The sequence below is a fragment of the Brassica napus genome, chromosome C8 (assembly GCF_020379485.1).
Source record: "Brassica napus cultivar Da-Ae chromosome C8, Da-Ae, whole genome shotgun sequence".
NCBI lineage: Eukaryota > Viridiplantae > Streptophyta > Magnoliopsida > Brassicales > Brassicaceae > Brassica > Brassica napus.
In genome coordinates, this window is record NC_063451.1 from 14,649,225 (window position 1) to 14,721,313 (window position 72,089).

At 42.8% G+C, this 72,089-nt stretch overlaps 2 protein-coding genes and 2 non-coding genes across 6 annotated transcripts; 1 reads left to right on the forward strand and 3 right to left on the reverse strand.

Moving 5' to 3' along the window:
* Positions 1 to 7,906: 7,906 nt before the first annotated feature.
* Positions 7,907 to 9,790, forward strand: LOC106421545. Its single transcript, XM_013862378.1, has 3 exons — positions 7,907 to 9,252; positions 9,370 to 9,586; positions 9,653 to 9,790. Exons 1-3 carry the CDS (start codon positions 7,907 to 7,909, stop codon positions 9,788 to 9,790), a joined length of 1,701 nt encoding a protein of 566 aa, XP_013717832.1.
* A 4,361-nt stretch (positions 9,791 to 14,151) lies between these two features.
* LOC125592177 lies at positions 14,152 to 14,259 on the reverse strand. Its single transcript, XR_007328024.1, has one exon. It is a non-coding gene; the product is annotated as a small nucleolar RNA R71 (small nucleolar RNA).
* A 3,301-nt stretch (positions 14,260 to 17,560) lies between these two features.
* On the reverse strand, positions 17,561 to 17,667 carry LOC125592074. The gene has a single exon (XR_007327924.1). It is a non-coding gene; the product is annotated as a small nucleolar RNA R71 (small nucleolar RNA).
* A 2,722-nt stretch (positions 17,668 to 20,389) lies between these two features.
* On the reverse strand, positions 20,390 to 29,660 carry LOC106421599 (transcription initiation factor TFIID subunit 1-like). 3 transcript variants are annotated; one of them, XM_013862427.3, is made up of 21 exons: positions 29,474 to 29,660; positions 28,874 to 28,977; positions 28,727 to 28,789; positions 28,563 to 28,605; positions 28,141 to 28,398; positions 27,974 to 28,065; positions 27,693 to 27,867; positions 26,325 to 27,420; positions 26,016 to 26,221; positions 25,668 to 25,905; positions 25,230 to 25,566; positions 24,684 to 24,875; positions 24,451 to 24,543; positions 24,097 to 24,303; positions 23,564 to 23,770; positions 22,951 to 23,434; positions 22,676 to 22,875; positions 22,481 to 22,591; positions 22,327 to 22,383; positions 21,120 to 22,241; positions 20,390 to 21,036 (listed from the first exon to the last, which is right to left on the reverse strand). In XM_013862427.3, the coding sequence occupies exons 1-21, from the start codon at positions 29,511 to 29,513 to the stop codon at positions 20,680 to 20,682; spliced, it is 5,682 nt and encodes a 1,893-aa protein (XP_013717881.2). In that variant the 5' UTR covers positions 29,514 to 29,660; the 3' UTR covers positions 20,390 to 20,679. The 3 variants fall into 3 exon arrangements, with proteins under 3 accessions (XP_013717881.2, XP_048621456.1, XP_022566387.2); XM_048765499.1 differs by lacking the exons at positions 28,563 to 28,605; positions 29,474 to 29,660; XM_022710666.2 differs by lacking the exons at positions 28,563 to 28,605; positions 29,474 to 29,660 and having other exon boundaries at positions 27,693 to 27,888.
* Positions 29,661 to 72,089: the final 42,429 nt, after the last annotated feature.

Genomic DNA, 72,089 nt, shown 5'->3' on the forward strand with positions numbered 1-72,089 from the left:
CCCTGGCCGATTTTATACCTAGTATTTATAGTTTTGAGCCATTGTTTAGGCTAAGATATTTTAGAAGACATATTTATTTTAGAAGCTTTATAGCTTGGAGAGAAGATCAAGACTCTTTCAGAGCTTTGTATTGGAATTCCACAATCTCTTACTTTATCTATTCCAACGATACCGAGGAGGACGCTGGCAGACATCCAAGAAGAACCAGAAGCCGATCGGCTTGGGAGGGCTCCCCTTTCGAAAAATCAATGACGGAAGAGGAGGAAAACCTAAACTGGATCAAACAGGAGGAGCTGGCCGAGATTACTCACAGCAAACGCCGACAAGCTCGAAAATCTGCTGGCGAGAAATCGGACATACGCGACCTTCGCAACTACATAACCAAAACTGCAGCGGAAGTAAGGGCCATGAAATCCCAGATCCATCACGCTACCAGCGCTGCCCCAGAGATTGACAGACTGCTCGAGGGGGCTCGGAAGACACCCTTCACCGCTCGCATCTATGATACGAAGGTATCTGACCCAGGAAAATCAAAGTACCAAAGTACGATGGTACGACTGATCCTAAAGCGTACCTTCAGGCTTTCCACATCACGATGGGAAGGGCCAGACTGAAGGATAGCGAAAAGGACGCCAGCTACTGCCGTCTGTTCGTCGAAAATCTGGAAGGAGCGGCGCTCGAATGGTTCGCACGCCTTAAGGGAAACTCCATCGGAAGTTTCCGACAGCTCGCGTCAGAATTTTTCAAACAATACTCTAGGTTCATAGATGGGAAACATCCGATGTCGACCTGTGGAGTCTGTCCCAGAGGGAAGACGAACCCCTCCGCGAGTTCATAAGCCGGTTCAAGCTTGTTATGTCAAGGGTTAGCGGGATAAGCGACAAGGTGGCCATAGACGCACTCAGAAAAACGCTCTGGTCAAGTCGAAATTCAGAAAATGGATAATCTTTGACAAACCACAGACGATCCAATACGCCCTCCACAAGACAACAGACAACATCATAATCGAAGAGGAAACAAAAATTTTGTTGCAGAAGCATAAACCGACAAAGCCGTCCTCGAAAGATGTAGACCTAAGGACGAAAAAGAAAAGCTCTTGTAACGATAAGTACGTCCATCATGAGGGGGAAGAACTCCAAGGGGCGCATAACTACGCGATCAATTAGGATCAAGGCCGAACCACGGGTAATACGTGGACTCGCAATCAGGGATACAACGAAAACACCTTTTGCAAGTTCCAATAGACCCGAGGGCACTCCACGACAAACTGCAAAGTCCTGGGAGCGAGATTGGCCGCGAAGCTACTAGCTGGAGAGCTCTCCGAAGTAACCAGCTTAAAAGATATCATCCTCGAGACTGATAGCCCTCCAAAAACGGACAGGAATCCGCCCGCGGAGAATTCCCCTCAAAGAAACCAATCGAGGGATAAGCGCAGAAGAAGACCGAATGACAAAGGAAACGATAACAATCGTCGCAGAGTCAACATGATCATCGGAGGATCGCAGTATTGCAATGACACGGTCTTGGCCATCAAGGCTTACCAGCGAAAGGCCGAATCAAGTGCAAACTGGCCTATGTGGTCTCCTCTCGGAGATGGTAAAAACAACTCGATAACTTTCACGAGAGACGAAGCCAGCGGAATCGATCAACCTCACTGCGATTCACTCATCATAGATCTTGTCATACGAGATTTGGAAGTTGCGAGAGTCCTCTTCGACACGGGAAGCACGGTTAATGTTATCTTCCGTGACACTCTCAAACGGATGAACATCGAACTTGGGGAAGTTACCCCAACGCCAAAACCACTGACGGGTTTTTCAGGCGAAATATTGATGACTCTCAGATCGATCCAGCTACCAGTCATGGCCAAGGAAATCACAAAAATCATCGATTTTGCGGTGGTCGATCATCCTGCCATCTATAACGTGATCATGGGAACCCCATGGCTTAACGCCATGAAAGCCGTTCCGTCTACATATCACCTCGGCGTCAAATTCTAGACCTAGAGCAGGATCGCAGCCATCCAGGGTTGTCAGAAACAGTCGCGGCTTTGCTTTCTCGCAGAGCATAAGTTAAGACAAATCACGACCACCGTGATGGCAACTCGCAAACGCGCGAAGTTAACTAAGCCCTCGGCCAAAAACACTTTAAAGAAAGACGCTTCGACATCGTCTGCCGAAGCGAACGCTTTGGACATCGAAACTCAGCACGATTCCGAAATCAACGCTATGACTCAACCGGAAAACCCAAACAAGAACGTTGACCCTACCACAGTCTCCACGATTAAGGCGGTCAGCACGGCAACAACCGCCGAGTTAGAACACTTGCGGCATAAAACATAACTACAAGATGGCTTGATCCTCGAAAGAGGTACGTAGGCAGCTCGTCGAAAGACGAGTTCAGCTATCCCCCTCTCTAAAATGGGGGGGGGGAGTGGGTACGTATACTCGTATACTCCCACATATTAAAAGATGCATCATTGTAATCGAGCTTTTTAAAACTTTTACTACAATACGCATTTTTTTGAATTCTTACACTAAAGTATCAGGACACGCTTAAAAATAAAATTCTACAAACACTAGACTCTTGTCAACGGCCTTATCTGGCACAAATCGCAAAAGCCTTCATTCTTCAACACCTAAAACGTATGTATAGTCTTCGAAACAACAGCGAGACGTCGCCAAGTTAAATTCGAAACTCTGCAAACAACTGTCCGAACACGACCATTAAAATCTCAACGAGTATTTACACCCCGCTCGTCGATTGGCCCCGACGAACACACCAGCCGTCTTAAACAAACACAACCTGATCATTCTTCTGATCCTCGAACATCCAACACAAGGATAATAGCGCGCTACAAAAAAAAATCCAAAATTTTGGTCTAGCACTTCCAGTTGGCTTAAAAATTGTCTCTGGAGAGATGCTCGATTCATGCCATACAAGTCGTATAAGCCGAAAACCTATCGCAGACTTTAACTCGGTACGAATCACGTTAAAATCGGAACAGAAAAATCAATAGCCGGCTAGTCACAACATAAAACCTTAAAACCGAAAGTAAACCTAGGTCTTGCCCTAAACCCAGCGCACTGGTCTCTAACATCTCAAGACATGATATATAAAAATGATATGAGATCCTAAACCATATCTCTCCGTCCATATCTTAACGTTCACGTAAACTTCATAAAAGTAAACAAGCGACTTTTACGAAAAATCACATCTCAAGGGAACCACCAGATTGAACGTCTCGTTAGAAGTAAACATGAGACGACAACTCATATTTATTTCACATACTCAGAACAAGGTACTTCGATAAATATTCATCATATATATAAAACCGCAGAGCGGTAGGGATTCAAAGCCACCAACGTCCAATCCCGATAAAAAACACACAAAGTCTCAGCATAAAGGCCACACTCGGCCAGATATGGATAATAAAGGCCACGCGGCCATAAACACAAGATAAGGGGAAATCGCTCCCCGACAAACACCGACTTCGATACTCACAAATCAAAGTTAAAATTTCTGGACAAGGAAGCTCTGAATGCATCCGCGGGATAGTTCACTTCCTCATCGTCACCACCAACCTCAGTTGCGACCTCCTCTGTATCGGGAGAAACCGGGATGGGACCCCAGAATCCCTGGATCCTCCCATCGATCGGGGGAATAAGCGCCTCAGCGTGGGAATGGTCCTTCATGCCATCTTTCATGTCCCTCATCTCCTCCTCGAAAACAAAGTCGTCCGCCTGCGTCTTCAAAAGGGTGCCAACTGAGCCGTGGCACTCGCGAAAATCGCCCACCAAGGAATAAGCATCCTTGAGGTTTCCATACTCAGTCTTGAACTGAGAGGCACGGTTCCTCATCACTTCGACGACCTCTCTCCTAACCTTCCTTTGCGCGCGAAGAACAACCTTCTCGTGGTCCCTGGCAAGTTTCAAATCTCGCTCCAAAATCTCGTTTTGCATACGAGCAAGGTCCTTTTCCGTTTTCTCTGCCTTAAAGTGATAGACCATGGATTCCCTATGGCTCGCCTCAAGAGCTGAGCCGCGCAAGTTCAGACCCTGCAAAAATGACCAACGCATGTAAAAAAAAAATGAAAAAGCGCATGATCCTATCCGAATTTTTTTTTTTTTTAAAAAAAGAGTAACTAACCCCATTGATTATACGAGATCCTTCCGCGACTATGTTAGACCTTCCCATTTCATTCACTGATGAGGGAGGATCGAAACACGAGGGTAGACGGGCAAAAAAATCATCAAAATCTGGGATAGGCGCCTCGCTTGTACCGTTACCGTCACCGTAAGCAATGTCCGGATCCCATCCTGGGAGAATAGAATCATCTACGGAAAAATCTATATCGCCGAGGTCAATGCCTTCGCCCTTCGGAGACCTCACGTTTGTCTCCTCTTCGGGATCGTCGCAAGGAGCAGGACCATCAGACCCAGAATAACTGTCCGTTCCCACGCCCCCTTCAAAATCGGGACAAACGAGCCTCAACGCCTTGCGAACTCTCTTCGGCGTAAAGGACGTCCACAAAAACGGACGGTTCCTGAGGAGATCCCTCATTTCGACTGTGTCCTCAGGGAATGGAGGGAGTGAGTTGATAAAGGGACCGTCATTCGGTTTACTACGGAACAACGGAATGCAGCTTTCCTCGACAGATACATCACTTATACAGACGAAGAGAAGAACTTCTTCCACAAGTTAAAGTTGGAGGTGAACCCCTTGATCACCGAGATATGGTTCCGAGGGGGCAACCGGTAATTGTCCGGCTTCGAAACAAACTGCAGTTTAAAGAGCGCTTCGAAGTGCTCGGTGGTAAGGGAGAGACCATGCTCATAACTCAGGATCATAACGCCGATGAGATGCTGGAGGCTGGTAGGATTCAGCTGGCTTATCGATACCTCAAAACGATCAAGCACACGGACGATGACTTCAGGAATCGGGAACCACAAACGGCAGCGCACCACGAATGACTCTTAACAAGTGAAATAACCGTCCGGAGGACTATTGGCGCTTTCCCCACGACGAGGAATGCGAAATTCCACCGTGTCTGGAATTCAGTAGAACGACTGGACGGTTTGAAGAAAGTCACTAGTGCTTCTGCTCGGCGCGCCCCTTTCGATTGAACGATTGCTCGATTGAACGATTGCTCATGACAGGGAACGACTTCTCGATAGGAGGAGTAATCGAACCATATCTCGCTGTCCACCATGCTGCATTTTCGGCTGGATCTATCGAGTGAGGCACGAACTCGACCTTCGGTACAAGAATCTCGTCATGAACATCTTCGGACGAGGAACCGCGAGAGGTACCTCTTTTCGAAGTCTTCATTTTACTAGACATCTTGTAAAATTCAAGAAAACAAGAAGAAAGAGAGAAAGAGGAAGAGGGAATTTTTTTCAAAAAACTTCTTATGAGAATAAGCAAGTGAAAAATTATGAAGAAGTTACCTTCCTTCTTATAGGCATAGGAAGCTACTATTTGCCCGCGGAATTTTGGATATAAACTTCGCCCAAATATGCCAACCTTGGCTAAACTCACCATACCGCACGCTAGAATCTCATTGGGAATCCACGGTCCTAACGGGCTGGGGGGCTAACTATTGGGGTCGAAAACGGTTACGATGAAGTTAATGTCCAAATCCCCGCAAAAATCAGCATGAGCATTTTCTACGAAAGTGATTCTTCGTAAAAAATATCTTTACAAAGAGCCTTGCGGTAAAATATTGTTCTAATCTCGATCGAACCAAATACCGATTATCCTAAGGCAACGGACACGTATCCAAACTGGCTATGGACAAGCTCGAGTATGGCAATCGGACCACAAACAAGCCAAGCTCGAACGCTATGTAGCGACCGAGCCAGCGGCTACGGACAAGCTCGAGTATGGCAATCAGACCACACACAAACCAAACTCGGACGCTACGTAGCGATCGAGCATGCACATGGCTCGGTCGCTACATAGCGACCGGGCTCGAGCCAAAGCTCGGTAGCGACCGAGCTTGAGCCAAAGCTCGGTCGCTAAGTAGCGACTGAGCACGCACACGGCTCGGTCGCTATGTAGCGACCGAGCTTCTCTACGTAGCGACCGAGCTCAAGCCGAAGCTCGGTCGCTACGTAGCGACCAAGTTCAAGCCGAAGCTCGGTCGCTACGTAGCGACCGAGTTCAAGCCGAAGCTTGGTCGCTACGTAGCGACCGAGCACGTACGCGGCTCGGTCGTTACGTAGCGACCGAACTCTCCCAGAACGTCGATACGACACGAATCCATGCATTCTCGTCTACTCTTTAATGCTATCTCCCGTGAGCCATGGCTAAACCATTCTTTGTTTCTCATCACTCGAAGTCATCAGTCAAACTTTACGATGAAAACCGCGGGAAGTTTGTTTTTATCGAAGAAACCGTAATAAACGTTTCGAGTCAAAGACGACCCAAAGAGACCTAAAACGTAGCTCGAATCCCACTTACGATTTCTTAACCGAAGATCCATAAGCCTTATGACGGTTTATGCTTGGTTTGTTAGGCAAGAAAAATGTCAAGTTTCAGCGGATAAATTTAAAGTTTCCGAAGATAATCACGAAGATCGGGAAAATTTGAGTATCTCCATTTTTGAGCTATGACAGCTTAAGGGCAGAAGGGGAAAGGTGCAAACCGACCAAGGAGCAAGTATATAAGGAGTCCTAGGCGAGAGGCAAAGGGAGGGTCGAGACACAGCAAAAAACTTAGCACTTAGAGCGATTTAGACAATTTTCCGTTTTTGTTATTCGAGCTGCGACTCCATTAGGTTTAGCGGCTTTAGGGTTTTAGAACTAGGAATCTCGCCGACAGCTCTCGCAGCCTAGGCACTTACCTTGTTGTAATGCTCAAACGTGAATTCGGAATAAGATCTTCTTTGCTCTCTTTTCGATTTCTCATATTTATCGTTTTTATTTCGTGTTATGATTGCTTGGCGTGTGGTATTAGCAGATATCCGGGACCTCTCGAAAACTAGGGTTCTCCTACTTTCCTTATTTAAACGGAAATCGACAGTGTGAATTTCGGTTCCCACAAATCCCAGCCTGCAACATTTGGTATCAGAGGTTAAGGCTCCTGAATAATCGGTTGTTTCTTGTCCTTAGATAATTTGCATCTCGTTTTTGTGATCATTCTTTTGCATTAGAAATAAAAAAAAAATTGTCCTTGCTGTTCTTGCGGTTTTTGATTGTTCATCCTAGCATTTTCCTAGATCATTTTCGTGGGTTGAAAGAGTTGTCAATCTCTTTGTCCTGATTGATTGACCAGCTTTCCATATTTGGAGGTCGATTGGTCGATTAGCATTAATTCTGATTGGTAGTTGTTCAAATCACTTAGATTGATTAGCTTTCCATTTAAGTTGATTGTTCTTATTAGTATAGCATTTAATTCAGATTGTCAATCATATTTATATATATATATATGTATCTTTCAACTTAATTTTGATTTCAAATTGCATTTGACTTTGCACTTTCCTTTTTCTGTTTCCTTTGATTGATTCGAATTTCTTTTCAAAACCTTAAAAAAAAAAAAATTCACTTTCCTTTTTAACTTAGAATCAAGTTTCAATTTTTATTTAAAAAAAAAAGAAATCTTTCAATCTATTTTCAAACTTGATATGCATTTAGTTTCTACTTTCCTATTTTTTTTTTATTGATCTGATTTCAATTTCAAACTTTTCAAAAAAAAAAAAAAAAAAAAAAATCCAACTTTCCTTTTTTAAAGTTATTTCGAATTCCAATTGTTTTAAGTTTCTTTTTTAAAAATATACCATTTGCATTTACTCTTGATTGCTTTTTTTTTTTTTTAAGTATAGAATCATCTTTGTTTCTTTACTTCTTTCTTTTCTATTTTCTTTTGCGGTTGATCTCTTTTCTTTCTTGTATACAGGAGAGACATGGGAGACATCAATGCTAATGATGTTCCAAACCAAGCTAACATCAATGCTCAGCTACTAGCCGGCCAAGCCCAACTGACGGCCACTATGAATGCAGTAACCGAGCAGCTGGCTCGACTGGAACACGGGAACCGTCCCAATGGCTTGCGTCCTAGGAGAAGGAATCACCCTTATCTGGAGGATCCACAGCTACATTCTGATGAGGACAGCTCCGATTCTGAACCACCCAATCGAGAAGAACCTCGACCTGTCCAAGCTGAACGAGAGGGTCGACGAGAACATAGAATCCAAGGAGATGGAAGTCCGATCAGGAGGAGGTGCCGAGAGGATGAAGTTCCATGGAAAGGAGGAAAAGACCTCAAACTTAACCCGGCCACGTTTGCTGGAAAGGTTAACCCAGATGCCTATGTTGGATGGGAGAGGCGCATGGAGTACATCTTCGAGTACTACAACTACTCCGAGGCCAGGAAGATAGCCTTAGCCGCGGCCCAACTGACTGACAATGCTCTCTCCTGGTGGGATAGAGAAATGTCTGAGGCTGGCCGAGTCTATCGAGTTGAGGCTTGGGAAGATATGCGATCCAAGCTTCGCACAAGGTATGTTCCGGCTTATTATCAACGGGACTTACAAAAATGTTTTCGTAAATTGTCTCAGGGAACCCGGACAGTAGAGGAGTACTGCGAGGAGTTTGAGTCCCTCAGGAACAAACTCAAGACGCGTGAGACTCAGGACACGCTGATGGCACAGTTCATGGACGGTCTGCAAGATCGCATCGCCCGAAAGGTGGAGCGCCAGCAGTACGAGACCTTCCATGACCTGCTCCACTTTGCCATTCAAGCCGAGCAGCACATTAAAAGGAAGAATGAGTCAACGGCCAAGGGCAAGGGTACTTGGACGCAACTGGCTTCCAAAGGTGTTTACAAGGGCAAATCCATCGAGGTGGAGAACCGGTTCAAGAAGAACCAAGCTGAGCAGTCTAAAACCGGTCTATCCGACCAAGGTAAGAACCAAGCTCAAAATCAACGGACCCGTGACATTACTTGTTTTAAATGTCGGGGAAAGGGGCACTACGCGAGAAATTTCCCAAACAAACGTGTGATGGTCCTCAAGGCTGATGGTGAATATGAATCCCAAGACGAGGCCGAGGTCGAGCCCTTAGTGTCTTATGAAGAGGTGGTCGATTATGCTGAAACCAGAGAACTATTAGTGACCAGACGTTCACTCAGTGCCCTCTTCGACCCTGAAACCATCCAAAGAGAAAACATCTTTCATACAAGATGTAGTGTGGAACAAAAGGTATTTAGCCTGATCATAGATGGTGGTTCTTGTACTAACGTGGCTAGCAAGTATCTCGTTGATAAGCTAGGTCTGATAAAGACGCCCCATCCGCGGCCATACCGACATAAGTAGCTCAATGATGAGACTGACCTCAAGATAGCCAAGCAAGTTGTTGTGTCTTTCAGTATTGGCAAGTATCATGACCAGGTCAAGTGTGATGCTGTGCCCATGCAAGCCGGCCACATACTCCTAGGGCGGCCGTGGCAGTTCGACAAAGAGACCATTCAGTATTGCCGAACCAATGTCTATAGCTTCAGCCACAACAATAAAAAGCACAGCCTGGCACCTCTAAGTCCTCAAGAGGTTTACGAAATGCATCAGGCCATGGACCATTCCAGCAAGGTAAGTAAGACTAACATGTATCTCACTTCCAGTCAAGTAGTTAAGTCTTTATACCATGAAACGCAGGTGCTACTAATGGTCTTTAGGGAAGGTTGTTTTGCAGGTATTGAGGCCCAAGAATTACCAGCTGAAGTACAAGGCCTCATGGAGCAGTATAAGGACGTCTTTCCTGATGAGATCCCAGCCGGCTTACCCCCTATCTGAGGCATAGAACATCAGATCGACCTTGTACCAGGCGCGCCCTTACCAAACCGAGCCGCCTACCGAGTCAATCCTGAAGAGGCCAAGGAGTTAGAGAGACAGGTCCAAGACCGCATGGATAAGGGTTACATCCGCGAGATTCTTAGTCAGTGTGCAGTTCTGGTCCTATTGGTGCCTAAGAAGGACAGGACATGGCGCATGTGTGTGGACTGCCGAGCCATCAACAACATAACAATCAAGTATCGGTAACCAATACCAAGATTAGATGATATGTTGGATGAACTAAGTGGATCTGTTGTGTTTTCTAAGATTGATCTCAGGAGTGGATATCACCAAGTTCGTATGAAGGAGGGTGATGAATGGAAGACTGCCTTCAAGACCAAGCAAGGTCTATACGAGTGGCTAGTCATGCCGTTAGGTCTCACCAACGCCCCCAGCACTTTCATGAGACTCATGAACCAGGTTCTTTGACCTTATATCAGTGAATTTGTGGTTGTGTACTTTGATGACATTCTGATCTATAGTCGCTGCTTAACTGATCACCTTAGCCACCTCGAACAAGTGATAAAAGTTCTTAGACAAGAAGGTCTATATGCTAACTTAAAGAAATGTGTGTGTTTGCACTGATCAACTGGTGTTTTTAGGATTTGTTGTGAGTTCACAGGGACTGAAGGTCGATGAGCAAAAGATCAAGGCGATTCAAGACTGGCCCACATCGACCACAATCGGACATGTTTGCAGTTTCCATGGTCTGGCCAGCTTCTATCGACGGTTTGTCAAGGACTTCAGCACCATTGCTTCTCCAATGACTTCCGTGATCAAGAAGAACATATCCTTTACTTGGGGACCAGCCCAAGAAGATTCTTTTAACAAGCTTAAATATAGTTTGACTCATGCACCAGTCCTTACTCTACCTAACTTCGATAAAACTTTTGAGATTGAATGTGATGCATCAGGTACAGGCATTGGAGCCGTACTTACTCAAGGAGGCCATCCCGTGGCCTACTTCAGTGAGAAATTGAGTGGAGCTACCCTCAATTATCCGACTTATGACAAAGAACTTTATGCTCTAGTGAGATCTCTTGAAACTTTGCAAAACTATCTTTTGTCTATAGAGTTTGTTATTCATACAGATCATGAGACACTTAAACATCTAAGAGGTCAGACCACACTCAAGAGGAGACACACCATATGGTTGGAGTTTGTGGAGACTTTCCCTTATGTGATTAAGTATAAGAAGGGCAAAGACAATGTTGTGGCCGATGCCTTGTCCCGGAGATATAATCTTATCTCGACCATAGAAGCTAAAATCATGGGTTTTGAACTTATTAAAGATTCTTATGCTACTGACCTTGATTTTCAAGAAGCTTTCAGGAACACTACACAAGGAGCATTCGGTACCTACTACCAGCATGACGGTTTCTTGTTCAAAGAAAAGAAATTGTGCATTCCCAAAGGATCTATGAGGGAATTGCTGGTTCGGGAGGCCCATGGTGGCGGCCTCATGGGACACTTTGGTCGAGATAAAACCTTATGTGTCCTGACCGACCATTTCTTTTGGCCGAACATGAAGAGAGTTGTTGAGAACCTATGCGCCAAATGCACTGTCTGTCTTAAGACAAAATCCAGGTCACATCCTTATGGATTACACATGCCATTACCTATTCCTAACCACCCTTGGGTAGATTTTTCTATGGACTTTGTGATGGGCTTGCCCAAGATAAACCACAAAGATTCCATTTTTGTAGTGGTGGAGAGGTTTTTCAAGATGGCTCACTTCATAGCTTGTGACAAAACCAACGATGCTACCCAGACAGCCGACCTGTTCTTCAAAGAAGTGGTGCGCCTACATGGTGTTCCCCGAACCATTGTGTCCGACCGAGACAATAAGTTCCTAAGCCATTTCTGGAAGACACTATGGGGTAAGATCGGTACCAAGCTGATGTTCTCGACAACATGTCACCCACAGACCGACGGCCAAACCGAGGTAGTAAACCGTACACTCTCTCAGTTATTGAGAGCTACGGTCGGTAAGAACTTAAGGAACTGGTTATCTTGTTTACCGTTTATTTAGTTTGCTTATAACCATGCTAGACACTCTGCTACTTAACTCTCTCCTTTTGAAGTTGTCTGATATACCATGGATTTGATCTCATTTTCATCCATGGTATATAAGTGTTTTACTATCTATATATTATATATTATATCCTATTAGGTATGTCTTCAGGTTCAGCAGTATCTTAGAGTAAAGTGATGATTATGGAGCATTTAGGAGCTTAAAAGAGATTTCATCCGAGATGACCATTAGAGGTCGATACGTAGAAGAAGCAATCGTTGGATGCACATCCAGTGTCGTCGATCGATACAGAAGAGAAGCCTCGACGATTGAAAATTATGATCGATCGATGTACATCCTGTACCATCGATCGATGTCGAGACGCGAGATGCGTGACTTGGTTCCAGCCGACTTTAAACCAAAGGCTTCACCAAATTACAAGATTACCACTGACTAGTTTTTAACCTAATAGTTATATACTTGCCTAAGTGTTAGGAGGCAAAGAGAGCTTGAGGCACCATTGTATTCTTACTTTCAGCAAGAGAGAGAGAGAGTTTTAGGAGAGAAAATCATAGAGAGATTTGTGATTGGAACTCCACTGATTCATCTATTCTATTCTATGCAGCTTTTATCTATATTTTGTGTCATGAATTGCTTAGCTATGTCTGAGTAGTTTACTTGTTAGATTCAGGGTTCAAATAGGTTAGAGGGATTAGCCCCAACTATAGATTTTCCGAGTTGTGATATTCATTGATTGATTATTCTTAATGCTTGTTTTAGCCTTGCTAACTAGAACATGAACCTAGGAATTTGCATGTGTCAAGCATCCTTGATCATCCTGTCCTGAATCTAATATGTCATGCTAGGACTGCTAGAGAGAGCTAACCGTTGATCTAGGAGACTAGTGAGCATTATCAACCCGCGCCTAGGACTTAGCTTGAAGCTATCGATCGATATTGTCTTCTGACAATCGATCGATATTGCGAAAGGTGTATCGATCGATATCCATATAGGATCATCGATCGACACTTTCTTGTGATCAAAAGACGACAATTGAGATCCAAGATCTAGTTAGTTAACCAGTGAAACATTGCCATCGCTAATCACTGTGATTAAGGAGTTGAGCTCTAATATATCATGCATGCAACTGTTAGGCATCTATAGGATTATAATCTCTAACACCTGAATAGAAACCATGCATCTAATATCTTCCAATAAAGTTACACCCCCAATCATCTTGTTAGTCGAGCAATAGATTTGCTCAATTAGGATTGCTATTTACTTTTAAACACCTAGAATTAATAACCTGACTAGATTTAATAGGTTCCCTAGCTCCTTCTGGATTCGATCCCTAAGTACTGCAACTGAACCTCTTATTTGAGAGAGTAATTCACACTTTAGGGTAATTTGAGTGGTATCAAATTTGGCGCCGTTGCCGGGGAGCTTTGATCGCCATTAGATTTAGTGTTATTGATTCTTATTCTTTTCTCTACCCCCATTCTGACACAAATTTTTTTTTTTGTCTTTTCAGGTGCATGCCCAGCAGTACCAGAAGCAACAAGGACAAACACCTGCTATTCTCAAAAGATCCTGTTCACTTGGAACGCACGATCCGCAAAGACCAACGTTCCACATCGCTCGACGCAGCAGCTTTCACGTCAACTGATTCTCGCACCCAACCGTCGACCGACATCCGACCTTCATCGTCGACCGATCTACATCGTTCGACATCGATCGATACTAGACCACGTACATCGATCGATCATCAGTCGCAAAACATGGTTGCGATTGTTATTCTCAGACAGGACGAGAATGAAAACCTGTATGACCAGGATGGTCATCTGCGTAATGCAACAGGTCAGAAACTAGATGCTCAGGGAAATGTAATCCCTGATACTGATGCTACAGGAGCTGCTCAACCTGTAGAAGAGGCTGCTCGACCAAGGGCACTGGCTGACTACAATTGTCTAGATGAGTACTACGCCAACAGATCAGCTATTCGACTTCCAGAGATTCAAAAGCAGAATTTCGAGCTGAAGCCTCAGTACTACACTCTCAGGTCGCAGATACCCTACTCTGGGTTGCCGCACGAGCATCCTATGGACCATCCGGAGAGGTTCGAGGATCTTATCGCTGCTATTCGTATGGATGGAGTCCCCGAGGACTACCTATTGTGCAAGCTCTTCAAGTATTCTCTGCCTGGAGAAGCGATGCACTGACTTAAGCAGCTACCCACAAGATCTCTAACATCCTGGGCCGACATCAAGAATGCTTTCTTGCGAAATTTCTTCGATGAGGCACGCGCTGAAGACTTGAGGAGCAAAATCGCTACATTCGCGCAGGAGACTGGAGAGTCTTTCAAAGATGCGTGGATCAGATTCAAGTTCTTCCAGCGAGACTGTCCACACCACAGATTCGACGAAGTACAACTGCTGAGCACTTTCTTCAGAGGTATCTCCTTGAGGTATCAGATGGCTCTTAATACAGCTAGCGAGGGAAACTTCAACACCAGGAATCCGGTGGAGGCTGTGAGACTGATAGAAAATCTAGCAAACAGCAGCAGCACCAATAACACTGACTTTGATAGGAAGAAGTCTGTTGCATCCCTAGGGAAGGAGCAGATGGACGAAGTTAGAGCAAAGTTAGATGTGGTTCATGAGCTTCTTAGGAAGCAGTTCTGCTCAGCTGAAGGAGAAGAAGCTGTAGACATGGAAGGAGAAGAAGATGTGAACTACATTGGAGGTACTGGATTTCAGAGGTCTGGAAACCAGGGTAGAAACAGAACCTTCTTTGGCAATGGTCAGAGGAGTAACCAGAGTTCACAGTTCCAGAAACTTTTCAGCAACAACAGCAGAGGCTATGGAAACTCATTCTACCAGAATTCACCACCACAGACTCAGGAAAGCAAGATTGAAGCGATGCTTGACAGAGTTCTGGAAGGACAGCAACAACTCACTTTGGATTTGAATGGGAAGATAGATTCCGCCTACAACAGTCTGAACACAAAAATTGAGACCTTAGGGACTCAGATGAAGAAGCTTGAAATGCAAGTGGTTCAGACTGGAGACACTGTAAAGAGGCAAGAAGCCTTGGCTAGAGAGGCATCAGTTGAGAAAGCAAAACACCACGTAAATGCCATCATAGATGATGATTTTTGGCAAGTGGTGAAGCATGAGAAGCTTGGAGAAGGAGACTTCAAAGTTGAAAGCTCCATGAGTTTCGGCGGATCACATTGGTGTCGACCGATGTCAATGGATACACATCGCTCGACAGACCATGATGAAGATCGATCGACAGATTACTCTAAACATCGATCGACGTCATCTGCTGAATCGACTGCGGAGTATAGTGCAGTTCGAATCATGACTCATGAGGAATTCACAGAAAAAACATCCTCACCCACCCTCCCCTTTCTACGTCAAAATCGATCGACCGCATGAGCCAGCAGTCGACCGACAGAGAGAGACCGATATCGATCGACCCCCCTCACCTCCCATCGATTGACGGGCACCTCTCACCTACCGAGTGCGGTTACCAACTATTGATAATGACCGAATCAACGCACTCAGACCACCACCTAAACCTTTAGCAAACCCATGATATCTTGCATATTTACATGTTTTTAGCCTTCATATCTTGTACATTCTGATCATGTAGATTAGGAATTAGGCATCTTTAGAATCCATATTGCATGCATTGTCTTTATTTGGTGTTGGAGAGTGCTATGGAGTGATTGGAGATGTTTGGGAGCATTGTGATTCAAAAAGAAGTAGAAAATGATCATTGGGCGAGTAGAGGAGCTGGAACGACCTACTGGAGCGAGGTGAGCAACCCGCTCCAACCTGGAGCGACCTCTCGCAGCGACATCATCAACCCGCTCGGCATTTCGTCCCGATACGAGCATGATCTGGAGCGGGCGAGCGCAGCGGGGTCAAGTAGCCGCTGTGAACTGGAGCGACCTTGTGGAGCGACGTAGCGTACCCGCTCTGGGCCCAACATCCTGTCGACAACTTTCGAGAACCGGAGCGACCAAGAAGAAGCGAGGTGGGTACATCGCGCGCCAAATCCATGAAGTGCGAAGGAAGCCAGAGCGACGTCCCCGAGCGAGGTGGCAAACCCGCTGTGAAGCTGGAGCGACCCATTGGAGCGGGGTCACGGACCAGCGCGCATATCTATATTTGGTCAATTTTCCATGTTTTGTTGGACCTTCTCAGACTTGTTTTTAAGGCCCACTAGGTTTTTAGAAGTCCTATAAATACTCTCTAAACCTAAAATTAGGACGAATCTTGTTTTCTATCTAATCAAAACCTAAACCTAAACATGGTTTTGGGGTTATTCATGTCTATTAGTGAGTAGACTAATCTTGGATTCATGGGCTAGGGTGATTAAGGGTGATTAGAGAAGATCTAGGGTGTTTAGTGTTAGATCTACTTGTTTTCATGCTTGTTGAGGGTTCTCAATGCTATTTTAGTCTTGATCATACTAAAATAGATCTCTAGGCATTTCCTGCCCACAAGGTGTATGATGAAATGCCTTAACCAACTCTTCAATGCTTTTAGCTTGCTTTACCTAAGAGATTAGTTGCTAAAGGAGTTAAGATTGCTATTGGACTTGTTATCCATATTTGTTTTAGTAACATTCAACCTAAGAGATTAGATGCTTGAGTTGCTTTACCAAAAGAACATTCATCTAGAGATAGAGCTTGTTTAGCTTAGTGTCTAGGCATAAGGAAAGTGTTTGATTGATAGCTTGCCACCATTAGATTGGATCTACATCACCCAAGATCAAATGCCTATCCCCATGAGTCATCTTGCTTCATATTGAGAAAGAAAGATCATTACTTTATTGCATTAGCTTATTAATTCTTAGTTCGTACCATCTTTAAAACCGGATTGCACTTAGCTTAAGCATAAATTTGCATTCCCTTTGCTTTATAATCATCTAGGATTGGTTCGACAATCTTTTATACTACAACATTTGATTAGGAGCCTTGAAAACTCTTAACATCAAATTGGCGCCGTTGCCAAATTCTAGGTTGATTGTGACATTGAGATTTAGTCACTTGCTTGAGACTAAGTAATTTTTCTTTTATTTTGTTACTGTTTCTCCTTCTTCCTCTCCCTTTGCATTTCAGGTGTATGAACTTGAGGAGCAGAGGTTCATCAAGCCTAGTTCCAAGAGTTGAAGACATAGTTGCACTTGAGAGGGAGGTAGCAAGAAAGAGAAGAGAAGAAGAGCAACAGGCTCACTTTCAAAGATTGTGGTTTGAAATGGAGTACAATCAGAATCAGCCTCATGATGGAGTGGCCCAAGGAGCTGCAAACCTTAGGCCACAGCATCCACAGCGCCAAGCTAGAGCCATTGGAGCCTATGATCAACCTCACATTCATGGTCATAGGTTGGGAATCAGAGCACCAGCTGTGGAGAACAACAACTTTGAGATCAAGTCAGGGCTGCTCAACACCATAGAGAACAACAAGTATCATGGCCTTGCTGCTGAAGACCGTTTTGATCACTTGTACAAGTTTGATAAATATTGTGGCTTGTCCAAGACAAATGGTGTTTCTGATGATGCTTTCAAGTTGAAGTTGTTCCCTTTTTCTTTGGGAGACAAAGCACATCAATGGGAGAAGGCTCTTCCAAGTGACTCTATCACAACTTGGAATGAGTGCAAGAGGGCATTCCTAGAGAAGTTCTTCTCTACCTCGAGGACAGCCAAGATCAGGAATGAGATCTCTAGCGTTCAGTAGAAGCATCTAGAGGGATTTAGTGAAGCATGGGAGAGGTTCAAGAGCTATTAGTCTCAATGCCCACATCATGGCTTCACCAAGGAGAGTTTGCTTACCACCTTCTATAGAGGAGCTCTACCACAGTGAAGAAACATGCTTGATACTGCCAGCAATAGTTTCTTCTTGGGAAGAACTGTGGAAGAGGCAGAGGAACTGGTAGAGAACATGGTCAAGAGTGACTCAGTCTACAGTGAGGAGCATGATAGGGTCAACAAAAGTGATGATCAACAGACAAAGAAAGAGATCAAGTCCTTACAAGACAAGATGGATTTGCTTCTTTCCAACCAAGCTAAACAGGAGCAGAAGAACTTTGTGGGTGGTCCTAGTCAAGAGGTTCCTCCTAAGGTCAATGAGGTTGATGGTTAAGAAGGCCAAGAGGAGTTGTGCTTCATCAATGCTAATGGCACATGGTACAGGAAAGAGCCCAATTTTCAGTACCAAAACAACTATCAACAAAGGCCTTACTACAACAATCAGCAAAGAGGTTACCAAGCCAAGCAGAACTATCCTCAAGCCAACCAGTCTCGTCAGACTCAAGGAAGCTCTTCTAAAGCTCAAGCTCCAGATTCAAGTGTGGATTCTATGTTCAAGCAACTCTTGGAATTTCAGGCCAGAAATGAGAAGACCATGATTTATGAGTTCAAGAACATCCATGCAAATATTGATGAGAACTATTCTGACCTCAAAAACAAGTACATGCAACTTGCCTCTCATCTCAAGGCTTTGGAGGGTCATATTTCTTCTATGCCTTCATCCTCCAAGCAGCCCATGGGGTCTTTACCAGGGAAACCAGAAAAGAACCCCAAGTAGTCTTGCAATGTTGTCTTCTCCACTTGTCGGGCGGCTCTTCGAAGGCAAAACTGTCAGACTTGACGTAAAAGTAGAAGCGCTGCCAGTTATTTGTCCTGTTGGGATGATCGATGATCACGTTGTAGTTAGGCCTCATCTGGATCGAGTACAATCCATCCCCCATCGACTTAAGGTACGTCAGCTCTTCGAACGTCCGCACGCTCATCGACACATTGATCTCTGCTGCCGTGACCATCAAGGCTACTAAGACACGGAGCGAACCGTTTAAGAACTGGCTTATCGCTGCGTCGCGACGTCTCGCATAGGACGTGATGAGTCGAGGAATCGGAAACCAGAGCGTAGTCTCGTTCTGAAAGTAAGACTCGTATACGCATTTAAATCCCACCGGAGGGGACCCCGGTTTCTGGGCTTTCGTCGGAATCAGAAAAGTTACTCCGGCTCCTCCACACGCTCTCAGCAAAATCTTCACGCTGCTAGGAGTCGAACGAGTCCTCTCAACGTTCTCCCACGATTGCCCCTCCACGATCGGAGGACGTAACAGCTCCGGCGCCAACGCCGGGAGATCTTCGAAAATCCCTTCAGGATGGTATCAGCATGGAACAAAATCAGGAGGAGTGATCTCTCCGTCACTCGCTCCACCTCAACCATCTCTCGCACAATCTTGCGCGACCGACTCAACGACCGCCCTTTCCTCGCGAATCAGACGCGCTGACTCAGCAACCAGGACCTGCTGAGGCGTATCCATATTCGTTGTGTCCATCATGGCTTCGCGGTGAATTGTCTCGAAATCAGAAGGGGAGTTCGACTCGACGACTCACGCAGGACTCGATTCAGTCGCTCTCGCCACCGCCTTCCCTTTCTGTTCTTTGGAAAGCCTACCGTCCGACGACATTCTCAAAATCTAAGACTAAGAAGCTAGAGAGAGAAGCAAAGAGAAAGAGAGAGAAAATACCTGAGTCGGATGAAGAATGAAGAAAATGAGAGGCGAGAGGGGTATTTATAAGAGGGGAAGCGCCTCACGCCCCGAGGCGTCATCATTAGACCTAGATGGGCCTAGATGGGCCCCATTTAGGCGCGTGGAGTTCACAACGTCTCGCGACGGTTCGACTTCTCGAGGTAAACCAAGACCGGTTTAGACTGAGATCGGCGGTCGTGACCAAAACCAAAGAAAACCGCCGGTTCATACCAAACCGATGAGATCACGAATTACGAGCAAACAAGCTGCTCACACAGTCGAGGAGCCGAGCGAGATCGCGAGTCCAGAACAATCATCTTGCAGACCCAACTTCCAAATTCGCTGAGTCGGCTACGCTACTCACCAGGGAACTTGGGGGACTTAATGTTGGGTATGAGCCTGACCCTCCCAAAAGGCCCACAAGATAATTGTCCTAACACATGATCACAGCAAAGAAACTCGGTTCGTCGACTCCCGAGCCAGCGACCGGCTCGATTTTAGACTGCTTTTAGCCGACAAAGCGAGTGACCGAAAGTCGTCGGCTCGACGACTCGAATTAGCGGCCCGACATCTCGGCCCAATCATCGAGGAGACCCATTAGGTCAAGACAAATTACGTTAACAAGCAAGCGTCTATAAAAGGAGGAAGGGAGGCAACGATGGAGGGATCCGCAAATCACCACACACTTACTTTCGGCTAGAAACTAGGGTTTCATTTCTCTATTTCTCGTCGATTTGTATTCTCCGGCGAACCAGCTTTCGCCAGATTGTTTCCTTGTTTCTTCCTTTTTGTAACACGACTAAGCAGCCTCTTGATCTAATAAAACGCTTCTGTTTTGACCCACCATTCAAAACAAGTCTCGGTTCAAACAGGAAGTGCCATGAAGGATACTCCCGACCAAAACAAAGATAGATTGGCAAATTTATGTCTCAATTAACTCCAAATTTACTAAATACCAGGGGATAAGAAAGTAATAATTAACAAAAGGCCCATTCTCAATGAAAACAAAGTTTTATACACGACATTAACACATCATATTTCAAAGTTCTATTTAATACCACAATCATCACTTTAGTGAAAACCTCAAAATTTTACAAACAACAATAGAAAAAAGAAAACAATTTTCTTTTTACTTACTTGACCTTTACACAGACAGCACATGACAATGTTTCTTTTTTTTTTCATACAAATCATTAGCTAACGCTAGAATCCCACTTCTTTTTTTAATGGCATAAAAGAGGAATGACTATCTTAAAACACACACTCTCTCAGTCAGTGGGATCTATCTATCAATACCTTTCTCTGCTTCTGCTAACTGATCTCCATAATCTTCTAACAAGTAATCACAAATCTCCAGCAACTGATCTGCCAAAGGCGGTATCCCTGGGTTACGCCCATTGTTGTTATAAAGATGAGCATTGAGCTGGATCTGCCACACATCGTGTCTAAACTGCTCGCGGTTTCTGTACTCTATCTTCCGTACCTTATCCCTGATTGTCGACAGATCCATCGGGCGTTTCACTATATCAAAATAGTCTGGAGCATCCTTCTTCGAAACCGGTTTCAAGAAGAGCCCTGACACTTCTTCTTTGAGTCTTAGTGTGTCCACAATGGTTTCCAAGATGTTTGCTAGCCCAACCTGTTTGTATAGACGGAGAGAACAGACAGAGATGAGTTGAAGCTTAATATGTAACGCACATGATTTGCAAAGAGAAGTTTTACCTCTCCTTTTTTGCGTCTTTTAGGTTGAGGTGCATAATCCGCACCATTCACTTCAAAGTCGGACACATACCGGCTTCTAACGTTCCGGCCTCTTCTATCGTTGTTGTTTCTTCGAGGAGGATAATCTTCTAGATACCCTTCTACTAGTTCGGGTTGCATCTTCTTTTTCTTCTTTTTATTCTTCGCTTTTTGTCGTTCCTCTTCCTCCCTCTCACTCCGTAGTACCTCTTCGTATCTCCTGATCTCAGCTATCTCGTTGGGTTCTTCTGTTACATTCATATCATCATAATCTCTTCTCCTGCTTATCTCCTCTTCTTCCCACCACACTCTGTCTTCTTTTGGTCTCCGCTCTAGAGAGTTCTCTGCTACTCTGAAGCTCTGCTGCCTCTGAAAACCCGTCAGTTCTGCCATTCTTTTTGTTTTCCGGGACTCGAACCGTGGACTCTCTTCAAGACTACTCATGTCATGATCAGTTATCTCTTTCGAACGTTTTATTACAAGTTTCTTCTGAGGCTGCTCTCTTTCTGTAGGCGGTCGTATCACCAGGTGAGGCCTACGAGATTCAGCTTGATCTCTATCCATGCTTGAAGATGGCTGCAGAATAGATATAGTGTGCCTGCTTGAGGCAGCTTGATTTCCAGAGACGCAAGGCTTGTGAGATTCGCTCTCCCCTCTCTCTCTGCTATATGTAGGCAAAGGTCTGTCAGATTCAACATTCGATTCTTTAGGTTTTGCCTTGCTTGAAATCTTGAGTTTGCTGATCTTAGATGTGGTCTTGGTCCCAGTGTCTATGTCCGACACTGCTGCTTGCTCAGAACTTCCTGGAGCTTCTAAACCAGGTGTATCTGACATCGCTCCAGCAGGGATACCATATCTAAACTTCAGAGGGAGACCCCCAGTTTTGTAAGTGGAACTATCTCCCTTGGGAGTTGCATCTACGGTGACTTTTATTGCACTTTTCGGCGCAGCCTTGGTGCTCTTGATAGGTTTAATCTTGGCCTGACCTGATAGTTCTGAAGTACTCGGTTTTCCCACGGACTTCTCCATATCTACACCTTCGGGTTGTGGATCTGTATTTTCTCTGTATCTTGGGCAGTGTTTATTGGTTCTCATGTGCCCATACTGTCCATGAAAATAAATAATCAAACACTCCTATCAAACAAGCAAAGTTTAGATTCATAATCTAGTCACAAATAAACAGATATACCTGACCACAGGCTCCACAAACAAAATTCTCTCTGGCCGATTTCTTTTCCTTGAATACCTTAGACCACGAGAACAGGCAAAACTTCAGAATTGACCATAAAACTATTAGAATAAATTTAACTATACTGTAGATTGTTATACTCATTTAATTGTACCTTTAGATTTTCGTTAAGTATTTTGACTTTCTTAAGCGGGCCCAAAGAATTGCCATTGTCTTTAACCTGTTTACCTTTGGGGGTCTTAATAATAGGGCTATCAACCTGCCACTGGAGGGGAAAATAAAAGTTGTCAACACATGCAATCCCTCAAGTTGACAATCAGAAAAAGGCAAGAGTCAAACTTGTACTGACATTTCTGGTGTCTCTGATGGTGCTCTCATTTACTAAGAAAGATGCATCAGGTTGGGTGGCGATAGGATTCTCGTCAATGAAAGTGGCCTTTCTTACAGGCTCTGCAATTTGAAAACCTATACTGGGACGTGGAGGAGGAAAGGACCCCATTCCTTCTCCCACAGCTTTGATCTTCTTCTTTTTCTTCTTCTGGTCCTCATCTAATTAAATTAACAAAGTCAGTGATGCGCCGACAAAAAGTTCTTTAGCTAATAGCACAAATGCCACACACGTACCTTGCATCAGTAATCTGCATAACTCCGCATATTCAGTAGCTTCATCTTCAATTTCTTCGTCAGTCTCAACTTGAGATGGCCTTCGTCTCATCTTGAGACCCTTAACTCCGTCCAACTTGTCATTCTTAGACATGTTAGATTCTTCCCCCTCCCCACCTTCCTCAGCATCAAGCAGGTTTTCCAGATCTCCGGCAAAGGAGTCCAAATCACTGTTGGCCTCATTTTCACTTTCATTCTCATCACCATCATAAGCAGAAAGGGAAGAAAGTTGCTTATCCCAAATCTCCTGACACTTTTCTCGAGCCTGCTGTTGCATCTGCAGGAAAGACATTCTCTGCCCACGGGCATACTTGCCTATAGTTGTAGGGTCAACCTTAACACCAGATGCCGCCTGCTCACTTGATAGCTTCCGTATCATAGCTATACGGTGCCATCGAGTTTGCTTAGCAATTATCTCATCAGGAACATTGAATTTGATAAGAACCTATAAAGAGATCATCCAAACCAAATCTTAATTAAGACTTTCACTGGCTTTACATTATAGAAGAAAATTGAAACTTGTAAGAATGATGTCCTTTTAAGGTTCCTAGACATCTGAAATAAAGAAGTATACCTCTCGAGCTGCTTCCATGCTTAATCTGCGAAGATCAGCATCTGTACCAGTGACAGTTGGGGCTCCACGACCAGCTGCTGCCTTTTTCTTCATATGCCCGGCCGCAGCTGGTGCTTTTGGTGCAGCTTTGACAAAGCTGAATCCTAGACCCCGTCCAGATGGATCGCCAACCCCAGTAATTTCCAAACGCTCTATATTTGCTCTATCCTACTCAAACCGACAAATGAAAACCAGATATGTGAGCATCGGAAAGGTAAAACTGAAGCATGAGCAAGGACTGATCAGAAGCATCAAATCCAATTCCACTGACTAGATTCGGAAACACTTTTCACAAAACTAGTGTACATGGAGCTGAAATAGATTCTAGTGTTGAAATGAATGTACTAATAATGTCTCAGCCCTGGCATATATATAAAAACCACGTCTTTACGGATTAGGGATGACTCAACCGTAACTCCTATGTTCCTAACATAATATATATATATAAGAACTCACTGGCTATGTAAGCCTTAACATAGATAAGTGATGTTTACCTGATTTGTACAAGCAACAAAATTACTGCTCAGATTCCATGGCGTTATCTGCAACTCCCTCTCAATATGTGATGCAGCGGCGAGAGCAATAGCTTCGTCTGGGAGCTGAGTCAATGCAGCTGATATGCTGGCAGGTAATGTAAACCGGGTGATCCCTAAATGTTTGAGCCGGTACAGCCCAGCTAACATACTCTCGTAGGAACACACCTAGGCCAACAAAATATAGAAAACCATGCATCTTAAAGAGTATATTTCCGGTAATAGCAATCAAAAGCTCATTAACTGCAATTCCGAATAGTGGAAAGCAGACGGGGCATATTTCAACCATGAAAAGAACTTAAAGGGAAAACTAACATGCTCTGGTGCCACCAGCTTTTTAAGTTCATTCTCAGGTGGAACTTGAAAATCAGGTCTCTTGTACCAACAAGGCTGGCCATTTTTATCCCTCTGCATTTTGTACATTTATGTAAGGCGTAAGTATGATACTATGATACAAAGCATGATTAAGCAAAAAAAAAAAAACAGAGAGAGCGTAAGCGTGCAACTATAGATGCTACTTATGCAGAAGTGAGAATTTGATAATATACCTTCAAACCGGCACAAAGTTTCATGTTCCTTCTGACAACTGCATCTGTTAAGTTAGAAAATAAAAAGGACAGCTCATCTGCAGCAATTGAGTGGCTCTTCATAAACTCCCGGTACACATAAACCAACATCCTGTTCACCAAATAAGTCTGTAGATTCTTTGATCCAGGAGACATTACTTCCATGCGAGGTTCCTGGGAAAAAAATAAACTGAGCATGCCGACTTTATGAAATCAAAAAAAAAAATAAGCTGCAGTATGTCACAATTAATTATAATGCAGGTGGAACTCATAACCAGACTAAAATGAGCATCTCAGATTTAAACACTAACGCCAAAGTACCAACGAAAGTAGCAAAGGTAAAAGCGGTAACGTAAAAGATAATAGAATTTAATACACCCAGGCTACTAAGCTCCTCTATTGCGCTACTAAATCACAAGCATGAAACATACAAACTTATTTTTCTAATTTTCTGTGTATATATATAGACATGCACTGAGACCTTCCTTGGACAAAAAATCTAAGAGACAATTCTTGCGAAAGACAAACCTGTTGTCCGACAACAGCTATCTTGTCAATACGCCTTAGAGAGAGCTTCCCTTTTGGAGACCGGACCAGCAAATAATCTGTTGACTGCAATCTATGCGGAAAAACAGGTGCTTTATACATGTTTGTTTCAACAGATGACTGACAGCAACCAGGCTGTATCTCCCCAAGGAAAGGGGATTTGTCTCCAGGTTCCAGAATCATCACATTCCCTAAGGTGTCACTTTGATTGCGCAACAAGTTCCCACGTTGATCCTCTGAGGATGACTTCTGATAATATGTACACAAATTTGCACCCATTCCTGCATTGCTGAGCATCAACGGCCTCTCCTCGCAATACCTACACAGATCAATTAAAAGAAACGGTGACTTCTAATACGAGTCTTTTCCTGCTGACAGACAGGTGAAATTATCTACAAGAGCAAAACGAAATCTTCTTACTCCAACAAAAAAACATGGCCATCTTTAGTAGATAAATCAGCCTTCCTCTTGAATGCCCCAGGAGGTCTCAAAGCTTTATTTTCGCCAGGCAGCTTTTGTGCCAATGGCCACAGATGTACTTTGGTACGCACAAGATGTACCAAAGAATTTGGTTGAACATTTTGTACAGCAAGAGAGTTTTCATCCTCAAGTTCCTTTCCCATATAAAACATTTTGACTGCTTCAGTTTCCTTAAAATCTGCAAAACAGGTAGAAATTGAGCACCAAGACTTGTCAGTGAAACCAATAGAATATTGTGTTCTTCAATTAGAATTCACGCCATAATGCGGCAGACAAAAAAAAAACAACCTAGCTTTTTAGAAGCCTTCGCTTTTAACGAAGAGACAGATTCCTCTATTCCAACGTGTAGCTTGCTTCCTTTACCCCCCAGGCTCTTGATTACAATTTTCATGGATCCTCCTCGGGAGGGTAACTTTCCTTGCTGCTTGATGGCTAGCTCATTGTCATGTGGATACCACACAGCTTTGGGCCGGTGAAAATTTGCTATGTCTTTACTGTAATGAGTTAACACAAAACAATTTAACAGACACTAAAAATAGATGTAAAAACATCCAATCTTCAAACTTTTAAGAATCCAAAATTAGAGTGACCACTTACTTGCTCAATCTGTTCTTCATTGTCTGCAATTTAATTGCTGGTGCCGAATGAAAAACTCTCAAACTATGAACACCGGATTTATTAGTGTTTGCTTGCAGCTGCTGAGAGCTTTTCCCGTTCATATAGAATTTGTCATTAGAAATATTAAATTGCCAGCCAGAGTTTGATTCACAGCCTTCCTGAAGGCTTTCATCATTGAATTTTGAAGACCGGGATACAATCATAGCTCCAGCATGAAGTTGAAGATTTTTGGTTTCCTCGTTATCCAAAATTTCGAAGACCATTTGCTCATCTTGAAGATCAAAAATTAGTTGAGACCTGCTCAACTCTTTATCTGATTCCCATATTATACGATCTAACCATGCCTCATCCCCCATATCCCTCTCTTGCAAAGCAAGTTTGCTGAAGCGAGATTTGCTTTCAGGTCGCTTCATATTCTCCAATCCAGTAATGTCGTTTTCACTAAGATGATCCTCATCCGACTTGGATTCTAGCCTTAGCAGTTGTGGATGATGTCGACGATTGTTAGTGGACTCGCTTCCAGAGTGGGAACCTCGTGAGCCAAAAGACTCCAATAGATTGGCAGAAAAAGACACAAGCATATTCTTTTCAGCTTGAGCTTGCTCTCTAGAGGTCATCACATTCAAGCTTTCTTGTTCAGTCTCTGAATTTGTTCCTTGAACCAGCATACCCAGTGACTCAAGTCTAGATTCGAAGCTATCCCCAGAATTATCACTAGTTTCAGGAGAATTTTCCCAAAGAATTTGATGTTCCCACTCATGCTGGTAGAGAGGAAAAACTTCCATTGATAACTGAGACTGGCACAGAGAGGAATCGTCTTCTATTACGTCCGGCTTTAACAGTTCACCCATGATACATGAATCCCTTCCTAGCTTGGAGAATTCTCTTGATTCAGGTGTGATACCTCCAATTGTGCCAGATTTTACCAGCTGTAAGCCCTCGCTCATTGGAAAGGGAATATCTAGCTGAATCAAATCAGCTTGGTTTGCATCAGCATCGATCCCACCATGGCTCTTCAGGAGTATCTCCTCATCATCTTCAACAAGCTCAGAGATATCCATTGATTTGTATTTATCTGTACGGAATAAGGCTATGATGTAACAGTTCCACTTTCACATGAAGTTGCTTAGAAAAAAAAAGAGAAAAAGATGTAAAACATATTTTCAATGGCACCAACTACATAGATCTAGTACATGATCGGCAAGAAGAGAGTGAGACACATAAGAGTAACAGTGATTGAGAGGTAAATACTATTAACATCTGGAGAATTTTATTTGATGTTGCAAATTTAAAACTTAGTAGGGTTTGATAAGATATTAAATACGAAGAACATTTCAGATCGCATACCTCTATTATACGAAGCATATCTATTTTCTCTCTTGTCCCGTTTCTGTGGTGGCTCATGGATAGCAAATATCTCGGAGAATTGTAATATGACCATACCATCTTCCATATATAAAGTAGGCAATGCGGTGGCGCCTTTCTCATCCAATGCACCTTCCAATAACTCATCAACCTCCTCCTGAATGTTTTGATGAGATCACTAACAGAACAAAATCATCCCACAGCAGAAAATAGATACGTTGTTTCAGAAACAATTTCCCTTTTGGGGATGTGGGGGGACTGACCTCCTGGGCACCGTTTGTGTCCATATGATCCTCGCTTTCAAAGATTCTAGCCTCCTTTTCATACTCCAAGGTCTTGTCTTCCTTGGCGACAACTGCAAAGCAATATTATTCTGTCTCATATCCAGTAGCTCAAGAGGGATATTAACAGAAGATTTCTAATTGCAAACCTGGTTCGCTCTCTTCAGTCTCAAGAGCTTTTTCAACTAGGGCATGCTCCTCCTCTTGTCCTTCTTCTTCCTCATCATAATCATCATCATCAAACACAGATGCTCTAGAACTTAGACTACCCAAAGCAACTGGAGTGGAAAAATATTCCTTTTTGGGCAGCAGATGATCTTCCTCACTAACTACTTGAACTTCGGGCCCATCATACTGTTCATCAATATCCTCATAATCAACAGCATCCTCAGCTTTTCTATCATAATCTACACAGCATATCATCACAGTCAGTGAAGCTGATGACCAGGACTTGTTAGTAGATAGTATCAGTATGTAACTGCTATGCGCAGGGCTCGTTGCATATTTAGAAGATCTCAAACATAGGCCGTAAAATAACTATATATGATTTACGCAGATTAATATGCACCACCTTGCTCAGCTGGATCACTTGTACGATCAGATTTTGCCAATAACTGTTGAGTTTAGAATCCCCAATTTTTGGCATCCCAGTAGAGCAAAAAAAAGTGATTAAAAATCACATAAAAAACACTGACTTTAAAGAAACAAAATATTAGAGAGTGCGTAGAATGTTACATTAATATCTGGTAGAGATGAACCCAGCTTATCTGCCAATGCAGAAAGATGTTCTTTGGCGTCCTGTAAAAATTTGAAACGTTTTATCATTGGCACCAGCCAGCTAATAAAGTAGATATCTTAAATTCAAGAAAGCAGAGAGATAACCTCATCAAGGTAATCAGCATCCAAGTCGCCAGAGTTATCAACATTTCCAAAGATAAAGCCCAGGTTAAAACCCCTGTTGCTGTCATCATATTCCTCCTCGTCATCTGCAAAGGACAACATATAGATGAACCCAGCTCAGCTGCCAAGGTATCATTATGACCCGCTTCTTCTCTCTATCATCTAGTAAGGCTGCAGTCCCTAGCCTCTCTCTAATAAAACTATCATTTCCCATCTATTCATCAATTACAATCCCACAAACCCTCTTCCAATTTATAAAGAATCCTAAATATATGTCCAGGGATCACAAAAGGCTACTCATTTCCACTTGAAGAAGCTAAACCCAAAATTAAAAAACCGTCATGAGCCGACCTAAAAAGGCACCGAACTTGCATGTTCCAAAAGCTAGAGAAAGGACCTGTCTAGTTTGAGATATTGTACTAATCCAAAATTCGACAAGTAAGCAACAAACTTCGGTAAATAAAAAAAAAGGCTTCAATCCTTTGCAGTTGAAGAAGCTAAGATTGAAAACCCTAAGAGTCATGAGGCGATTTAAAAGGTCTCCGCGTAGATAATTGAGAAAGCAAAAGCTTAGAGGATTACCTGACGAAGACTCGTTATGGGACCCGTTGGATTCAGCCATGCCAAAGCTTCAATTTTGCAATGGTAGAGAAATCGGGGGGGAGAGAGACGGCAAGGCAACGAGCTTCCTTCCCAGATCCGTCCGTAAACATTTATAAAAAAAAGATGCTGAAATATCCTCCTCTTATAAATCCTTTTTTTTTTCTATTTTTCTTGTTTTTAACTAAAACACCTGAAAAATACAATCTTACCCTTTAAAATCTTACCTTTTAAAGCATCTCCAATCCATAACATTATTATAGTGTCAAAAACACACTATTTTAGTGTAATTTCAACACTAAAAAAAAGTTCTTCTCCAACCATAACACCAAATTTCACCCTAAAAACTATTTTATAATATTATATGTATTTATAGTTTTATTTATCATTTATTTAATTGTCCATTTTATTAATAAATTAAGTGAATAGTGTTTTAGTAAGATAAATAGTAATTTAATGTGGTGAACAGTATCACACCAAATTTGGTGTGAAATTATACTGTTGCACTAAAATAGTGTGATTTTTAGTGTTGGGTTAGAAAATGTTTTAGTGTTAAAATCACACTAAAATAGTGTTTTGGAGTTGGGTTGGAGATGACCTTATAAAACTTAATATTTGTTTAGTACCCACCCACCCAATCAAAATCTGGATTCACCTATTTTTAACCTAAAGAAAATAATTTCATTTCCATTCTAACTACTATTGGTAAAGAATATGTGAATCCAGATTTCCATCCTCCAAACACAAAGATTTTATAAAGAATATGGATTACAGTCAAACTAGGCTAGACTAAGAACAAAGTAGAAGGCGAGGTCGAAGTGATGAGTAGAGAGCTCATGATTGATGGGTTTTAGAAATGTGAGTGTTTTAAGATGTGTGTGTCTCTAGTTGTTCCTCGTCTCCTCTTTATAATTGTGTTCTTCTCTATTCCAATTTGTTCTCTTTCAGCTAATAACATGATGTCGAAGATTTTGGAATCCCTCTTGACTCAGTCGAATCATAGATTCTTCTTTCTGTCAGCTCGAACTCGATCTCCTCGACTAATTCTTTATCTTTGATGCCCATTATCTCCTTCGATAAAATCTAGCGTGCGGTTAATGGACCAAAAAATTGTTCCCCAGCCCTTTTAGTTATGGTGGAAAATCTAAAGGGTTAATTAATATTCGGGTTCGTCAACTAGAAAATCAATTCACTGATCTCGCGACGATCGAGGTATGTCATGGACGGCTCGAAAGCAACGCTTCGTGTTGATTGGCATGTGTTGCATTAGACACCCCTGATAGTTTTTTCCTCCTATCATCTCGAACTCGATCTCCTCAACTCATTGTTTCTCTTTCATGCCCATTCTCTCATTGGATCAAATCAAGCGTGCATTTATTGGGCCCAAATATTGTCCCAACCCTTTTAGTTATGTTGGAGAATCTAAAGGGTTAATTGATATTCAGGTTCATCAACTAGAAAATCAATTCACTGATCTTGGGAAGATCGAGATATGTCATGGACGGCTTGAAAGCAACGGTTCGTACTGATATGATTGTCACTTCATTATCATATGGTCGACAATACATAGGGAACAAAGGAGATCATGATTACTTTCTCGAAAACCGCTATTGAACAGTTAATCTGATTCTTTATAAATTGGCTCACTCTCTCCTTCTCTCTTCTAATCCTTCTTCTTTTCTTTTCTTTGCTTCTTTGTTTCTCTCTTTTGTTTATTCCGAAAGCTTTTTATGTTTTGTCTTTCTAGATTTGTATTCTGATTTGACGGCTAAAGTGAATTTCGGCTCTCACTTTGGATATATTATAGAGGGTGAGCATCTTGATGGTCTTTATGATGATTGGACAGATGAATATGACGTTGAGACCTCACTCCCTCTTGATGACGAAACTCATGAATGCGTCATATCGGGATATTGCTTACTTCAAGGAATGCGTCCTCATCTTACCTATTCCGTTGTATATTCTTCAAACTCTAGCTCAGCTCAGAATGTCTTCCACTCAGATTTGCCTTAACTTTGTCAGGTATAACTGTTAGTTCGAGCTCGGGAGGAGGGGCTGAGTTTGGTTTCTATTGGAATGACAACTTTGACTCCATAGGAAAGAGAGAAAGGCGTTTCTTGCATTGCTTTGTGGGGCATTGACATGCCCACATGACTCTGTGGAGCTCCTCTATACATCTTGGTTTCTTCAAGTCGAGTCACTTTTTGAGATTGTTCATTATTGTTTTGCTTGCGGTCTCAGCCTGTTCCCTGGGGGTATCGAGGTGTCGAGGTCGTCAACTTGATCTTCCTAGTTTTTCAAAATTCAGTGAATGTTTTGGATATATATTGTGATTATTTGTCTATAACGACTTAGTAAGGTAAACTGTGTCTACCCACGATATTTTTCCAAATGAATAATTTCAGCGCAGAAGTAGTGACTTTTTGGTATGCTCCTGGTTTGACCCATTTGGTAAAGTAGTAATATAGCACAAGGAGGAAGCAATTTTTTGTGGATCCTAGAGGTACTAGCGGCCTTACGATGTACATCACCACGTCATGAAAGGATAAGGAGACAAGATTGAGGATAGTTTTTGGGCTGACTGGTGGATCATCGGCATGTGTCATTGATTGTCACATTTTAATGTGAATTACTTGCAGTCCAAAGAAATAATTGACCAAAAATATATGTAATTATTTACTTTGATAGCCAATGATCGACCTCTGGAGTGACTCCCACAAAAGACGTCATGTGTATGTTTTAAGATCGCAAAGGTATCTTTTCAATACATGCACATCGGGAATGGTTCGTCTATGCTGCGCTTATATTTTTTATCATCTATTATACAGGAACATGAGCTCTATGGTTTGAGCTTTTTGGACTCCCACTTGTCAGTTGGGAGTACTTGCCCCTGATATAATCAATTATTGGGGTCTCTAGTCGGGTCTTTTTTTAATTCCTCGTGGAGGCTTTGGTGAGCCTTGTTGATATTCTTTTGGTATTGGCTATCTTTGGCAGATGGAGTTGGGTGTTCCACCTCGTCGATTTCAGCTTTGTCATTTCGAGGCTCATTTTCGACCTCAACATTTTGATTGACTTTTGTACCCCTAGTCTCGATATCTAAGGGATCGTTTTTGACCTTGGCGGCTCGAGATGCCTCCAATTCTTCGATCTCGAAATCTTGAAGATCACGGACGGCCAGCTGGGATGCGCTTCATGTGGTTACATATTATATCTAGTTAGTCGGTCATTTTCCTTGTCCACTAGAGTTTTGATCAGCTTCATGCCTTCTCGGAGTAATGTATATGCTTGGTTTTTCGATTCCCTATATAAGAATTACTCTTTTGACAGCCGAGCTCAAGGTTGATGTGTGGGATGCAAGAGCATCGGCAGAAGTTTTCTTGACCCTAGAGATCCTTGTTAGTTTGAACTCATCAAACTGCTGGGCTATCCCCCGTAATACCACAAGATAGAATTCCATTTTTTCATGTTTTGCTTTGTATTCTTCCTGGAATTGGCTTTCACGAACTGTAAATTTCTGGATGTGTTGACGTTACAAACACATATGCTCATTGTGATGAGGGATTTGTATTTGGCTTGGTTGTTCGAGACGTTGAAGCCTAGTCGGAAGGATTGTTTGATTATCTCCTTAGTTGGGTATGCGAGCTGGTTCCCAATTTTGGAACCTTGATTTGCGGATGTTTCATTCCATTTGTCGGACCGAACTTTAGGCTCTTTGTTTGTGGAGACTAGTTCAATGAAGAATTTGACCTACCACCTGAGCTTTAGATCTCACATGAGGTTTGTATTCAGTATCATAGTCACTCAGGTCGACAGCTCACCTGGCCAATCTCCCTAATAGATTGGGGTTGTGTAACAATGTCCAAGTAGTTGAGATGTCATAACCACAATTTTGTGGGATTGGAAATACGGTCTTAGTTTTTGTGCAGCCATGACCACTACTAGTCCCATTTTTTCCATCGTCTGTTATCCGCGGACTCCGAGGTGACTATACAAAGGAGCATTTTGTCGGGTTAAGATTCATCCCGAACATGTTTAAGATATTAAAACATTCTTGCAGCTGGGCTACATGGTTGTCAACTTTAGATAATTTGATGAGCATATCGTTGATGTAGACATCCATAGTCTTGCAGCTGGGCTACATTCTTGCAGCTGGGCTACATGGTTGTCAAGTTAACGAGTCATTCGAGATACTTCACTTCCCTTATCGAATCGACCTTTAGTAGTATATCGACTTCATCGTTGACTTCTTTAGCTCGCTCGGGTCCCAATTTTGTCATTTTTTATTTATGAGCTTAAACGTCAGATCGACGTTCAGTTCATGACAAGTAACTAATGTAGATTCTGGAATGTCTTCTATTGATCACACAAATGTGTCGAGATTCTGTTTCATAAATGAGAGGAGCTCACTTTAGATTTTTGGGGAGAAAGTATTTGATGCCAACACACCTTTTTGGGAAGCGATCATCGAGATTAATGGACCTGGTGAGATTTTTCGGGGTCGTCGACCGAGAGATCATACGCTTTTGGAGTGGCTCTATATGCGATCCCTTCTTATTTCTTGGACTGATACGACTCTGAAGATTAGATCTTCTTGAAATTGTTCAAGAAAAAATATCGCGGTGGATTTATGGTTTCATAAGATCATTCTGACTCCAGACGTAGAGGGGAATTTCATCGTCCGGAGCCATAGCCTACAAAGTATGGAGCTGAAAGGCGTATGCTCATCGATTATTGTGAACTTAGGTACGTGTTAGACGTTGCTACATTTCTCACCAGTGGGACCGAACCAAGGTAATGGGTCGTGGTTTCGTCGAAGCTGATGACCGGTGTTGTTCCTAGGGTTATCGCAGAGTCAAGATATCCCATGGTCTTGAATGGTTTGTAAGAAAGGACGTTGATTGGACTTCCGGTATTGACGAGTATTAATGATTGATGGGTCTCATCGAAGTCTGAGTTGAATGACAAGTGCATCATCGTGTGGTTTGTCGAGCTTTAGAGTCTCATGCTCGTGGAAGACGATTTCGTTATACGTGTGGTCATTACCAATGATTATCCTATTCTCTTGATCGGCTCTCAGCGATTGCTGTCTGGGTGTTAGGAACACAACGACCCAGCGTTCTTTGGACGAAATCAACTCGCTTAACTGGGCAATTGAAATTGGATCCTCCACGCAGTCATTTTGTTGGCCTTCGAGATGTGGTTTGTCGATGCTGTCATTTTTAGGAGTCAGTTTAGCATAGGTTCAGGGATTGTGTAAAACAGATCCATTTTCATGTTTACGAATTCTATATCATATTTTTAGCAAGAATGTTTTTTGTTTTTTAGATCCCAACATATGGCACCAAAATGTGGATCATAAAACCCATACTAGGTATTTGGTAATATTTGTAAATGTATTAGGGAATAAGAAATTTATGGGCAACTATATACTGAGAACACAATGATGTAATTAGACAAGAGTTGACAGACGGGTTGACACGCGTCCACCTGGACAGACCCGCGGCGGTTCAATCAGCTTATCAGACCGCGCGATGTTGGGGTCAAAATCGGTCACGACGGAATCAATGTATAAAAGTCCCCGGAAAATATTTCTCGATTTGTGAATTTCGTATAATTTTTATTGAAAAGGTTGTACGACGTTTTAGAATTATTTTATCGACAATAAGAAGCAAACATTGTTGAGGTCAAAAACGGTTATCTCGAAATAAACGTCCAAAAATTAACTCTCCCTTCTTCAATGCTCTTAAAAAAAGGAAAACCCCGTTAACTTTTACCAACAAATCTATTACTGTATCTCCATTATTTTGACAGTCATATTTATCGTTGGATCCGAAATAAGTTTGTCTCTCTAGTCAAAATTCACAGTTGAATACTATTGTTATATACGTAAGAAACTAATTTATGGTGAGCGTTTCTGTACGAAAGATTTCTTGACACATTCTCGACAAAAGTTTCTGAGCAAAAGACTCGAGAGAAATGGATCACGGAACCAAACAAGCAGTCCAACTCGTTCGTTCGGACCTTTTGAGGTACAAAACTTCACAGACGCGTCAGATGTTTAGCTATGGATGAAGACCTTCCCATGGTTTGATTGAGCCCATATTTTGACACAAGATAGATATTTGAGTTAGCTTTCCAATGCCACCGGCATGAGGTCAATCAGCATCCTATAGCATAAGGTATGCCCATTTTATTGAAGAGTGGAAGGAGCACACCATCCAGCTCGGCAGATGGCCGAGCTGGATCGACCAAACGACCAGCTCAGCCATCCGCCGAGCTGAACCAGTTCAGCTCGGCGATGGCCGAGCTGGATCGGCCATGCGACCAGCTCGGCGGATGGCCGAGCTAGATTGAACACGTGACCAGCTCGGCCATCTGCCGAGATGGACCAGTTCAGTTCGGCGGATGGCCGAGCTGGATCGAACACGCGACCATATCGGCCATCTGCCAAGCTGGACTAGTCCAGTTCGGCGGATGGCCGAGCTGGAAAAATCGTGCTGTCACAGTCCCGTCCTCTTAGCTCCCTCCTTCGGGATTGGATCGAACATGCTCTTGTTTCAGATCGATCAGAGTCACCGTCGGAACTTTACAATTAAAAACTGCAATATCTCGTTGTCTCGTATAAAATTTGAATTGATCTTATAAAACAGCAACGGTTAACTAAACACCTCGAACTGCCTCCACAATACGAGAAATTTAAACGTTATTCGGAATCGACGTCGTTTCGGAAGCGCTCTTTCGATAAATCGTAAAAACGCTTAAGTCGGAAAACTGCCCGAAAGGGTCCAGAACGCGGCTAGAAGCCCACTCGCGATTTTATACGAAATCGAGCCCAATCGTTATGACGGTTTATCTTTTATTCTTCAAGAGAAGAAAAATGTCAAGTTCAGAGGATAGATGTGAAGTTTCCAAAGATAAACGCGAAGCGATAAACTCGACCGAGGGCAAAAAGGGAAAGAGCAAACCGTCTTTAGAAGGAGTATATAAGGACTTCGAGGTTGAAGAGGCAGAGGACAATTCTTTTACTCTTAGAACTCTCTACACTTAGAAACTTTAGGCATTATTTTCGACATGTTTTGTTTGTATGACTGGCACCCGATTACCAGACGAACTCGCACAGGCAGTTCGATCTCTTGGTTCACTCTTTCAATCGAACTACGTTTGGCTTGATCCTCGAAAGGGGTACGTAGGCAGCCTTTCATAAGGTTCAGTCTGAAATCAATAAAAACCTTTTTCGTATTTTTTTCGTCTTCTGTTATCGAGCTGCGACTCAACTAGGTTTACGGTTTTAGGTTGCTAGAACTAAGTAATTCGCTGACAGATCTTGCGGCCGAATGATCACAACGCTCATACGCGGATTCGGAATAAGATCTACCTTTTTCTATGAGTTCGTTTTTTTAATCTTTTCGTATTTTCTGCATTTGTTTGGTTACTTGTCGTTGGGTCTCGTAGAGAATCTGAGACCTCAGGGAAAGTTAGGGTTTCTTTACTTTTTTCCGATTATGGAAATCGACAGTGTGAATTTCGGTTCCCACAGTTTGGCGCTAGAAGGAGGGGGGGGGGTACGGATTACTCTAACTCATAGCCGCAAAACGCTTGATCAAAACGATGTTAGGAAATACGAAAGTCATCGCAGTTCGCAACAACGCTGGTAAAACAACTCCAGCAGCGACTGCTCGTATGGCCAACACTTACGCAAACGCCGTAGTGCTCGAAAATATCGAAAACCTAGTCGCTTCTTGTCGCCACGGGAAGAGAACCAAAATGATTTCACGATTTCTCCATCTAAACAGAAAGGGCAACGATAAAATCTATCAAACCCCGTAAAACTTGTCTCATTACCGATTTGGAGAAATCTCAGCGCATAAGAGTTTGAGCAAAATACGTTTTCCAAGAAGTTTTCAGAAAAATAAAATTTTGTTCTCCTCCAGACCTCGGAAAAACCTTAGGTTACTCGCGGAAAAAGAAAGAACAGCAAATCGGGTTCGTAACTCACCGTTGAACGTTTTCCAAAAAAACTTCCGTAAAAGCCTTCTGAGAAATCGCTTCGACTTCCCGACGTCGTGGAGAAAATGTAGGTTACTCGCGGAAAAAGGAAGCACATAATATCGGTTTCGTAACTCACCGCTGAACGTTTTCCAAAATAACTTCCGTAAAAGCAGTATGAGAAATCGCTTCGACTTTCCAAAGTCGCGGAGAAAATCTAGGTTACTCGCAGAAATAGAAGAACGGCAAATCGAGTTGCCAATTCCCTGCTGTTGTATTTCTTTTGAATAATTTTCGAAGAAACGAAGTTGATCCTTACTGAATCACTCGAAACCTGAAACGGCTGACAAAGACTAAACTAAGAAAGACAGGAGATCTTATTCCTTACTGCTAAGCGTCTTGGGAAACCTAAGGTTTCGTACTAACTGAAGCTTTGATTCTATCGGAACATATTCAGCGAATTCTCGATACTTGCCTTCTAAGCTTATTTCGGAAAAACCACTCAGTACTCCCTCGGATCAATCTTAGGGAAATGAGGAAATTTCCAATGAAGCATGACCGCAATAATAACTCGTCACAGCTAAAGTTTCTGATACTTGAACTCATAAACTTTGGTAAAATTAAGCTTAACAACATTTTACGAAACAGCTTTCGTAAAACTAAACTCATGACATTTCGCGGAATATCTTTCATAAAACTAAACTCGACAACATTTTTCGAAACATCTTTCGTAAAATTAAACTCGACAATATTTTATGGAACATCGTTCAAAAAAGTGAAACAAGTCAATGCGTTACGATATGACTTTCGTAGGATAAAATTGACAGCATTTACGAAACGACCGCATCAACGTACCATCAAAAATCAAGTTGGACAAATCGAACCGTCCAACTCGCCCATTCGGTGAGTTGGACCGAACGAGTCGTCTAACTCGCCCATTTGGCGAGTTGGACAGTTGGACCAGCCCCCAAAGGCTCCTTCTTTGCGTTTTTCTTTGAATCTTGATCGAATTGCTTTTTGTTTCGTCTCAATCAAGGTTTCCGTTAAAATTTTATGACAAAAACAAGTAAGACTCGCCTAAACTCCTTGGCTTGCTCCTACTCGCCTTCTTGGGTATCCTACTCGCCCTTACCTCCATCTTTGCGTTCTCCTTGGAATGTCGATCAAAACATCATTTGTTTCGTCTCGAGAGGAGTTACCATTGGAACTTTACGATAAAAACCGCAAAGACTTGTTTTCTTGTATGAATTCAAATTGATCGTATAAAACAGCAACGGTTAACTTAACACCTTAGCTGCCTCAACTATACGAGTAATTTGAACCTTTTTATAAAAATTGACGTTGTATCAAGGGAGAAGATAAAAGTCAAGTTCGGAAGATAATTGTCAAGTTTCGAAGGATAACCACCAATGTCGAATAAGGCGTACAGACATGAGAAGAGGAAGGGGAAATGAGCAAGAAAAACGGAGAAGAGGTAAACCCAAATCTTCGAGAAAACTAAGGTATGTCCGACTTGAAATCTTCTAAAATCAGACTTGGAATTTTCATAGGAAAATACTAAGAAATAAAAAACGCTTTTGAGACTGCCATAGAAATATAGGAAACTTAAAACCTAGGTGGATAGTCTAGCGAACTAAGTCTTAGGCGTTTTTTCCTGTCTCGGTATTTTGTTCCCTGACTGTTCAGGCAGATCTTGCAAACCGATCTAAACTCTCTGAAAATCAAGAAACGATCGCCACACATATTCATATCACTTCCTAAAGAAAGAAAGAACTAGAGACCCGAACGTCGTCTTAAAACCGATTCGTTTCTAGCGATTTTCTTAAAACTGACATATCCCAAGTCGTCAACAACCAAATCACAGTCCCAGCATCGTCTTTACATCGACCAAGACTGTCGATCATTCCAATCCTCGGAAGAAGAAACGTACATAACCCTTCAAAGTATCGGTTCAACTGTTTTCTTTAGTAAAAAAAAAGGGAGTAGGTACATATACTATACTCGCATACTCCCAAACTTCAAAAACTTTTTCCTTGTCATCAAGAAAACGCTTTCTTCAAATCAAAGTCTCGTAACAATAGGCAGAAAAGCATTTAGGCAATATGATGCCTCCATAAAATCGTCCCAAAAAAGCAAACGACAATCTAAAATTCGTCCATGAACATTATCTCAAAGACTATACAGCATTTCTTGTCGCAATCATGCGTATAGAGAACCTGTACCAATATCACACTGAAACTCGACGATTAGCCAAATTCTTGAAACCCTTTCCAGCTTTATAAAGCCAATTTCGTATAAAATTTTCTATGAGAAATCTTCAACCATCAAAGCATTTCTTTCACTTTCCATTGAACCAAGTGAGTCACAGAAAAGCATCGAAAACATTTGCGACGAAGAAAACTCGAGAATAAATGTAGAATCGAGCACATTAAAGGGAACACTTTCTTCCCGATCGTTGGCTATATCTACCTTTGGTTGACCAATTCGTTCCAGAAACGAATGTGTCATGAGAATCCTCTCAAAAAACCTATATAAAACGTTCTACGACTAGATCGTAGTGAAATAAACTTTGGTAACACTCCATGAGTAACTCTGTTGGGGTTGAAAACGTTTGCGACGAAGTTAACGTCCAAATCCCCGAAGAAGGAAACTTAGAAACCTTCTTCGACAAATACTTTTTCGAAATAGATTCTTCTTTACGAAAAGCTTTGCGGAAGAAACGCGAGTCATCGGACAAGAGCTCGAAAAGGGTCGCTACGCAGCAACCGAACGCATGTTTCGTTCGGTCGATACGTAGCGACCGAGCTCGAGCCAAAGCTCGGTCGCTACGTAGCGACCGAGCGACAATTCCGCTCGGTCGCTACGTAGCGACCGTGCTCAAACCGAAGCTCGGTCGCTACGTAGCGACCGAGCTCGAGCAGGAACTCAGTCGATACGTAGCGACCGAGCTCGAGCAGGAGCTCGGTGGCTATGTAGCGACCGAGCGTTCGCTACGTAGCGACCGAGGTCGAGCAGAAGCTCGGTCGCTACGTAGCGACCGAGCTCTTCCAAAACGACGATACGACATTAGTCCATGCATTCTCGTCTACCTTTCGATGCTATCTCCCGAAGACCGTACCGAACTCATTTCACGTTCCCCGCCATTCTAAGTTATCGATCAAACTTTACCGTAAAAACCGCGGAAAGTTCTTTATTTATCGAAAGAAACCGTAATAAACGCTTCGAGTCAGAAGACGGCCCAAAGGGACCTAAGAAATGACTCGAGGCCCAACTTACGATTTCTTAACCAAAAGCCCGTAAGCCGCATGATGGTTTACGCTTGGTTTGCGAGGAAAGATAAATGTCAAGTTTCCGCGGATAAATACGAAATTTTGAAGATAATTACGAAGATCGGAAAAAATGGAATATCTCCATTTTTATGCTATGGCGGCTTAAGGGCAGAAGGGGAAAAGCGTAAACCGACCTTGGAGCCAGTATATAAGGAGTCCTAGGCGAGAGGCATGAGAGGGACTTTTGGACAGCAAACTTAGCACTTAGAGCGATTTTAGGCAATTTTCCGTTTTTGTTTTTCGAGCTGCGACTCAATTAGGTTTTTGCCGTCTTAGGGTCTTAGAACTAGGAATCTCGCCGACAGCTCTCGTAGCCCAAACACTTACCTTGTTGTAAACGCTCAAACACAGATTCGGAATAAGAACTATCTTACTCTCTTTTTCGATTTCTTATTTTATTACTGTTCTCGTTTCGTGTTCTGATTGCTTGGTGTGTGGTATTAGCAGATATCCGGGACCTCTGGGAAATTAGGGTTCTCCTATTTTCCTATTTTAAACGGAAATCGACAGTGCGAATTTCGGTTCCCACAGTTTGGCGCTAGAAGGAGGGAGGGTACGGATCAATCTAACGCGCAAAAGCCACTCAACGATCAGGAACGATATGCAAGACTCAACGTGCGAGAACGTCATCTCGTTCAAGGGGGGAGTAACGGTCGATCGAGCCAAACCTCGAAACGATCTCCTTGTTATCGAACTGAGGATCCGAGATATCGACGTCGCTAGGGTGCTAATCGACACCGGAAGTTCGGCCAATATCATCTTCAAAGATACTCTCGAGAAAATGGGGATCGATTAATCCGAAATCGTGAAATACCCTAGCCCACTACTGGGACTTTCGGGAGAAACAACCATGGCCTACGGGTCGATTAATCTCGCAGTCAAAGCCAGAACCGTGACAAGAGTCACAGAGTTTCTAGTCGTTGACCGTCCTGCATCTTACAACGTTATCATGGGAACACCATGGTTGAACACCATGCGTGCCATCCCATCAACGTACCATCTTTGCCTCAAGTTTCCAACCCCTAACGGAGTCGAGGTAATATGGGTAAACCCAAGAGTATCACAGGTGTGTTACGCCGCAGAACAAAAACGAAAAAGACAAGACCTCGAGACCACTCCTAGAAAAACGAAGAAAAAGGTCTCCGACCAGGGTTCGCGAAGTCAAGATTCGGCCGAACTCTTCTGGCAGTCTCGTAAGATCACGGCCCTAGAGGAAAACCGCGAACCAACTTGCGAACCTGTGGTCACAGTCTGTCTCGACGAAGCATCTCCGGAACGATGCGTCGAGATCAGAGCCAATCTCCGCGAGCCTTTGAGGACAGAGCTCATAACCTGTCTAAAAAAGAACCTCAATACTTTCGCATGGGCCGCGGAAGATATGCCAGGGATTGACATTAACATAACGTGTCACGAATTAAATATCGATCCGACTTTCAAACCCGTCAAACAAAAAAGGCCGAATCTAGGACCTGAACGGGCTTCTGCAGTCAACGACGAGGTCGAAAAATTGCTTAAAGTCGGGTCAATAACGGAAGTGAGGTATCCAGACTGGCTCGCTAACCTTGTGGTTGTTAGAAAGAAAAACGAAAAATGGCGAGTTTGCGTGGATTTTACCGACCTAAACAAGGCCTGTCCAAAAGATAGTTTCCCTCTGCCACATATCGATCGATTAGTAGAAGCAACGGCGGGAAACAAACTTCTGTCTTTCGTGGACGCCTTCTCAGGTTACAACCAGATTATGATGACCCCTGATGATCGCGAGAAGACTGCGTTCATTACCGATCGCGGAACCTATTGCTACAGGGTAATGCCCTTCGGCCTCAAAAACGTGGGCGCAACTTACCAACGACTCGTGAACCGTATGTTCTCTAAACAACTCGGTAACACGATGGAGGTTTATATCGACGACATGCTCGTCAAATCCCTCCAAGCAAAGGATCATGTATCACATCTCGAGGAATGTTTTGCGCAGTTAAATTCCCATAACATGAAGCTCAACCCGACAAAGTGCAGGTTTGCTGTGGCATCAGGGGAATTCCTCGGCTACCTAGTCACATTCCGCGGCATTGAAGCTAATCCAAAACAGATCAACGCACTGATCAAGATGGCTTCACCGAAGAATAAGCGGGAAGTCCAAAGGCTGACCGGTAGAGCTGTCTACGATGTCTTACGGGGAAATAAAAAATTCGAATGGTCAGAAGAATGCAAAAACGCTTTCCAACAGCTGAAACGGTATTTAGCTTCCCCTCCAGTCCTCGCAAAACCCGTGGAGGGGGAACCTTTGTTCTTGTATATCGCTGTATCGGCAAGGAAGAACGCGACGAACAGAAACCTATTTTCTATATAAGAAAAACCTTGCTAGATGCCGAATCTAGATACCCGCTAATGGAAAAATTAGCATGCGCGGTCGTAACATCGGCCCAAAAACTAAGACCATATTTCCAACCCCACACGATCGTCGTCCTCGCGACTTTTCCCCTACGAACGATTCTGCATAGCCCGAGTCAATCGGGCCGGTTGGCCAAATGGGCGGTCGAACTGAGCGAGTACGATATCGAGTACCGACCGAGAACCAGCGCAAAGTCACAAGTGCTTGCGGACTTCTTGGTCGAATTACTGACAGAGACCATAACCAACAAGGAACCAAATTCCACTTGGCTCCTTCACGTCGACGGATCCTCGTCCAAGCAGGGTTCAGGCATCGGAATTCGCCTCACATCTCCAACGAGCGAGATCTTAGAGCAATCATTCAGGCTGGAATTCCACGCCTCAAACAACGAAGCCAAATACGAAGCACTTATCGCAGGACTGCGTTTGGCTCACGGCTTGAAGATACGAAACATCCACGCTTACTGCGACTCGCAGTTAGTAGCAAGTCAGTACATCGAAGAGTATGAAGCCAGGGACGAACGGATGGACACGTACCTGAAACTGGTCCAAAAACTAGCTCAAAAGTTTGACTGTTTTGCCCTTACGCGAATTCCCCGTTCCGAAAACGTCCAGGCAGATGCTCTCGCGGCCTTAGCATCAAGTTCTGATCCATGACTTAAAATGGTAATTCCGGTCGAGTTCATCGAACATCCGAGCATCGGACCACCAATCGTCGTCAACCTCATAGAAGGTCAAGGTGACGAAGAAGAAGAAGTTACAATACGACCGCAATCAGAGCAATCTTATTACGGCTGCGATACCCCTTGGCTGCAGAAAATTCGAGACTACATTATCGACAGACACATGCCCACCGAGAAATGGGCAGCCCGCAAAGTCCAAACACAGGCCGCACGCTACGTAACAGTAGACGGCAAAATTTACAAATGGAGATTCTCCGTACCACTCATGACGTGCCTAGAAGGGGAAGAAGCGAAAAAGTGATGGAAGAAGTACATTCTGGGTCATGCGGCAATCATTCCGGCGGAAGATCACTGACCGTGAAAATCAAGCGCCATGGATACTACTGGCCAACGATGATCGGAGATTGCGAGAAGTTCGCACGAAAATACGAAAAAATGCCAGAGGCATGCTCCAACCATCCGACAACCAGCCGAAGTTCTCTCCTCCATCACATCGCCCTATCCTTTTATGCGCTGGGCCATGGACATCGTCGGTCCCCTTCATAATTCAAAGCAAAAGCGTTTACTTTTAGTCCTCACCGATTTCTTTTCAAAATGGGTAGAGGCAGATTCGTACGCAAGTATAAAAGATGTCCAAGTCGAAAGTTTTGTATGGAGAAACATCATCTGTAGGCATGGAATTCCTTACGAAATAGTAACCGATAACGGATCTCAGTTTATCTCCTTCCGGTTCGAGGCGTTCTGCGAAAAATGGAAGATACGACTTAACAAATCAATGCCCAGGTATCCGCAGTGTAACGGACAAGCTGAAACGATTAATAAAACCATTCTCGACGGACTGAAGAAACGCTTAGAGGCCAAAAAAGGAAGGTGGGCCGACGAACTCGAGGGGGTCCTCTGGTCCCACCGTACCACCCCGAGGCGAGCAACAGGAGAAACCCCTTTCTATCTGGTGTACGGAACGGAATGCATGATTCCCGTGGAAGTAGAGTTCCCCGGTGTTCGAAGAAGATTACTTCCCGAACGAGAGGAGCTCAACAACGCAATGCTCCTCGACGAACTCGAGCTCATTAATGAGCGCCGAGATCGAGCGCTCATCTGAATCCAAAATTACCAACACGCAGCCGCAAAGTACTACAATTCCAAAGTACGGAATCGCAGATTTAATCAGGGAGATCTAGTCCTTTGCAAAGTCTTCCAAAACACCGCTGAACAAAACGTGGGAAAAATCGGAGAAACTGGGAAGGACCCTATAAAATCGAAAATGTTATCCGACTGGGCTCCTACGAAATAGCCAACATGCAAGGCATAAAAATTCCAAGGACCTGGAACGCGATGCATCTCAAAAAATACTATCACTAAACAAACCAACTCACAATCACCGAACTACGAGACGGCTTGATCTCCATAAGGAGTACATAGGCAGTTTGTCGAAAGGAAAATTTTTGCTGTCCCCCCTCATCAAAAAGGGGGGGGGAGTGGATACGTATACTCGTATACTCTCAAACTCGAAAACATCCGACCACGCCTTCGATGTTGCCGACATATCTTAACCAAGCAAATTATCTTTTATCCGCAAAACATTTTCGATATTCGAAAATAAATCAGCCGTCAGGGAGAAGCAGCCTTCGGCATCGCGAGACGTCGCGAGAGATGCCTCGAGGGTTACTTCTTCCGAAAGACGAAAACGGACACTCCGTCAAAAAATGATGAACATTTTAACACATATCTTGCGCAAAAACTCTAAACAACGGGATCTGCCGCCAAGTTTGGTGCTGATCTCATTGAACTCTTGAACGTCCTAGACAGACATAGCCATCTCACGAAGATGACTCTCGTACATCCGACACAAGGATAATAGCGCTATAAAAGAAACCCGAAATTTTGGTCCAGCACTTCCGGTTGGCTTAAAAATTGTCTCCAGAGAGATGCTCGATTCGTATCCAACAAGTCATATAAGCGGAGAACCTATCGGGGACTTTAAATCGGTACGAATCAGGTTAAAATAGTGACAGATAAATCGATCGCTGGCTAGTCACCGCATAAAATCTTAAAACCGAAAGTAAATCTAGGTCTTGCCCTAAACCCAGCGCACTGGTCTCTAACATCTCAAGGCATGATATCCAAAAAATACGAGATCCCAAAACCATGCCTCTATGTTTATATTCGACATCTTCAGATATCCCGCGAAGTCGATATCTCGCGGAAAAACTCTCGAAACAGATCTCGAACAAAACATTTCACATCGAAGAAGGATATGAGACGACAACTCATCACCCCTCTTCCACGCCATACGTAAGCTTATGAAAAATGCAACTCGACCATCTTGTCATAAAAAGCCGCAGAGCGGCAGGGATTCAAAGCCACATACGGCCAGTCCCGAAACACGAAAAGAGGCCATTTAAGGCCGAAACATCAAACATAAAAAAAATCTCCCGCAAGAGATCTAACCAAAGTCATCCTCAGAGCTCACGCTCCCTCTTCACCCGTCGCTTCGTCCAAGCCTGGAGCCGCATCACCTCCGCCTTTTCCGAGAACCGGATCTTTCCCCTCCGGGCCTTCTCAACACGTCGGAAGAAAGCACGCGGATTTCAGGTCAGCTAGGATGAGATCGAAATCTCCATCCACGACTGCCAAATCTCCCTTGCAGCCGGACAGTCGGGCCTCTTTGGCCTCTAAGGTCGGAGGAGTCTCACTTTGGAACGAATGAACCACGGCCATCCCGCCCTCAATCGTCGACAAGACTAAATCCCTGTTCTGGATGCATTCGAGAGAGCCCAGAAAGGCGGAGATCTTCGTCAAGCGAGCTTGAAACTCAGAACGAAGAGCGTCCTTGGCCTCTCGAATCCCGCGGCTCGCTAATCGTGCATCGCCTTCGATCTGACGCTGAAGATGACGCACCTCCGAAGATTTGGCCTTCCTGGCTTTCTTCTCCTTAAGCAATGAACTCGCTGTCTTCCCGATGTCCCTCTCGAGCTCCCCTATCGCGACCTCAAGTTTTGACACTTTAACGGAGTGAGAATCCTTGACAGCCGTCAGCATGGCCTCGGTTTCAGACCATCTACCCTGCAGCTCCAACAACTCCCCGGCAAGACGACTGGTCTCAGAACCGCACTCGCTGATCATCCCGTTGATCAACGACATGAACTGCGAAACGGGAAGAAAGTTAGGGATTCTTTGTCTTTTAGAAAAAATATGTAACAATCAAGAAAGTGAGTGAGCGACAAACCTTTCCGCGAAGCCCCGACGCAATGCTCGAGTCTCCTTGCTGCGAAGATTCCCCGTCACCGCCCTTGGTAAACTTCCTCTTCTGGCCCTTAGGCTGAGCAACCGGAACAACACTAGGAGAGTGCAGCGCTAGAACGATCTCCTTCCTGGCCGGAGGAGGAGGCATAGAGTCAGCAGCCCTCTCCTTATCTTCGACGAGAATCGGAGTCGTGGACGATCCAGCAGGTAAAGCCAAAGCATCCGGAATGACCGAGCCTGCGAGAGTTCCCGTATCTCGCGGAGTTACGCCCTCGGTCCCATGACCCGGAGCAACGGCCAGAGCAGAAGAGGACGGTAACTCGGCGCCGGCTCAAACCTGTTCTTTCTCGGCTTGGCGACTAACTAATTTCTCTCGAAAGGAGAGATGGTCAGCAATGCAAGCCGGCGCTTCGACCGGGGAAGTCGGAATCGGCGCCGGAGAGGTGGCCTCGCCTATCTTCACATCGGAACTTCGCTTGTCACCATGGGAAGAAGACATGTTAAAAACAAAAGATTTAGAGCTAGAGAGGTTTTGAAGGTTTGAAGAAGGGAAGGTGTGAAGCAAATGAATGACAAGAGCTCACTACTTATAGAAGTATGAGCTCGGAATTTTATATTGTTTAATAAACACTTTCTCGAGAATTCTCTTCCACAGAGTTTGATGTAAACTTTGTTCAATACGCCTAACTTTGCCAAAATCATCAAACCGCCCGCTAGAGTCTCGACTCTAACGAGCTGGGGGGATAACTGTTGGGGTCGAAAACGGTTGCGACGAAGTTAACCTCCAAATCCCCGAAGAAGGAAACTTAGAAACCTTCTTCGACAAATACTTTTTCGAAATAGATTCTTCTTTACGAAAAACTTTGCGGAAGAAACGCGAGTCATCGGACAAGAGCTCGAAAAGGGTCGCTACGCAGCAACCGAACGCGTGTTCCGCTCGGTCGCTACGTAGCGACCGAGTTCGAGCCAAAGCTCGGTCGCTACGTAGCGACCGAGCTCGAGCAGGAGCTCGGTCGCTATGTAGCAACCAAGCTCGAGCAGGAACTCGGTCGCTACGTAGCGACCGAGCTCGAGCAGAAGCTCGGTCGCTACGTAGCGATCGAGTGGACGAACGCTCGGTCGCTATGTAGTGACCGAGCTCGAGCAGAAGCTCGGTTGCTACGTAGGGACCGAGCGTTCGTCCGCTCGGTCGCTACGTAGCGACCGAGCTCTTTCGAAACGACGATACGACATTAGTCCATGCATTCTCGTCTACCCTTCGATGCTATCTCCCGAAGACCGTAGCGAAACCATTTAAAGTTCCCCGCCATTCTAAGTTATCGATCAAACTTTGCCGTAAAAACCGCGGAAAGTTCGTTCTTTATCGAAAGAAGCCGTAATAAACGCTTCGAGTCAGAAGAGAACCCAAAGGGACCTAAGACATGACTCGAGGCCTAACTTACGATTTCTTAACCAACAGCCCGTAAGCCGCATGACGGTTTACGCTCGGTTCGCGAGGAAAGATAAATGTCAAGTTTCTGCGGATAAATACGAAATTTTGAAGATAATTGCGAAGATCGAAAAAAATGGAATATCTCCATTTTTATGCTATGGCGGCTTAGGGGCAGAAGGGAAAAAGCGTAAACCGACCTTGGAGCCAGTATATAAGGAGTCCTCGGCGAGAGGCATGAGAGGGACTTTTGGACAGCAAACTTAGCACTTAGAGCGATTTTAGGCAATTTTCCGTTTTTGTTATTCGAGCTGCGACTCAATTAGGTTTTTGCCGTCTTAGGGTTTTAGAACTAGGAATCTCGCCGACAGCTCTCGTAGCCCAGGCACTTACCTTGTTCTAAACGCTCAAACGCAGATTCGGAGTAAGAACTATCTTGCTCTCTTTTTCGATTTCTTATTTTATTATTGTTCTCGTTTCGTGTTCTGATTGCTTGGCGTGTGGTATTAGCAGAAATCCGGGACCTCTGGGTAATTAGGGTTTTCCTATTTTCCTAATTTAAACGGAAATCGACAGTACGAATTTCGGTTCCCACAAACTCCAAGCAACCTTTACCTAAGATCAAAATTGTAGCAGAAACGTTTTTCGTAAAACCCTCAAAAACAACGCTACTTTGACATGTGTATACATATCACCGATTTACAACCTTCGTAAAATCGGTCCCCATTACTTACGCGAAAAATCCTTCGTACAATCTGATCAAGTCTTACGAAGAAACTTTCGAAAGTAAACATAACTGGTTTTACAAAGAAGTATATTTGTATAGCAAACACAAAGCTGTAGATCTGACTTTAGATGATCAATCTAAACTTTATCTCTTCGCATTACGACCTAATAGATCTCAGTTTTTAGCGCTGCGGCTCGCTGGCTTCTGCCTTTCTTTTCCCTCGGTCACATCCGAGAAGGAAATCATCCCGCAGCTGACTCCGCAATGGTTCTGTATTAAAGATCTTAGGCTTCGTCTTCCTCAAAAAAAAATGAATCAATTTTCATAAGACTATAGGTAACGTTTTACGAAACATTTGTCGTATAAATGAAACCTAGAGCGGAGAATCATTTTCTACGACTATCTGCCATTTTAACACGGATAAATCCGGCAAACTTGGCCTATCAATCTCGACAAGCGCTCTTTGGCCCTCGGTCAATTACGCCTTCCAGTAAAAGTCCGAACCATAATTTGGTATCCCCATTAAGGACGATCGTAAACTAACATGACCTTAATGTTAACACGAAAGTACCATGGTCTAATCCTTGAGCTACAACGTCCTTGGCTATCTAAGTGAAAATATCCTTCACGCCAAGCCAAAGTATTTGAGAAACCATCGGTCCATCACTTAACGGCTAAACGACAATCTGCGATTTGTCTAAAAAAGTCATGTTACTATTAAGAAATTAATTATTGTATAACCCATAGTCGGAAATCATATGATAAATTCTTCGTTACAAAAGCTAGTCCTAACAACCAAACAGTTAACAGAAAACCTAAACTTGTCGACAATCAACCAAGTTCAATACGTTCCACCGTTAACTTTAAAGTCCGCTATGTTTTACCCTTAAAATACTGCATGTGAGGAAAACTCGTAACATAGCTCCTAGAGCAATACGAAACATCCTCAAATGTACAACGAAATAGATCACAGAATGCCAACACTACCCAAAGCACTACGAAGGAAAGCGCTTCTTCCCGGAGACAAATTTACGCGACCCCTCGGTCCTAATTCCTCGATCGCAAATCAAATTATCAGCATCCAAACAGGAACAACAATTTTGGCTACGAACATCCGTAGACAAACCAAAATGTTTCTCACACGCAGGGTTAAGACTAAACCCTTGCAATATCGCGAAATATCTTCAAGCCCGCAAACATTTCAAGCACGAAACGCGTCATACGAAAAATCAATCTTCAGCATTGCGAGACGTCGCAGACGCCTGAAGAACCATTTTACGACAAAATTACATTCATCGATAAAGGCACATTCTTGGAAGACCAAACAGTCATACATACTAATATCTTCTCAAACATGTGTTCTTCGCGAAGACTCAAAAACGGTAATTTCTACCGATAAGTTTGTTGCTGATCACAACAAACTCTTAACGTCCTAAACAGAATTAGCCATCTCGTAGAGATAGCTCTCGTACACCCGACACAAGGGTAATAGCGCTATATAAAAAAATCCAAAATTTTGGTGAGCACTTTCGGGAGACTTAAAAATTATCCTCGAAGAGATCCTCTATTCCTACTATACAAGTCACGTAAGCCGAGAACATATCGCAGACTTTAAAGCGGGATGGAATCAGGTCGAAAACGATACGGGAAAAGTAAGTCAAAGTAGTCATCGCACCTCCTAAAGCCGTGAATAAACCTATGTTTTACTCTAAACCCAGCACACTGGTCTCTAACATCTCTAGGCATTGTATCAAACACCCTGATACGAGATCCCAAAATTTGTCTCTTGGCTAATATTCGAGCATCTTCAGAAATCCCGCAAATTTATGCATTGCGGAAAACTCTCGAAACAGATCACGAATATAGCAGTTCGTACAGAGTTAGATTACGAGATGACAACTTGTACTCTTCCCTCTACACCAATATAAAATGCCATCGGCAGTAACATGCCTGATAACCTCTACACGAAATATAAACTAGACCGTAAAGGTCTCGCTGGAAAACAGGTCATAAGAATCTTAACTCCAAGACAAATTTCGAAAGGCTTGATCCCTTCAACAAGGGTACGTTGGCAGCCGCCATAAGGCGCAGCCCCAATCTTATCGTATTCCACTCTCAGAAGAACAAGAAGACCACGTACGACTGACCTTTTCAACCATTAACTCCGCCTAACTTGCCTAATTTGCTTAACTTGCCAAGCCACTCGCAAGAACCTCACGCTAAAAGCTCACAATTCTAATGAGCTGGGGGGCTAACTGTTGGGGTCAAAATCGGTCACGACAGAATCAATGTCTAAAAGTCCCCCGAAAATATTTCTCGATTTGTCAATTTCGTATAATTTTTATTGAAAAGGTTATATGACGTTCTAGAATTATTTTATCGACAATAAGAAGCAAACACTGTTGGGGTCAAAAACGGTTATCTCAAAATAAACGTCCAAAAATTGCGTTTCTGTACGAAAGCTTTCTCGACACACTCTCGATAAAAGTTCCTGAGCAAAAGACTCGAGAGAAATGGATCACATAACCAAACAAGCAGTCCAACTCGTTCGTTCATACCTTTTAAGGTGAAGAACTGCACAGACGCGTCAGATGTTTGGATATGGATGACGACCTTCCCATGGTTGGATTGAGCTCTTTTTTGTACAAGATAGAGCTTTGACTTAGCTTTCCAATGCCACCGGTATGAGGTCAATCAGCATCGTGTAGCATAAGTTATGCCCGTATTATTGAAGGGTTGACAGAGACGCCGAGCTGGATCGACCAAACGACCACCTCGGCTATCCGCCGAGCTGAACCAGTCCAGCTCGACGGATGGCCGAGCAGGATCGACCACGTGACCAGCTCGGCCATCCACCGAGCTAGATCGACCACGCGACCAGTTCGGCCATGCGCCGAGCTAGACTAGTCAAGTTCGGCGGATTGCCGAGCTGGAACAATCGTTTTGTCACAGTCCCGTCCTCGTAGCTCCCTCCTTCTTGATTGGATCGAACATGCTCTTGTTTCATCTCGATCAGAGTCACGTCGAAACTTTACGATTTAAAACCGCAATATCTCGTTGTGTCGTATGAAGTTCGAATTGATCGTATAAAATGGCAACGCACTAAACACCTCGAACTGCCTCCACTATACCAGAAATTTGAACGTTGTTCGGAATCAACGTCGTTTCGGAAGCACTCTTTCGATAAATCGTAAAAACGCTTATGTCGGAAAACGGTCTGAAAGGGTTCCGAACGCGGCTAGAAACCCACTCGCGATTTTATACGAATCGAGCCCAATCGTTATGACGGTTTATCTTTTAATTTTGAAGAGAAGATAAATGTCAAGTTCGGAGAATAAATGTGAAGTTTCCAAAGATAAACACGAAGATCGAAGGAAAATGAAATACTTCCGCAAAGCGATAAACTCGACGGAGGGCAAAAAGGGAAAGAGCAAACCGCCTCTAGGAGGAGTATATAAGGACAACGAGGTTGAAGAGGCAGAGGACAATTCTTTTACTCTTAGAACTCTCTGCACTTAGAAACTTTAAGCATTATTTTAGACATGTTCTGTTTCTATGACTGGCACCTGATTACTAGACGAACTCACACAGGCAGTTCGATCTCATGGTTCACTCTTTCAATCGAACTACGTTCGGCTTGATCCTCGAAAGGGGTACGTAGGTAGCCTTCCATAAGGTTCAGTCTGAAATCAATCAAAACATTTTTCGTATCTTTTTCGTCTTCTGTTATCGAGCTACTACTCAACTACGTTTACGGTTTTAGGTTGCTAGAACTAAGTAATTTGCTGACAGCTCTCGCGGCCGAAGCTTTTATAATCTCTTGTGATGATCAGAATGCTCTTACGCGGATTCGGAATAAGATCTACCTTTTTCTATGAGTTCGTTTTTTTTTATCTTTTCGTATTTCCCGCATTTGTTTGGTTACTTGTCGTTGGCTCTCACAGAGAATCCGTGAGCTCAGGGAAAGTTAGGGTTTCTTGACTTTCTTCCGATTACGTGTGAATTTTTGTTCCCACAGTTTGCGCTAGAAGGAGGGGGGGGGGGGGTAACGGATTACTCTAACTCATAGCCGCAAAACGCTTGATCAAAACGATGTCTGGAAATACGAAAGACAAAATCGCAGTTCGCAACAACGCTGATAAAATAACTCCAGCAGCGACTGCTCTTATGGCCAACACTTACGCAAATGCCGTAGTGCTCGAAAAAATTGAAAACCTAGTCGCGACTTGTCGCCACAGGAAGAGAACCAAAACGAGTTCGCGATTTCTCCATCTAAACAGAAAGGGCAACAATAAAATCTATCAAAACTCGCAAAACTTGTATCATTACCGAGTTGGAGAAATCTCAGCACATAAGAGTTTGAGCAAAAGACGTTTTCCGAGAACTTTTCGGAAAAATAAAATTTTGTTCTCCTCCAGACCTCGGAAAAACCTTATCCTACTCGTGGAAAAAGGAAGCACAGCAAATCGGGTTCATAACTCACCGCTGAACGTTTTCCAAAATAACTGCCGCAAAAGCCTTCTGAGAAATCGCTTCGACTTCCCGAAGTCGTGGAGAAAATCTAGGTTACTCGCGGAAAAAGGAAGCACAACAAATCGGGTTTCTAACTCACCGCTGAACATTTTCCAAAATAACTTCCGTAAAAGCCTTATGAAAAATCGCTTAAACTTCCCGAAGTCATGGAGAAAATCTAGGTAACTCGCGGAAATAGAAGAACGGCAAATCGAGTTGCCAATTCCCCGCTGTTGTATTTCTTTCAAATAATTTTCGAAGAAACAAAGTTGATCTCTATTGAATTACTAGAAACCAGAAACGGCTGACGAAGACTAAACTAAGCAAGACAGGAGATAGTATTCCTCACTGCTAAATGACTTCTGAAACCTAAGGTTCCGTAAAAACTCAAGCTTTGATTCTATAGTATCATATTCAGCGAATTCTCGATACTTGCCTACCAAGCTTATTTCGGAAAAACTACTAATCAATCAAAACCTTTTTCGTATCTTTTTTGTCTTCTCTTATCGAGCTGTGACTCAACTAGGTTTACAGTTTTAGGTTGCTAGAACTAAGTAATTCTCTGACAGCTCTTGTGGCCAAAGCTGTTATAATCTCTTGTAATGATCACAACGCTCTTACGCGGATTCGGAATAATATCTACTTTTTTCTATGAGTTCGTTTTTTTTATCTTTTCGTATTTTCCGCATTTGTTTGGTTACTTGTCATTGGCTTTCGTAGAGAATCCGGGACCTCAGGGAAAGTTAGGGTTTCTTGACTTTTCTCCGATTACGGAAATCGACGGTGTGAATTTTGGTTCCCACACGCGAGTTGGCCCGTGATGGGGTGCGGTCAGAAAAGGCTTGTCCACGCCCACCCCACCTAATTCACTTTGTTTACGGGTTTACCCGCCACTACAAGAAAACATGGCCATAATGTACTACGACTACAATTGTGTAGTCTTAATTTTACGTCGTCCTTTCAACAAACTAACGATGAAGTCAGAAATCGTCGTAACTTTGATGTAATTTTGCTACGAAAATATTTCGTCGTAAATTACGCGTAAAGTAACGATTCGTTTACGACAACCTGTGCATTTCGTCGTAAAAAATTTGTTATTTTACGACTACTTTACATCGAATACTTTGCATCTAATTAACGACCTTATTACGAGGAATGTAGTTGTAAATTAGTAGTTAAGTTTCTGGTGTACGTAAATTCGTTGTAACATTCCCACCTACCAAAATCATAATTTTCCTATACATATGCTCTCCTCTCTCACTCTTAAGATGCACAAAAAAACAAAAAAGAAGAGTAAAAAAATGTCTCGAGATATATAATCTGGATGCAAAAAGATTTTATGAAATGCTAGTCACATCTAATAAGCCAATTTATGCAGGTTTTAGAAAAAATCTTTCTAAATTATCAATGGCAGCTAGCATGATGAATATCAAAACTGATCATAACTTACATGAAGTTTATATGGATGCATGGGATGAGTTGTTTAAAGATTATTTGTCTGAAGACAATTTGTTTGTTCTTATTATGAGATTGAGAAACTGGTTCATAGTCTTGGCTTACCTTCGGAGATGATAGATGTGTGTATATACAATTGTATGATCTACTAGAAAGAAGATGCAGAATTGTTGGAGTGTAGATTTTTCAAGAAGCCACAATATAAACGGCAAGGACGTGGGCGGAATAGGGTACCATACAAGCAGATGTGGTACTTACTTATTACTTATCGGATTTTGTTAAAATAGTTATCTTATTAATCCAGTTTGTACATTAGTATTATTTGAAGGTATTGGAGTTTTTCTTAAAGATCTTAGCTCACGTACTTTAACTGAAGATGTCATCAGACAACTTCATCAGAATTTCCTGATATGTGCAATTTGGAGAAAAAATTTCCTCCGTCATTTTTTGACTTCATAGAACATCTAGTTGTCCACCTCTTGTATGAGGCATTGCTTTGTAGACCTGTTCACAATGGATGGATGCATCCTTATAAGCGATCCATGAAACATTTGAAAGGGAAAACCAAAAAAATCTTGCAAGGGTGGAAGATTCAATGGTTGTTGGGAGTTTGAATGAGGAAACATCTCATTTCACGTTATACAACTTTGGATCTCAAGCCCGAACACGGAAAAGGGCTCCGAGCAGATATGATGATGGTGGTGTTATGCCGTTGAAGATGTTGTTGAAGATGTTCCAGTCATATTCTATCAGATTGGACGTCTAGGTGGGAAACTGAAAGAAGTTTGGTGGTCGAATACAAAAGATGCTCACAGTGCCCACACATATATACTCCTTAACTGCAAGGAGATGCAGTCCTTTGAATGGTAATTAAAATAATTTTTGTTATGAAATTTTACCTCGTATATAATTATTGCAATATTGTACTTAATTAATAATGATTATTTGCAAAAACAGTGATTTCGTTGCCCAAGTTGAAGAAGCTATACCAGGTATATAACCTAATGATCTTAATAAAAAGAAAGACCAACACTTCGTGAAGTGGTTAAAAACGCAAGTATAAATCACATTAATATAATTAATTATGATAGTTATTTTATTATAATATTGGATATTAATGAAGTTATATATAAATTAGAGGTTGATTACGATGATCCATTCTATAGTCCATGGGTTCATGGATTGATACAAGGCCTGGTCGCTAAGGTCACCACATCACCTATTTATTTCACACGAGGTTACACTTTTCACACTTACGAGTATGAAAGTCGTCGAGCAACGGTGAACTGTGGAATATGTGTGAAAGGTGAAACATATTTCTATGGGATCTTACAAGAGATCATCGAAGTGGAATTCTGATATACCATGGATTTTACCCACTTTCGACCATGGTATATAAGTGTTTTAGGAACTATCTATGTTGTTTTGGAGTCCTTTTAGCACTTTTACTAGTTCATGGATGATTTGGAGAAAAATGATGATTTTGGTGCATTTTGGAGATAAAATGAGAAGAAGCTCGATGCTGACCATGGAAAAAGTTCGAGGACGACATTCACAGTTTACCATAGATCGATGCACACTTTGTGCTGTTGATCGACGGCGAAGCGCGCAAAGTCGGCTTAAAACCCAAGTCAAGACATAATTACGGAAATGCCACTAGCCGACTTTTAACCTAATATTTATGTGTTCTGCCATTGTTCTAGGCAACGCACGCTTTCTATTCTCTAGTTTTACACAACAAAGGTTTTTAGTAGATTGGAGAGAAGATCCAAGACTCCTTCAGAGATTTGTATTGGAACTCCATTATTTCTAACCTTAATCTATTTATGCATTCTTTTATATTATTTGTTAAGAATTGCTTTGCTATGTCTGATTAGTTCACCTTGTTAGATTTAGGGTTCAAATAGAATTAGGAAGGATTAGCCCCAAATATAGATTTCTGAGTTGTTTGTGATATCCATCAAGTGAATTGCTCTCATTGCCTATGTTATAGAGTAGCTAACTAGAACATTGATATTAGGATAATTAGGCGGAAGCGGAAGCATTGTCTGTTACCTGAATTAATTCATATTGTGCTAGGATTTCTAGAAACAAGCGACATCTTATTTAGTTAAACCTAGTGAACAAAAGTCATATCCGCTCGGTAAAGCTTCCTGGAAGGATCATCGATCGACAACGCTATAGTTGTATCGATCGATGTTCTGAAAGGTGTATTGATAGACCATGGATTTGACTCATTTTCATCCATGATTTATAGGTATTTTTACTATCTATTATTATATTATAGAGTCTATTTATTATATTTATAAGATCAGGAGTGATTTGGAGATAAGTGATGATTTTGGAGCATTTTTGGAGATCGTTGGAGCAAGCCCCCGAGATGACCAACGAGCTCGACCATCAGTCAATATTGGAGGAGGAATATCGATCGATGTTCAAACCTGAACATCGATCGACAGCGAAGCACGCAGAAAGCCCGTTTGGTTACAGCCGACTTGAAGCCCAAGTCTTCACCAATTTCCAAGATTACCCCTGACGAGTTTTAACCTAACTATATAAGTTTTACCACCATGTTAGAGGCAAAGTGTGATTTTCTGTGTTTTTAGTTTTATTACTTTCAACAAAAGGTTTTAGGATTGTGATAGATTGGAGAGAAGATCCAAAATTATAATTTGTGATTGGAACTCCATTAATATCTATTTTACTATTCTATGAAGTTTTCTAACCTAGTTGCTTTTATGAATTGTTTGGCCATGTCTGAGTAGTTCCACTGTTAGATTTAGGGTATAAATAGGTTATGAGGGATTAACTCCAACTATAGATTGCTGAGTTATGGTAATTATCATTAGGATTGATTGTTCATTAATGCATGTTTCTAGATTAGCTACCTAGAACTTGCCCTAGGATTGATAGATAAAAGCGAGAGCTTCATTCTCATCCTGAAAACATTCTAACTGAGCTAAGTTTCTTGCTAAGAGTAAGGGGAGAGCTGATCTAGTGAGCTTAGTAAGCATTATTCAACCTGCGCATAAAGCTTAACTAGAAGCACGTCGATTGATATTCATATTGGATAATCGATCGACGGAGCAAACGGTGTATCGATCGATATCCCTATAGGATCATCGATCGCTGCTATTGATCGAACACATTTGTTTGGGTCATTAGATCTAGTTAATAGACAAGTTCAAACATGCGATAGCTGATGGACTTGTTGAATTGATAGTTGAGCTTTACATTATCATGCATGCAACTCATTAGGGATCTGTAGGATTAAAATTCCAAGTTTCCTGAATAGAAATCCTAAGTCTAGCTATTTCCTTTTAGCACCAAAACCTCAACCAATCAATCGAGTAATTACTTGCTCAACTAAAACTGCAAAATTTACATTTTCAATCTTAAAAACTTCCTAGTTAACAAATCATATCAGATCCATTAGGTTCCCTAGCTCCCTGTGAATTCGATCCCTAAGTACTGCAACTCGACCTCTTATTTGAGAGAGTATAAATCACTCCTTAGGGTAATTTGAGTGATATCAAATTTAGTGCCTTTGCTTGGGAGCTTTGATCGCCTATTGATTTAATTTTTGTTAAGTTTCTAACATAAATTTTTTTCTTGGATTTTCAGGTACATGCCCAGCAGTACTAGAAGCAACAAGAAAACTCAACTACTATTCTCACCAGATTCTGCAAGCTTGGAGCGTTCAATCCGTAAAGAAGCACGCTCATCATCGATCGATAACACCACCTGTTCATCGATCAATTTCTGTCAACCACCGTCGACCCAGACACTAATCCCGTCGACCGATACTCGCTCACCACTATCGACCGAAGACACTCATCTTCCGTCGACCGACATCTTCCATCCGACATCAATCGATAATTCAGTCCGAACATCGATCAATACTGAGCCGCTAGACATGGTTGCTACTTTGATACTTGTACGAGATGATAGAGGAAACCTGCATGACCAAGAGGGCCATCTGCGTAATGCAGCAGGTCAGAGGATAGATGCTCAGGGGGCTGCAATCCCTGGGTCCGATACTGATGCTACAGGCGCTACTCTACCTGTAGATGAGGCTGCTCGAACCAGAACGTTGGCTGACTACAACCACCCAGATCAGTTCTACACCAACCGATCAGCCATTCGTCCTCCTACTATTCAGAGGGATTTCGAGTTGGAGCCACATTACTACACACTCGTGGGACAGACACCCTACTATGGGTTATCTCACTAGCATCCTATGGACCATCTGGAGAGGTTCGAGGATCTTATATCTGCTATTAAAGTCGAGGGAGTCTCTTAAGACTACCTCCTATGCAAGCTCTTCAAGTACTCACTTGCTGGAGATGCTTTGCATTGGCTTAAGCACTTACCACCAGGATCTCTGACATCCTGAGGCGCCATCAAGAATGCATTCTTATGCAACTTCTTCGATGAAGCGCATACTGAAGACTTGAGGAGCAAGATTGCTACATTCACTCAGGAGCCTGCAGAGTCATTCAAAAGCTCCTGGATCAGATTCAAGTCTTATCTGAGAGACTGTCCACACCATGGATTCAATGAAGTACATATGCTCAGTACTTTCTACAGAGGCATCGAGGTGCAGTACCAGATGGCTTTTGATGCTTCCAGCAATGGGAACTTCAACACCAGGAATCCATAGGAGGCAGTGAAGGTTATTGAGAACCTAGCATCTGGCAGCAGCACCAAGAACACTGACTTTGAGAGGAAGAAATCTGCCACCATCCTTGGGAATGATCAGATGGATGAGGTGAAGGCAAAGTTGGACAGTGTTCACAAGCTTCTCAGGAAGAAGGTCTGCTTAGTTGAAGATGCAGAGGCTGTAGACAAAGAGGGTAGAGCAGAGGAAGCAGATGTGAACTTCATCAGTGGAACTGGATTCCTAGGCTCGGGGAACCAGGGAGGAAACAGAAACTCCTATGGAAATAGGGGTAACTTCAACCAGAGTTCGCAGCACCAGAAACCCTACAGCAACAACTACAACAACAACTACAGCAACAACAAGGGTTATGGAAGCTCCTACTACCAGAAGCCACCCCCGCCAACTCAAGAGAGCAAGATTGAGGAGATGCTTGATAGAGTTCTAGAGGGACAGCAGCGCATGACGGTGGACTTCAATGGGAAGATTGATTCTGTCTACACCAACCTGAACACAAAGTTTGAAACTTTAAGCACTCATGTGAAGAAGCTGGAGATGCAGGTTGTTCAGATATGAGAAGTTGTTAAGAGGCAGGAAGCCTTAACAAGAGGGGTAGAAGATGATGTGATGAAACATCACGTGAATGCCATCATTGGGGATGATTTCTGGCAAGTGGTGAAGGAAGAGAAGCTGCAAGAAGGAAATTTCGAAGTAGAAAATCTGATGAGTTTTGGCGGATCACATTGGTGTCGATCGACGCCAAGCCACGAACATCGATCGATAGAGGTCATCCAAAATCAATCGACGTCCTCTCCTGGATATCGATCGACAACACCTACGGAATCAACCGCATCTTGCAAATCCGAGAGGATCATGACTCACGAGGAGTTCGCAGCAAAACACCCACATCCGCCCAGCCCTGTCTACGTAAACATCGATCGACATTCTGACCCCACCATCGATCGAAATCAAGAGACCGTCATAGATCGATAACCTCCAGCGCCTATCGATCGACGAGCATTTATTATGTACCGAGTGTAGATCCCAAAGATAGATGTTGCACGTCTTAATGCACTCAGGCCCAAACCCAAACCATCAGAAAACCCACCAGAGACCGTCAAGACACCTTCAGATAATGGAGTAGATCCTATGGAAGTTGATAAGATTCCTACGGGAAGAACCCTAAGAAAAAGAAAGGAAAAAGTGGCGAAACATCTGAAGAGGGGGGCTAATGAAAAGAAAAAGGAAAATTTTTGAAAAAGAGTCTTCAGGATTCCTCTAGATAAGCCATTCGATGAAGCTTATTTTACCCACAGATTGTGGATGTTCTTCAGAGAAACTAGAGAGACAGAAGAAGACATTAGGAGAATGTTCTGTGAAGCTAGAGAAAAGATGAGGATGATGATTACATTGAAGAAGAAGAGTGATCCTGAGAAATTTGCAATACCTTGCACGGTGAAGGGTATTGAATTCCCACATGCCTTGTGCAACATATGAGCATCAGTCAGCATCCTACCTAGGGTTATGGCAGACCATCTGGGTCTGTAAGTGGAGCCTTCACAGGAATTATTCACTTTTGTGGATTGTTCCCAGAGGAACTCATGAGGAATTGTGAGAGGCCTAGAGGTACAGATTGGTAATGCCCTAGTTCCAGTATATTTTCATGTCTTGGACATTAAGCTGAACTGGAACTCTTCTCTATTACTTGGGAGAGCCTTCTTGTCAACAGTGGGAGCAGTTTACAACTTGCAAACCAATCAGTTGTGTCTACCACTCATCGATCCTAATGCCCACTACGACCCTATCCCAGTCAAGAAGCCACAAACGACCTCTAGAAGAATCAATGATCCAGGAATCATTGCAGCTTGCCACTGTGGAGCCGAGTACGAGACAGAATACTCAGCGTCGATCGAAACTCACACTGCAACATCGATCGACAGTGCCCAACCAAAATCGACCGATGCAGAAGGAGAAGAATCGGTCGACATCCGTCAAGGAGAATGGGAAAACGACTACTATATTCCCACTATTGCAACACACACCATGCATACAGAGGAGTATGATGAAGATTATGAGGAAGAACGAGCTATAGAGCAAAGAGCGACTCTTGACGAGGAGATAGACTTCTCCATCATTCCTCTTAGAAAAAGAAGTCGCCATCGATCGACAGATACGGTTCAACATTGATCGACACTCAACCTCACCAACCAAACCACCTTTGAGCATCGACCAATAGCGCCTACTTCCCATCGATCGACACTAACATCGACGCTACAAGAGACGGAGATTACTCAATTGGCAGTTGGGCAGATGATCGCTATCACGAGAGCTACGCAGTAGAGACATCATACAATGATCAAGGAGATGATGAACTTCATGAGGGTTCCACATACGAGGAACTTCTCAACATGCAGAGACGCGATGAAACAGATCAGAATTGAGCATAAGCTGCTTGGGAAAGAACACATTTCAGCCATCCGATCGACAGAGAGAGCTGTCCATCGATCGACATAAATCATTCAACATCGATCGACATCAACAATACAACATCGATCGACATCCGCCCAATACCAAAAACCACTGTAAGCGAAAAAGATAAATTTGATAAGCAGTATCTAACTCCATAAGAATTTGGTATTTTCAGGGACCCAGATGGCTACGCAAGAGCAATAAACGGACGTACACTGCACGTATCTTGAGAGGACATTGCAGACATCCTTCAGACAACCAATGGAGAAAACAACCTGTTCATACATCAACACAATATTCCAGAACACCAACAGAAGTCTACAAAAGAATTCTATGATACAGCTGGTGGCATAGAAAAAAGCTTCAAACAAAGGACTTGCCATCCAACTCAACCATCGATCGACGTTGACGTCCCAACATCGGTCGACAGAAGGCCAGAATTCGGCAGAAGAGCTTTCGATCTTTTGGGTACCAGGAGATTCTACTGGGAAGAGAAGGATGAGTATAGAATCTACAGAGATGATCAGGGATACGCCAGAGATCTAGATGGACACACCATTCATGTTCACAACAGAGACATCAGAAGACTTCTGGAAAGAGCTTCAAGAGATGAGCCAGCCTACATCTGTCTTCCGGAACATGCTAGCTCATTCACAGAAACCAAGCTAGTACCAGAGATCTACACACATCGATCGACAACCACATACCAGCATCGGTCTATGACAATCCACCACACCCACATTCGATAAAGTCTCAACCAGATTTTCACACCAGGGCAGAGATAGATCATATAGTAGAAGGGATCTACAGAGCTTTGAAATCTACAGAAGAGAGGCTTGATTGGAGATGTGATGACATCTATTTGATAGAGCATGGATATTGACCCATTTTCATCCATGGTTTATAGGTGTTTTTACTAATAATTATTATATAGAGTCTGTTTATTATATTTATAAGATCATGAGTGATTTGGAGATAAGTGATGATTTTGGAGCATTTTGGAGATATTTGGGGCAAGCACCCGAGATGACCATCGATCTCGACCATCGGTCGATATTGAAGATGAATAATCGATCGATGTTCATATTTTGACATCGATCGACAGCGAAGCGCGCAGAAAGCCCATTTGGTCACAGCCGACTCGAAGCCCAAGTCTTCACTAATTTACAAGATTACCCCTGACGAGTTTTAACCTAATTATATAAGCTTTGCCACCATGTTAGAGGCAAATTGTGTTTTTCTTGTTTTATTATTTTAACAGCAAGGTTTTCTAGGATTTTGATAGATTGGAGAGAAGATCCAAAGTTATAATTTGTGATTGGAACTCCATTAATATCTACTTACTATTATAATGAAGTTTTCTTACCTAACTGTTGTTATGAATTGGTTAGCCATGTCTGAGTAGTTCCATTGTTAGATTTTATGGTTTAAATAGGTTAGGAGAGATTAGCCCCAACTATAGATTGCTGAGTTGTGGTAATTGTCATTAGGATTGTTCATTAATGCATGTTTTTAGATTAGCTACCTATAACTTGCCCTAGGATTGATAGATAAAAGCGAGAGCTTCATTCTCATCTTGAAAACATTCTAACTGAGCTAAGTTTCTTGCTATGAGTAAGGCGAGAGCTGATCTAGTTAGCTTAGTAAGCTATCATTCAACCCGCGCATAAAGCTTAACTAGAAGCGCGTCGATCGATATCATTATTGAATAATCGATCGACGGAGCGAAAGGTGAATCGATCGATATCCCTATAGGATCATCGATCAACACTTTCTAATTGATCGACATACGATAGTTGAGATCATTAGATTTACTTAATAGACAAGTCTAAACATGTGAAAGCTGATAGACTTGTTGACTAAGTAGTTGAGCTTTACATTATCATGCAGCAACTCATTAGCATCTGTAGGATTATAATCCCAAGTTTCCTGAAAAAAATCCTAAGTCTAGTTATTTCCTTTTTAAGTACCAAAACCTCAAAACAAACACTTGTTCAATTTAAAACTGCAATTTACATTCAAATCTCTAAAACCATCCAGCTTAACAAATCATATTAGATTTCTTAGGTTTCCTAGCTCCCTGTGAATTCGATCCCTAAGTACTACAACTCGACCTCTTATTTGAGAGAATATAAATCACTCCTTAGGGTAATTTGAGTGGTATCAAATTTGGCGCCGTTGCCGGAGAGCTTTAATCGCATATTCAATCTAATTTTTGTTAAGTTTCTGACACAAAACTTTTTCTTGGATTTTCAGGTACAAGCCCAGCAGTACTAGAAGCAACAAGGAAACCCAACTACTATTCTCACCAGACCCTGCAAGTTTGGAGCGTTCAATCAGCAAAGAAGCGCGCTCCTCATCCTGAAAACATTCTAACTGAGCTAAGTTTCTTGCTAAGAGTAAGGCGAGAGCTGATCTAGTGAATAGAAACCCTAAGTCTAGCTATTTCATTTTAAGCACCAAAACCTCAACCAATCAATCGAGCAATTACTTGCTCAACCAAAACTGCAAATTTACATTTTAAATATTAAAAACTTCCTACTTAACAAATCATATTATATCCATTAGGTTCCCTAGCTCCCTGTGAATTCGATTCCTAAGTACTACAACTCGACCTCTTATTTGAGAGAGTATAAATCACTCATTAGGGTAATTTGAGTGATATCATGTATCGATCGATTATCCATTGGTAATATCGATCAACATTTTCTCCAGATTAACAAACGATAGTTGAGATCTGAGATCCAGACAATAGATATTCTAAACAAACGGAAGTTGATAGAATATTACTTTGTTTGAGTTCTAGAATATTCAATAAACTACTCTAGCTTCTATACTATTATAATCTTTATTACCTAAGTAGAACCCTAAGTCTAACGCTTTTTCATAATTGTTTAGAAAACCTCAATTCAATCAACCGAACAACAGCCTTGTTCACCACTGCAATTTACAATTTACCTAATTGACCTAGCTTAAATAATAAACTGTCTTAAGATCTTTTGTGTGTCCCAGCTCCTTGTGAATTCGATCCCTAAGTACTATAACTCGACCTAATATTTGAGAGAGTACAAATCACTTAGGATAATTTGAGTGATATCAAATTCCATGGTTTAGTGAAGATGAAATGCGTCCTCTTCAAATGTGACTGGTTTGACCCCACCGTCAATAGAGGTATTCGATATATCAAGTTTGGAGTTGTGGATATCAATGATAAACAGAGGTACAACAAATTTAAACCATACATATTGGCATCTCAAACAGACCAAGTTTGTTTTATTCCATATCCGAGGATCAGACAATATAGTGGATGTGGGAACCGAAATTTACACAGTCGATTTCCGTTAAATTAGGAATAATAGGAAACCCTAAATTTCCTCGAGGTCCCGGATATCTGATAAACCACACACCAAACAATCAGAACACGAGAAACATGATAAGTATACAATTGATGAATTGAAAAGAGAGCAAAAAAGATCTTATTCGAATCTGCGTATGAGCGTTTTACAAAAGGTAAGAGCCTTGTCCACAAGATCTATCGGCGATTTCCCTAGTTCTAACGACCTAAGACTTCGTAACCTAGTTGAGTCGTAGCTAACAAAAACGAAAATCGCCTAAATTGCTCTAAGTTCTAAGTTTTATGTGTGTTCAAAATTCTCTCTCTTGCACCTCTCGCCTTCGCGTGCCTTATATACTCCTTCTAGGTTGGTTTGGGCCTTCCTTTTCCGCTCTTGGATCGATTTTATCCTTTAATATTCCATTTTCCCGATCTTCATGATTATCCCTCGAAACTTTAACATTTATCTTAGAACTTGACATTTATCTTTGAACTTGACATTTATCTCTTCTCGTGAATATTTGATAAACCGTCATAATGACTTTGGGCCGATTTTTCGTTAAAACTCGTAAGTGGGCTTTTGCCGCGTTTTAGACCCTTTGGGCCATTTTTTGATGAAAACTTTTTACGATTTCTTTTCGAAAGAGTAATCTTCAGTCTGATTTACGAGACGATCCGAATCAATAGTAAGTCAAGATAACCTTGGTGTTAAGTTTAACCGTTATCGTCTTTTTACGATCGATCCGAACTTTATACGAGAAAATAAATCTTTGTTGTTTTTTTCTGTAAATTTCAGCGGTAACTCTGATTGGAACGAAACAAGAGACAGTTTGAGCTAAGCCTGAAGGGAGAAGTTCCAGAGACGAGAATGCATAGTTCTGGACTGATCCAACTCGACAACGACTAATTTGGAAAAAACTGACCCAACTCGCGGTTGGGTGAGTTGGATTGGTCGGTCCAACTCGCTGTTGGGCGAGTTGGCCTCGGCTAATTCAACTTCTCTGATGGGTCGGACGATGCTGGTTTGGTTGTTCTGACGCTCAGAATTGTTCGTTCGATGGTATGAGTAATTTCTTGCGAGGAGCTTGTTGTGTAATAGTCTTAAAAATACAAAGGTTTCTCGAGAACTTTCGGACATTGATTTTGTCGTTACTGATTTTGACCCCAACAGTTAGCCCCCTAGTTCTTAAGTTTCGAGTTCGATTCTTGCGTGCGGTTAGGTAGATTTAGACAATTTAGGCGGATCAATGACCGAAAGTCCGAGGGTAAATAGAAGATTTTATTTTTCTATAAGTATATGGAGTAAGTTTTCAAAATATTTACTTTCTCATTTCCACAAGAATTTCTTAAGGTTGAAAATTTTTTCTTTCCTTTTGATTTTTTTATTATATCTGAAAACCAGAGAGCTTCAGACCATGTTTGCCTTCCTGCTTCGATCCTAAGAGCCATGAAACCCCAAATGGCTAAACCGTCATAAAGACCGAGTTCGTGGCACATACGGTTGATCCTAAAGAAGCCGACGGGTACTGGATGGTTACGTGCGGCCAGGTGATTCCCCCAACTGATTCGTGGCCTCCTCCTAAGCCAAATAACGATAGAGTCGCTCCGAGCTATAGCCATCCTTTGTACATCGAAACCGTTCGACGCTTCTGCCGTGTTCCAGACTCGGTGGAGTTTCGACTTCCACGGGCTGGGGAACGCGCTGACGCTCTTACGGATGGTTACTTCACATGTTATGAAGCTCATTTGTTGCGCTGCCGCTTGTGGTTCCCCATCCCGGAGTTAATCGTTCAAGTCCTGAACCGATTTAGGCTGTCGATAAGCCAGCTTACGCCTACTGGTTTGCAGCACCTTGTCGAGATCTTGGTTTTGAGCTATGAGCGGGGCATGACTCTTAATGCTGACTATTTCAAAGCTTTGTTGGCGCCAGTGGAAGCTCCAAAGTCACAGATGTGCCGTTTGGCACCAAGGAAGAACATGGCGATATTCAGGTGATTCGCTTTGAATGCACACTCATTTCGGAAGCATTATTTCTTTGTACGCATTGACAGCGCGTCCGTCGAGTAGAGCTGCATCCCATTCTTTCGGAGTAGATGGGGTCGAAAGGGTATCTTGACCGGATAACTGTTAGTTTTCATTTATAAGATATCTAACTTCATATCCATTCTCCTTTTTTTGTAGAGACCAACATCCTTCCTCCGTTTCAGGAGGATCTACTCACCGTTAGAAACATTCTCCGGGGTGGACCGTACTTTTGGGGCCACTTTTCCTCAAAACGAGTTCGTCGTGCAGTGGCTTACAATCGTTCTCGCTTTCAGCCTGATTTGTCGGTTGAAGAGGACTCAGAAACGAACATTGAGGAGTATATTCCCTATGACATTCCGGGTGAAAGGGTGAGGTCAAGATCTCCTAAGAACAAGCGAATTTTCGTGGAAGACTATGAAAACGGCGCTGTCTATGGGTTGGAGTATCCGTCGGATGAGTTGTTCTGTAACTTCCTCGATGGCCAGGCCAGCGGGAGCAGCGCTGATCAAACTGACCCGCCGGGATTTGACAACTTTTCCCCAAATTTTGCTGGCTTTTTCGATTTTAGGATTCCCTTGACCGTAGGTGATTCCGTCGAGTTGAAAGCGTATAGGATGTGCAAAGGGTTGGTTTTCGTCTTTGTAAAAATTATTTATTATTATTATTAGTATTATTAAGACTTTTCTAACTCCGGGAAATTTTCGTAGGGACTTCACTTTGTAACTGAGGCTCTTAGGGCGAGTCGCACAGAAGCACGTACGGCCTTTTTCAAGGCTGAGGTGGCGGAGAAGGAGCTTTCCCGTTTGAAAGAGGAGGCTGCAGCGAACTCCCTTCGCGAGAAGGAGTTGGTTGCGAAGGAAGCTCGCAGAGCCTATCGGAAAGGGAATATAAAGGTTGCTGATATCATGAAGAATCGCTTTACCGAGTTCTCGAACGAGTTCAGGGAGCTTAGCAAGACGTACAAGTCTGTTGGCGATTATCGGGAGGGTCGTTGTGCTGTTGGCGGGTTATACCTTCCCAAAGTCCCTGAGTACTCTTACAAGAAGAAATTGGCTAAATAGACCCATTGCATGAATAGGAAAGCGAACATGGTTTCCATGATTCCTCAGATCGAAGGGAGGCTTTGGGATCAGTGTGCTCCGATCCCCGTGTCTCCCGACTCGGAGGAGGTTAGACGGAAATTCTCGATGAAGCCAGTGAGGTAAACCAGCCAACTGCCCCGGATTTCGATTGCTTGTTCGGTCAGTCGATGTCTGGAAACCACGAGTTGGACCCGTGAAGAGCGATGGCGAAGTTGGAATCTTGATACGACTCTGGCCAAGGACCCGGGCCAAAGATTGACGCGTGAACTGTTGTATGGGAAGCAGCTGGAACCGGAGCTGGAATGCTGGAGCAAAGGAGCTAAAACACGGTCAATTGGACTTAGAAAGGAGTTTGCTCGTGATGACTTGAGGTTTGATAAGAAGAACTCCACTTTGACTCGAGGTAGCACGATGTTCGACTGTACCGCGCAGGCTGCGACTAAGTCCGGATTGGAGCCTCTTCAAGAACATCAACCAAATGAGACTTTCACTGAGGTCAAACTCATTCGTTACCGTGCCAAACCACAAAACAAGAGGTTTGATTGTAATAGATTTCGCTTGGCCTGTGTTGACCCATCCGACCGAGCCAAATCGAGCCAAAACATCAAAGAATGAACCTGGACAGAAGTTGATGAGTCAGTCAACCATTTGGACGCTAATTTGGAGCTCAAGAGTGATCTTTGACTGATTCATTAAAATTTTTCTCATTTCCTATGCATAGTTTTACACAAAGATATTTATTATCTTTTGTCCTTTCATCTCAAAGTAATCCTATAAATAGGAACTGGATTCATTCAATAAAAACAATCTAAGTTTGAGTTTTATTTTTGTTTCTTCTTTTCTCTGAGTGAGAGAGAGAGTTCTTTAGCTAGTTCATTGGTGTGAACCGGCTTGTTGATTTGGTGGTCAGCCAATTCATCTATGCGTGTTGTTTGGTGGTTAGCCAACGCACAACATTCTTTCTTAGGTGGTTAATTAGCCTTAGATTGTGTGTATATCAAGAGCCATTCCACATCTCTTGACGATCCTTTCAATCCATTTAAGTTCCTGAAGTGCCATTTGCCTTCTCGGATCCTATCCAACACTAGCTAAAGGGATCCTTCAAATTCAGGGCGTATCAAGTGGTATCAGAGCCACTTTGGCTGGTTTGTTTTCATTTCATCTTTTCATCTTCTCATCTCCCCCCAAATTTCTTTTATTATTTTTTGTTGGATCCGGGCTGGACTTTACTCCCTTGTGATCGCCTGTTGTTGTTTAGATTAAAAAAAAACAAAGAGTAAACGTTTTTTTGCTTGAATCACTTCTGAAAAGAAATCCAGGGGAGTGGTGGAAGAGAAACCCTGTTGGCTGAAGAGAAACCCAGCCTTAGGAGAGTTAAGGTGGATCCATATAAAAATCTCTTCATCTTTTTTTCTCTCTTTTACCCTTAAAAAGTTGTTTTGTCTATTTTATTGCTGATTTTTTACTGCCTCTCATCCTTTGAACCAGTGAAAAGAACTATGAGTTATCACCTAAAAATCGTGAGCTAAACACTTTGAGAGTGTGAGAATTTTTATTTGCTAACTCGTTTGCTAAGTGTTTGTTGGGGTAAAAAACGGATACGACAAAATTAATATTCAGATGTCTGAAGAAATTAGCATGAACATTTTTACGAGAAATAAATCTTCGAAAAGTTTTATTTTTACGAAGAATCTTGCGGAGGAAACACGTTCACAAAACAACGGACACGTATCCAAAACAGCCAAAGCTCGATCGCTACGTAACGACCAAGCACGCACACGGCTTGGTCGCTACGTAGCGACCGAGCTCTCGCCAAGCTCGGTCGCTACGAAGCGACCGTGCATGTACACGGGTTGGTCGCTACGTAGCGACCGAGCTCTCGCCAATCTCGCTCGCTACGTAGCGACCGAGCCGTGTAACCAAGCTCTCGCCAAGCTCGGTAACTACGTAACGACCGAGCAAGTACACGGCTCGGTCGCTACGTAGCGACTGAGCTCTCCCAAAACAATGATACGACACGAATCCATGCATTCTCGTCTACTCTTCAAATGATATCTCTCGTAGACCGTGGGTAAACCATTCTATTTTTCTCGTCACTCGAAGTCATCAGTCAAACTTTACGATAAAAACCGCGGAAAGTTTGTTTGTATCGAAGAACCGTAATAAACATTTCGTGTCAAAGACGGCCCAAAGAGACCTAAGACGTAGCTCGAAGCCCACTTACGAATTCTTAACCAAAAACCCATAAGCCTTATGACGGTTTATGCTTGGTTCGTAAGGCAGGATAAATGTCAAGTTTCCGCGGATAAATGTGAAGTTTCCGAAGATAATCACGAAGATCGGGAAACTCGGAATATCTCCATTTTTGAGCTATGACGATCTAAGGGCAGAAGGAAAAAAGTGAAAACTGACTTTGGAGGAGTATATAAGGAGTCATAGGCGAGAAGGCACAGATACGCAAGACACAGCAAACTTAGCACTTAGAGCAATTTAGGCATTTTTCCGTGTTGGTTATTCGGCTGCGACTCAATTAGGTTTAGCAGCTTTAGGGTTTTAGAACTACGAATCGCGCCGACAGCTCTCGTAGCCCAGACTCTTACCTTGTTGTAACGCTCAAATGCGAATTCTGAATAAGATCAACTTTGCTCTCTCTCTTTTCGATTTCTTATCTTTTATCATCTTTATTTTGTGTTCTGATTGCTTGGCGTGTGGTATTAGCAGATATTCGGGACCTCTGGGAAATTAGGGTTCTCCTACTTTCCTTATTTAAACGGAAATCGATAGTGCGAATTTCGGTTCCCACAGTGTTTTTCAGGATGTTTGGAATTCAAAGGAAATTAAATCAGGCTTCAAAACCACAACAAGGCATTTTTAAATATTCTTTTAAAACCTTGTTTGAAAAAGAGCAATGATTTTTGGAGATAAGAAACAGTTTTCTTCCAAAGGGTTTGATTTTGTGCATGAACAAAGAAACCAGAGGAAGAGACAAAACAGGTTAGATGATGATTAGAAGAGGGTCAGAAATGGTGACCATCCCTTCACCAAACCTAAGAGAAGAAACTGTGATATGCTTGATCAGAACGAGCTTCAGACTTATGCCAATTTGGAGTAGATGTTGCATAAGACAATTTTTGCTATTCAGCAACACAAAAAGAAGGGAAAACGTCAACACTTCTTTTGCACCAAAACATCATTATCTAAAACGATGTAATTTTTCTTCTCTTTCAAATTCCAATTTGAAAACTAATGTGTTTTCTTTTGATAAAAGCA

Excerpts from the sequence above, each read along its gene's own strand:
- LOC106421545 (XM_013862378.1), top strand. The coding sequence starts at position 7,907 with ATGGGAGACATCAATGCTAATGATGTTCCAAACCAAGCTAACATCAAT. Across the intron at positions 9,253-9,369 it reads TGTACTAACGTGGCTAGCAA|TATTGGCAAGTATCATGACC; the intron begins GTATCTCGTTGA and ends TGTGTCTTTCAG. Across the intron at positions 9,587-9,652 it reads CCATGGACCATTCCAGCAAG|GTGCTACTAATGGTCTTTAG; the intron begins GTAAGTAAGACT and ends CATGAAACGCAG.
- LOC106421599 (XM_013862427.3), bottom strand. The coding sequence starts at position 29,513 with ATGGCTGAATCCAACGGGTCCCATAACGAGTCTTCGTCAG. Across the intron at positions 24,544-24,683 it reads AACTTTGTGCCGGTTTGAAG|AGGGATAAAAATGGCCAGCC; the intron begins GTATATTATCAA and ends TACAAAATGCAG. Across the intron at positions 21,037-21,119 it reads AAAGACGCAAAAAAGGAGAG|GTTGGGCTAGCAAACATCTT; the intron begins GTAAAACTTCTC and ends CTATACAAACAG.